Source organism: Oncorhynchus mykiss, chromosome 3, assembly GCF_013265735.2.
Source record: "Oncorhynchus mykiss isolate Arlee chromosome 3, USDA_OmykA_1.1, whole genome shotgun sequence".
Lineage (NCBI taxonomy): Eukaryota > Metazoa > Chordata > Actinopteri > Salmoniformes > Salmonidae > Oncorhynchus > Oncorhynchus mykiss.
Window position 1 is genome coordinate 67,729,857 of NC_048567.1, and position 64,967 is coordinate 67,794,823.

At 40.6% G+C, this 64,967-nt stretch overlaps 2 protein-coding genes across 2 annotated transcripts in view; one reads left to right on the forward strand and one right to left on the reverse strand.

The window, feature by feature from the left end:
- LOC118936465 (nectin-3-like) overlaps nt 1–4,190 on the forward strand; it is a 7,154-nt gene extending 2,964 nt beyond the window's left edge. Inside the window, exon 3 of the mRNA XM_036965127.1 lies at nt 3,847–4,190. Coding sequence (XP_036821022.1) covers nt 3,847–4,190 — 344 coding nt within the window. The remainder of the gene's footprint in view (nt 1–3,846) is intronic.
- A 42,364-nt stretch (nt 4,191–46,554) lies between these two features.
- LOC118944713 (nectin-1-like) lies at nt 46,555–56,993 on the reverse strand. Its single transcript, XM_036965132.1, has 6 exons — nt 56,939–56,993; nt 55,999–56,340; nt 55,389–55,694; nt 48,023–48,122; nt 47,098–47,104; nt 46,555–47,012 (listed from the first exon to the last, which is right to left on the reverse strand). Exons 1-6 carry the CDS (start codon nt 56,991–56,993, stop codon nt 46,740–46,742), a joined length of 1,083 nt encoding a protein of 360 aa, XP_036821027.1. The 3' UTR covers nt 46,555–46,739.
- Between the last annotated feature and the right edge of the window lie 7,974 nt (nt 56,994–64,967).

The following is a 64,967-nucleotide window of genomic DNA, read 5'->3' on the forward strand; positions in this document are numbered from 1 at the left end:
CATATATACATACATACATACATACACACATAGATAAATACAGATCCCATTTTTTTAAATATATTTGACTTTATTACTTTCTAATCCTACCACCCGTCCCCTAATTGGAGTAAACTAGTGAATACTATATACATTTTATGTACGCAGTCAATTTTACAATAGTTCTATTTTGTTTGTTTTTACTCCTGTCTTTCTCTACCCTCAACCTCTCACTGTTCCGTGACAGGTGCACGATAATGATCCATTCTAAATAAAAACTCATTTCTCACATATATTATTTTGTATATGAAAAGACAACACTAAATTAAGAATAGTCTGATGGGTGACAATATTAGCCTATCACTTGTGAATGATGTATTATCACTTAGGAATGAAGCCCAGGTTGTGCAGTAAGGCAAGACACAGCTTGCCTTTGTTTTGCAACTTTTTGAAATCATCAGTGATGGGAAAAGTACCAAATGGTCAGACTTGAATAAAAGTATAAATACCTTAATAGAAAGTTACTCAAGTAAAAGTGTAAGTTACCAAGTAAAATTCTACTTGAGTAAAAGTCTAAAAGTATTTGATTTTAAAAATACTTAATTATCAAAAGAAAATGTAATTGCTAAAATATACTTAAGTATGAAAAGTAAAAGTTAAAATAGAAATAATTTCTAATTTCTTATATTAAGCTAATCAGACTGCACCATATTATTGCTTTAAAAATGTACGGATAGCCACGGGCACACTCCAACAGTCAGACATGATTTACAAAAGATGCATTTGTGTTTAGTGAGTCCGCCAGAACATAGGCAGTAGGGATGATCACGTGTTATCTTGATAGTGAGTGAATTTCACAATTTTCCTGTTCTGCTGAACATTCACATGTATTGAATTGAATTGAATTTATTTTGGGTAACAGAATATAGTATTAATTAAAACGCTTGTTTCCAAAGTGGTCCTCAAAGGTAAAAACAATAACACACATAATATTAAATGTTAAGACAAACAAGCATGAATACATTCATTTATATTGACATCCTAAAAAGTGGCACTATTCCCTAACCTTAAAATTAACTCTACAAATTTCACATGAAAACAATCTATGTAAAGGGTACAAGAACAACAGAACAAATAATGCAACAAATATTGTGTTTAAACTCAAATACACTAATTGATAAAAAACATTTTTTTTTATAAATAAAAAAGGTCATCTTTGCAAAGGATATCATAGGTCACATGCATCACATGCAGCTATCAAAAACATGTGGAAATGTCCACTCTAACCAAAATTACAACCAAATAATTTCAGAAATAGCGCAGAAATTTAAGAGTAAAGTGGAAGGGGGAAAAAGTAAGGAACTTGTCTGTCTGCCCTGCATTAAAGACGAAAAATTTTGAATTGTTAAATTTAAATTATTATACAAAATTCTTGCAACCAAAAGAATGCTATTTATATGGGGGATGCAACCTTCCCAGCTCTGCAGATTTTGCTGCGAAGAGACAGAATCATTAGATATTTTGTTTTGATACTGTCCATACGTAGCTTGTTTTTGGTCACAGGTCCAGGAATGGCTGAAGAATTGCAATATTTACCTGTAGCTAACTCTGCAGATAGCACTACTGGATGATCTGAAAAGTCATAGTCAATCGATCAATAATATAATAATACTGTCAGCAAACATTGTATTTTCAATGTATAATCTGTAGAAACAATGAGAATTGAAAGGTTCAGAACTGAAACATCACAGAACAGTTGAAAAATATATGGCAAATAGAAATCCAATATGGATGGTGTTAAGAGATTGATGGGAGGGGTTGAACACAAAATAACTAATGTAAAACATACTGTGTCCGTAATACGTATATAATAAGCACACATCATTTTGGGCTCCCGAGTGGCGCAGTGATCTAAGACACTGCATCTCAGTGCAAGAGGCGTCACTGCAGTACCTGATTCGAATCCAGGCTGCATCACATCCGGCCGTGATTGGGAGTCCCATAGGGAGGTGCACTCTGGGTTTGGCTGGGGTAGGCCATCATTGTAAATAATAATTTGTTCTTAACTGACTTGCCTAGTTCAATAAAGGTTAAACTAAATATAGGTTATAAGTTAAATATACTTAAGTACAGTGGTATAAAAAGTACTCAATTGTCAAAGTAAATGCTATACATCATATTCCTTACTTTTAGCAAACCAGAGGGCACAGTCTTCTTCTTATTTTTAATTAGGGACAGACAGGTGCACACTCAGACGTAATTTACAAACACGTTAGTTGTGTTTCGTGAGTCTGCCAGATCAGAGGCAGTAGGGATGACAAAGCGTTATATTGATAGGTGCCATAATTCTGTCCTGTGTGAGCATTTTAAATGTAAGGAGTACCTTTAGCTGCCAGGAAAAATGTTTTTTATGGAGTAAAATGTACATTATTTTCTTTAGGAAGGTAGTGGAGTAAAGGTAATACTTGTATTATTAAGTACTTTACACCATTGGTCTAGCCTATAGAAAGCTGATGGGATACCTCCTCCCATTTTTAATAGAAGCCATCAAAACTATTTTCTCATGCAATTGCATAGCCTATAGAAATGTGTTTGAATAGATTTTCAATTACCTTTGCAATGATGTCAGAGTGATTAGATGGACAATAGTGTGCAGAGTACCAAGCAGTAAGCACGTTTGGTAGGCTACTAATGACCATCAGCAGCATCAGAGCTTGGAGAAGACTAAACACCCAAAAACCATGCCCATCATTATCATATTTCCCAGCATGCTCTATTGCAGATAGATTTGTTTGTTTCAATATCTGTGTTTTTGTATCTGAATTGATTAGTTGATTAACCTTATGCTACACGGAAAAAAAATGACAATATTTGTCTCAATTTTTCAGATCTTTTAATAGTTGGACTTATAGTGCCCGTTACTGAGACAGTAGTTCCAGTTTAGATTATTTAGGTAGATATTTTATCAAATTTGCCTGACCTGGCAGTCTTTCTAAAATGCATGTTGTAGGTGATTAAAAGTTCCAATTGTTGGATATCTTCATTCTGGTTGAGGAAGACACTTAACCCTAATTTGCTCCAGCTGTGCTGTACTACTATGGCTGACCCTGAAAAACAACAAATCTCACTGCAATTATCCGGTGTATGTGACAATAAAACATTTTAAAATAGATTGTATTATTTATAGAGGGTTCTTGGCAGAACCATTTAAAGGGGGATCTAAAGAAGAACCCATAGATATCCAATTCTAATTCGTAATTCTATGGAAGAACCCTACGTAGAGGGTTCTAGGTAGACCAAAAAAGGGATCCCATATGGGGACAACTAAACAACTCTATGTGGTTGTACGTAGCACATTGCTTTCTGAGAGTGTATCCTCTTACTCAAGCTGTAAACCAGGAGAGTACAGGCATTAATAGTTTCCCTAATGGTGGAACAGATGTTGGAATATAGAGAATACACCATTATATCCTGCATTCCTTAACAGTATAATCACTGGGCTGTGAATGCTTTTCAGTGGAACTGCTGAAGCTGAAAAACAGATTTTGGGATGTGTGTGAAACTTAATCCCTCAGGTGCAGGTAACTCTCATCAAGGTGAGCTGAAACCTGTTAAAACTGTATTTGCCTAAACCTACAATACAGTAAATGTGTAGCTATTAATGATGTATATTGCAATTGACCAGATAGAGAACATGAAATGGTTTATTTAAAGTTTGTTGGACATATAACATGAGCATTTCATGTGATGTGAGGTCTGTTTTGGTAGTTTTTCCATGTATAGTTCAACATTTACAATGAGTTACTTGTTCATGTTTTCTGTTCTCTGTTCTTTTCTGTTCTCTGTTGGTTTGTGTTCTGGTCATAGTTCCTCCAGTAGTGAGTGTGACAGTTGATGTTCCTCCTGTCACTGGGGAAAATGAGGTTGTCTTGGCAACCTGTGTGGCTGCTGGTGCCAAGCCACAGGCAGAAGTGACATGGAAGACGGGTGCATTTGGCAGTTTGTTGAGGACAGTGACTAACTTCACACAGCACACCAATGGAACCACCACAGTACTCAGCCACCTGCTAGGGTTGCCAACCAGAGCAGCCAATCAGCAGCAGGTCCAGTGTGTGGTCAACCAGTCTGCCCTGGCAACAGAAAGGAGCTACAACTACACCATAGATATCCACTGTAAGTATATACTCCACTACTACTGCCCTACCCTATAGACAGTATATTCTACTACCACTGTCCTACACCATATACATCTAACGTAAGTATATATTATACTAGCACTCTCCTTCACTATAGACATCCACTGTAAATATATATTTGACTATCACTGTCATAGACCATAGACATCCACTGTATGTATAGAGTGTCACTGTCTTCACTGGCTGTAGCCTAGTAGCCCCTCTAACCAGTCCCTGTCTGTCTATACATTCTTAGAAAATAAGGTGCTATCCTAGAACCAAAAATGTTTTTTTTTGTCTGTCAAAATAGGAGAACCCTTTGAATAACCCCCTATTAGTTCCAGGTAGAACCCTTTTTGGTTCCAGGTCGAAACCTTTTGGGTTCCATGTAAAACCCTTTCAACCGAGGAAAGCCTTTGATCTAGCCCCGTAACAACTGTTATTTTCTTTAGCTTAAACATAGTTCTGAGGCACAGAGTGGTATGGACCTTTACAAGGCTTTCATTGTACCGTACTGAAAGATAATGGTGGCAGATGACCTGAGGGAAGTAACATCATAAACATGTGGAATGGACTCATATGCTGTGAGTCCATTCCACAGTGCTCTCTCTCTCTCTCTCTCTCTCTCTCTCTCTCTCTCTCTCTCTCTCTCTCTCTCATATATAGATCCACCTCAGACTGTGAACATCACACTTAGTGAGGCCTCTAAAACCACAGTCTTCCTATGTGTAGCAGATGGCAACCCACAACCCAGCTACACCTGGAGCAGGTACTCACTGCTAAACTAGTTCAAACCAGTTTAAATGTAATTGTTATCTGCACTTGTTAAGACATGATATCTAAATTAGCTAAAGGACAGTTGTTGAATTATGCTGGCAGTCAAATCATGCCTTTGTCTTTAACACACACACGCACGCACACATGCACACACACAGTCACACACATATACTCAGCCCCTCTCCTCCTCTCTCTCTCCTCCTCAGAGTGGTCCAGCCATGGCCTGAGTCTTCAGTGAAAGCTGAGGGAGACTTACTGCAATTCCTCAGTCTCAGCTCTGAGCTGAATGGTCTTTATGTCTGTGAGACCTCCAACCCCTACGGACGGGCAACTGGCTCCCTCTATGTACACACATCCTCTGGTGAGATGCACCTGAGACACACACACACACACACACACACACACACACACACACACACACACACACACACACACACACACACACAAACACACTATTCATACTAGTTGCTTATAATTGATTGATTGCCTGATTTATTGAATACTTTATTGTCCCATAGGGAAATGTGTCTGATAAATATACAGGCTTTCCTGGTATACACATAAAACACATACATGAGGTTGAGAAATATGTAGCATGGATAACAAAGTTGAGCAAGATGCTCACTTATCTTTCACTGCATGTGTTAGTATTAGACTTATGGCCTCATTATCCTTTCTATTGGAAGTTACTGTATAACCACTAACTAAGATGGTCATGATACACTTATCTCTTACTGCATGTGTACATGTCTTATAACCTGGTATTATCTCGTTGCTTTCTGCAGGAAGCGTTTGCATCAGAGCCATTGTGGTTGCTAGGGAAACAAGATTACATGTCATTGTAAATGAAGACTGTTTGTTATATTAATTGTATCCCCTCTCTCCTCACAGAGACCTCTGCTGCCTGTTGGGTTCTACTTGTTGTCAGTCTGATTGTTGCTGCGGCTGCACTCATATGGTACCGGTGCAAATACGAACAGTTTCCTTGGTAATATCAACTACTGTAATATCATGAACAGAATTTTCCATTATGAATTTGTTATTTTTTTTAAATTTGATGATCATATATTTTTTTGGATCAAATTCAGATTATATTTTTTTCTTGACGATATTCCAGGAGTCCAATCATTGCCAATCAACAGTTCCAGGCACCACCACAGGTATGTGACTATGTTAAAGTCCACCATTGTTGCGTGATTAATCTCATCTCATCAGCCACTTTTTGCTATGCAATAATAATGTTATAATGTCTGATGACAAGGTTGAGGAAGATGAACCTGGGACGTCTGGGTTCTAACACTCCAAACCAGGAAGGTGGATAAGGGAGAAGTAACGTGATGTAAGGAACACACATTATTTGTATTATTATTTTGTATTTTTAACATGATTTATATCTTGTTTGAGGTATTGTCATTTCATGAGGTATGATTATTGTGCTTTTTTAAAGAAATCACCGGACAGGCTGAGGACAGATGCCAGAAGAATCGCAGACATGCACTATGTGGGGGAAGTTCCAGTCTGCACATTCTCCAACGCTACAGCCATTTGCAAAGAACAGGCACGTTCTCCAACTTTAAAATATATATTCAACCTTTATTTAACTAGGCAAGTCACTTAAGGACAAATTCTTATTTACAATGACGGCCTACACCGGACAAACTCGGACAACGCTGGGCCAATTGTGCAACGCACTATGGGACTCCCAATCACAGCCAGTTGTGATACAGTCTGGATTTAAAACAGGTTATCTGTAGTGACCTCTCTAGCACTGAGATGCAGTGTCTTAGACCACTGCGCCACTTGAGAGCCTAATGAACAGGGACCCTATGCAGTATTCTCTGTGACATTAGAAACCTCAGCTAGGCCCCTCCACCACAGCTTTAAATAGTGCTGGTCCTCTTTTCCGTTTTTTGTTCCCCTCTCATGAACTCTGACTTGCCGTGGTGGAGGGGCATTGTTGCTTCAGCGGCAACAATAACTCGCCTGTATGTATTTATATATGAATGGTGCATGTTGAAGCAAACTATTGGGAGGCCAGGGACAGTGGGGCAAAAAAGTATTTAGTCAGCCACCAATTATGCAAGTTCTCCCACTTAAAAAGATGAGAGACCCCTGTAATTTTCATCATAGCTACATTTCAACTATGACAGACAAAATGAGAAAAAAAATCCAGAAAATCACATTGTAGGATTTTTTATGAATTTATTTGCAAATTATGGTGGAAAATAAGTATTTGGTCAATAACAAAAGTTTTTCTCAATACTTTTCTATATATCCTTTGTTGGCAATGACAGAGGTCAAACATTTTCTGTAAGTCTTCACAAGGTTTTCACACACTGTTGCTGGTATTTTGGCCCATTCCTCCATGCAGATCTCCTCTAGAGCAGTGATGTTTTGGGGCTGTTGCTGGGCAACACGGACTTTCAACTCCCTCCAAAGATTTTCTATGGGGTTGAGAGCTGGAGAATGGCTAGGCCACTCCAGGACCTTGAAATGCTTCTTACGAAGCCACTCCTTCGTTGCCCGGGCGGTGTGTTTGGGATCATTGTCATGCTGAAAGACCCAGCCACATTTCATCTTCAATGCCCTTGCTGATAGAAGGAGGTTTTCACTCAAAATCTCACGATACATGGCCCCATTCATCTTTCCTTTACACGGATCAGTCGTCCTGGTCCCTTTGCAGAAAAACAGCCCCAAAGCATGATGTTTCCACCCCCATGCTTCACAGTAGGTATGGTGTTCTTTGGATGCAACTCAGCATTCTTTGTCCTCCAAACACGACGATTTGAGTTTTTACCGAAAAGTTCTATTTTGGTTTCATCTGACCATATGACATTCTCCCAATCTTCTTCTGGATCATCCAAATGCTCTCTAGCAAACTTCAGACGGGCCTGGACATGTTCTGGCTTAAGCAGGGGGACACGTCTGGCACTGCAGGATTTGAGTCCCTGGCGGCATAGTGTGTTACTGATGGTAGGCTTTGTTACTTTGGTCCCAGCTCTCTGCAGGTCATTCACTAGGTCCCCCTGTGTGGTTCTGGGATTTTTGCTCACCGTTCTTGTGATAATTTTGACCCCACTGGGTGAGATCTTGCGTGGAGCCCCAGATCGAGGGAGATCATCAGTGGTCTTGTATGTCCTCCATTTCCTAATAATTGCTCCCCCAGTTGATTTCTTCAAACCAAGCTGCTTACCTATTGCAGATTCAGTCTTCCCAGCCTGGTGCAGGTCTACAATTTTGTTTCTGGTGTCCTTTGACAGCTCTTTGGTCTTGGCCATAGTGGAGTTTGGAGTGTGACTGTTTGAGGTTGTGGACAGGTGTCTTTTATACTGATAACAAGTTCAAACAGGTGCCATTAATACAGGTAACGAGTGGAGTACAGAGGAGCCTCTTAAAGAAGAAGTTACAGGTCTGTGAGAGCCAGAAATCTTGCTTGTTTGTAGGTGACCAAATACTTATTTCCCACCATAATTTGCAAATAAATTCATAAAAAATCCAACAATGTGATTTTCTGGATTTGTTTTTTCTCATTTTGTCTGTCATAGTTGAAGTGATGAATGAAAATGATGAGAATTACAGGCCTCTCTCATCTTTTTAAGTGGGAGAACTTGCACAATTGGTGGCTGACTAAATACTTTTTTGCCCCATGGTATGTATGGTGAAGCCAACTTACGGGAGGTCAAGTATAATCTAAATAACATGTACAAATATAAAATCTTGTCAGTAATGACCATCAAAACTCTGGCTGGTGGTGGTACTCTTTAGAACAGGAGTACAGCCTACCTGGTTGGCATGAAAATGAACCACAGAAAAAGCGTCCCCCATTCGCTATTTAAGCGCATAGATGACATGTTATTTTATTCCCCTGCCCCTGTTTCAAGACAGGTGCATGATAATGGTCCATTCCAAATCAAAACAAGTTTCATGTTTGGGAAAGATCATTTTCATCCTAAAAATGCAACTTTATAATAAAAGCAATACATGCATAATCACATTTGCTGTTGATAATGGTGTTTCCCGCTAACTGAACATCTGCGCTTGTAGCCTAATACCGTGTACAGATTGCGTTGCTTATAATGTAAAGAAATAGCCTAATAGTTTATCAACATTTTAAGTTAAACGTTCTGACCTGTTGCGTCAACCTCATTGCGTGTGGTTAGTGGTTCTATTATCGCATCCCACAACTGTCCCAGACTAAGTTTGGAATATTTAAGTCTCACACAGACAAAATAGGTCAACTGTTGTACTATGGGGGGTAGTAGATTGACAAGGGCTAGTGCTTCTGCTGTTCGTTTGGCCTACTCATCTTGTTGGCTGCCATAAAGTACATATGGACCGTTCTTCCAATATCTTCAATATGCACCTCGGAATTGGATAAGGACTCGCGCAGATGTGTCCCCAATGTCTTCATTTACAGCCTGTGAGAAAGACCCGATCACGTGACGGGCATTGACTAATAAGAATTGAGCTATTTGAGAGATCTACTTGAGTGAGAGGTGCTTTGGAGCATGCAGCATGCAGGGAGAATTTAATTACAATTATTATATTTAGCCTAAGGGCACAATGGCCAATGGCCGCAAAAGGCCTAGATTTTTTTCGAGGGCATTACGGCCACACAAAGGGGATGCGATCGGGACATTTTTGGCATTATCAAGTGCTTGACAAATTGTGAATGAGTGACTGAGGAAGTGTGTACAGCCTGCACAGTAAAACAAAGCAGAGCTCGTGCCTTTCATGCGACTTAAAAAAATTATAATAATTGGAGTCGCATCATGCCGTCTTGGAATGTATTAAAAATGATAACATATATCCAAACGCTTCAATCATAACTACAGTGACATAAATAACTCTAAATTAAGCGTTTAGGAGTACCTGTTTCATTGTGAACCGCTCAACATAGAATAGTCGCATGTGCGCACTCTCAAATCGTTTCCATTTTATTCAGGTTTGTTCGATTCTATTCTTCATACTATAAAATACTATAAAATAATGCCAAGAAATTCTACGCAAATCTTGTCTGCTAAATGAACTATATTAGCCCACAGCTTTATGGCCAGATCAGGACCTAACATCTGATAAACTGTTAAACCCTATGCTATTTGTTGTTTTAGCCTAGCGTTAGTGTAACATGGCATTTTGTCCACCAGTAGTTAGTTACTGTAGGTAGTTAGAATGCAGGTATTTTCACTACATTAGTAGTTAGAATGCAGGTCTTTTCACTACATTACTAGTTACAATGCAGATATTTTCACTAACTTAATAGTTAGAATGCAGGTTAGAAAGAGACTGTTAAGTCATGCCTTGATCAATGTTTACTCAAGGCCTTGCAAGGTATGTTAGTGCGCTGTAAAGTCCTTGTATTGACTAATTGTTGCCCACACACATTGACTCTGCACCGGTACTCCCTATATATAGTCTCGCTACTGTTATTTTACTGCTGCTCTTTAATTATTTGTTATTCAAATTTTTTACTTATCTATTTTTTTACTTTACTTTTAACTTATTTTTTAAACTGCATTGTTGGTTAAGGGATTGCACATTCGGCCCATGTGACAAATAACATTTGATTTCAGCCTTCAGAACTTGGAACACACAGGAACAAGCTGTTGCTTGTGGGTTCTTTGTGGCTGTCTGCTTGATTGATGGAGCAACTATGCTCTTACAGACCAACTTTTTTTTTTTACCTTTATTTAACTAGGCAAGTCAGTTAAGAACAAATTCTAATTTTCAATGACGGCCTAGAAACAGTGGGTTAACTGCCTGTTCAGGGGCAGAACAACAGATTTGTACCTTGTCAGGTTGCAACACAGCTGGTTACTAGTCCAACGCTCTAACCACTAGGCTACCCTGCCACCCCAACATAGACCACCATCAACTGTCTTAGCCTCAACTTCCTCCCAACCCCATCTTCAAAAAAAACGTTAATTCTTATCAAGTTAAAGCATTCCTAAAGGTTAACCTAGTGTGCACTTCTGCCTTTTAATCAACAAGAAGAGACTTGTCTGTTGGTTTATGGGTGGTAGTGGCAGTGGTTGGTGTGTGTGTACATTACTAGTGTACATTTCTTTGTGTTGGTTTTATTCAAACATATTGATTGTTTGGATGCTTATTAAACCTACGCTATACTGAGTGGGACGCGCATTTCGTTCTTCAGTGAAATAAAAAATTATTCAATATCTGTAGTAACCAGGCACTGTAGCAAACAGTAGCTGTTAGACCACTCTAGGGGAAGGAAGTCAGTGAAAACCACAGTTTGGAGACAAATAATGACAGTTAGAATGGCTGTTAGATGGTCAGCAGTTGTTTCCATCCTGAGAATATATTTTTTACTACACTTTAGTTTCAGTGCTTTTGATCACTATTCATAATCATGCAAAAGTTTGATTCTGTTATGGTGACCTAGTATTATTTATTATTATCATTATTATAGTTTTTTAAATTATATATTATTATCATTATTATGATTATTAATATATATTTTTTAGTATTGTATTATTATCATTATTATTATTAGTAGTATTAATATGAATATTGTATTATTATTATTATATGTTTACGTTTTGTGTGCAGTAATACTATTTTTATTTAACCTTTATTTAACCAGGATGTCTCATTGAGGCCAGAAAAGGGAGACCTGGCCAGAACGTCAGCAGTAAATATAAAAACCCCACATAGAATTCAACAATTTCAGTGCAAACACAGCAAAAACATGACATCCTCACATGACTCCCCGAAGATGGGGAATTTCCCTTAGGGATGAGTAACCGGTTACAGAGTGGTAATACAGAGAGAGTGATGATAAGCAAAACAGAAAACAGTAAAAAGAACTATCAAGACAAAGAGATATCAGATATCGGATATTGAAGCTGTCCTCTTTCTCTCAAAGATGTCACTGTGTACAAGCCTCTGCCCTCTACACCAGATTCAGAACTGAATGATAGTAGCTAAGCCTCCAGCCAGGTTCCTAACTTGATTATTATGCTGTTACTCTGAGAACTGGACCCATGTAGTCTAATATGGACTAGTGACTGTGATGGAAAGTCCCGTGATGTAATCACTATGGTAAAGGCAGAGATCAGTAGATCATGGGAGTGCCTCAACCTCACTCACATGGTTTTATTTCTGTGAAGAATTCAGCTGTGTCTCTCTGCTCACTACTTTCTTTGTAAACAAATGAGAGAGAAGGCAAGAGCAGTTGTACTGCTGTAAATACTGTAAATAATAATAACAATTTATGTTTTTATGAACTGGTGATCTATTTATCAAGTGCAGGAAATTATAAAATTTTGTATTCGGACGTGTATTCAAAAACAGAGTTTATTTAACAGTTTGACACATGCACAAACTCTTTCCCAGGCCTCTCTACCACTTCGTATTTCTCCCATCATTATGCAATGTGCATGTTTCTCTATATGTGTACACATTACTATAGTTGTCCTTCACTCATGTTGTTATTCATAATAGACATGATTTTTAAGAGGACATTTTATTGTTGCTGTTATTATATAGATCTAGTTCCTACCAGAACTTCTTGTTGCTTTATGTCTATTTCAGGGCCTGGACACATATTAACTGGGTGGATACATTATTTCAATGTTGTTCTGAATGGAAAAATAAAGCAGGGAGGCCACTGCTATCTAGAAACAACGTGTGGCTTTCTGAGATATATTGCATTTGACCCATAGATAAAATCCCATTGGCTTGTTGTTTTTCTGTAAACAAGCCTTAGATTTCCATCTTCCATGCAAATCCTAGCCCACAACAGGCTCGCCAGCACTTAACCCTAAGCACCACCTTCTGGCTATAGAGTGCAGAGGTGTATCTGTCTCTCATGCTCTGGTACAAATTACGTCCATATATTTCCATCACAGCACTGTTGTTATCAGGTGGTCAATGCCTGAAATAGAAATGCTGTACATTCTCTTGTCCAAACCTCAACCCCCCTATGTTCTCCTCCTGTTTTCTCTGCCTCCTTTTCTCTGTGTTGTGGGTCCATATTAACAGTGTTGTGCAGCATCCGTTGCTAGACAGTTTTCATAAACCATTGCTTTCCTGCTGTACCTAAGAAAACAACCAAAGTAAATTACATTATGGAGAGATGGAAAACAAAGAGCAGACTGGGAGAAGACTGGGGAATTAATTTGGTTCAACATTGGTGTCGGTTTGCCGCAGGCTGATTTTTTAAATATTTGTTTATTTATTTAACCTTTATTTAACCAGGTAGGCCAGCTGAGAACAAGTTCTCATTTACAACTGCGACCTGGCCGAGTTAAAGCAAAGCAGTGCGACACAAACAACAACACAGAGTTACACATGGAATAAACAAACATGCAGTCAATAATACAAAATAAAAAGTCTATATACAGTGTGTAGTGCGAAAAATTACAATATAGCAATAAAACACTGGAGGGATAGATGTGCAGAAGATGAGCATGCAAGTAGAGATACTGGGGTGCAAAGGAGCAAAATAAATACAAAAATAAATAACAGTATGGGGATGAGGTACTTGGTGGACTATTTACAGATGGGCTATGTACAGGTGCAATAGTCTATGAGCTGCTATTACAGCAGGTGCTTAAAACTAGTGAGGGAGATATGAGTCTCCAGCTTCAGTGATTTTTGCAGTTCGTTCCAGTCGTTGGCAACAGAGAACTGGAAGGAAAGGCAGCCGAAGGAAGAATTTGCTTTGGGGGTGACCAGTGAAATATACCTGCTGAAGCGCGTGCTATGGTGACCAGTGAGCTGAGATAAGGCGGGGCTTTACCTAGAAAAGACTTATAGATGACCTGGAGCCAGTGGGTTTGACGACAAATATGAAGCGTGCGCCAGCCAACGAGAGCATACAGGTCGCAGTGGTGGGTAGTATATGGTACTTTGGTGACAAAACGGATGGCACTGTGATAGACTGGATCCAATTTGCTGAGTAGAGTGTTGGAGGCTATTTGTAAATGACATTGTCGAAGTCAAGGATCGGTAGAATAGTCAGTTTTACGAGGGTATGTTGGCAGCATGAGTGAAGGAGGCTTTGTTGCAAAATAGGAAGCCAATTCTAGATTTGATTTTGGATTGGAGATGCTTAATGTGAGTCTGGAAGGAGAGTTTACAGTCTAACCAGACACCTAGGTATTTGTAGTTGTCCACATATTCTGAGTCAGAACCGTCCAGAGTAGTGATGCTGGACGGGCAGGCAGATGTGGGTAGCGATCGGTTGAAGAGCATGCATTTAGTTTTACTTGCATTTAAGAGCAGTTGAAGGCCACGGAAGAAGAGTTGTATGGCATTGAAGCTCGTCTGGAGGTTTGTTAACACAGTGTCCAAAGAAAGGACAGAAGTATACATAATGGTGTGGTCTGCGTAGAGATGGATCAGAGACTCACCAGCAGCGAGAGCGGCATCATTGATGTATATAGAGAAGAGAGTCGGCCCGAGAATTGAACCCTGTGGCACCCCCATAGAGAGTGCAAGGGGTCCGAACAAAAGGCCCTCCGATTTGACACACTGAACTCTATCAGAGTAGTATTTGGTGAACCAGGCACTGCAATCATTTGAGAAACCAAGGCTGTTGAGTCTGCCAATAAGAAGGTGGTTGGCCAGGTCGATGAATACGGCTGCACAGTAATGTCTCTTATCGATGGCGGTTATGATATCATTTAGGACCTTGAGCGTGGCCAGCTCCGAAACCAGATTGCATAGCGGCGAAGGTATGGTGGGATTCGAAATGGTCGGTGATCTGTTTGTTAACTTGGCCTTCGAAGACCGTAGACAGGCACTGTAGGATAGACATCATATATATTGAAATGCCACACCTGACAAACGAAGACCTACAGATGCCTGTGCCAACCATTACACAGTAAAAGGTAATGACATGTAAAATATTTTCCCTGTGTGCTGTTTCCTTGGCGTTTGTGGGGAATCTTGCTTGTTTCAGTGATCCTGAAAGCTATACAGGCTGGGTTTTGGCCCGAGGCAGGTTCAACCATGCCAGGTTCCAGGTGAGAGGCTAGACTAAACACAACACCTGGTCATCCAGGTTGGGGGTTGGGTGTGCGGCTAACAACCCCACCCTGTAAAAACACACATTGCTACAGAAACTAAAACAACTTTGAAAACGAAAGCAACAAGGGACCCAACAGGAAACTCCAGTCAATCCATCGGCACTATGACGTCTTCAGATGAAATCCCTACCCGGGAAATCAGGAGCTCGATGAGGAGTTTTCTACGGATCATAACGACAGTCCATCTTGGAGCATGGAACCTCCGCACCATGTTTGAAACTTCAAACTCAGCTCAATATATATCAGAGAGATGGACAGGTACAATGTGGACATCCTGTATTAAAGCGAAAGCAAGTGGACTGGTTCTGGACACAAGGTGACAAGTGATGGCTCAACAAATACTATTTTCAGGAAAGGATGATTCCCACTCTAGTGGTGTATCCCTCATTATCAGTAGAACAACTGCCAAATCACTCTTGGAATGGGAACCCATCATTGAGCAGAATTTCACTCCATGTACTGCAAGTTCACCATCCTGCAATGCTATGCTCCCACCAACGAGGCAGTGGAGGTGGACAAGCATGACTGGTGTGAGCAGCTACAAAAAGCAGTATCCAAGGTCCCACAACGTGACGTGATCATGATAACGGGAGGTTTGAATGCAAAGGTTGGAGCCGATAACACAGACTGTGAACAGACTATGTGGCAACATGGCTGTGGTACCATCAATAACAACGGTGAAATGCTTGTGGACTTCTGCCTCAATAACAGCTGTGTGATTGGTGGAACACTCTTCCCTCACAAACACATCCGTAAGATAACATGGAGATCCCCAGATGGTCACACCATCAACCAAATCAACCACATCATTATCAACAAGAAATGGCAAAGGTCTCTGCAGTGTGTCAAGGTCCACCGTGGAGCAACAGCGACCACAACCTGCAAACAGCCCAGGTTAGGCTGAAGCTGTGAGCCACACACACACCATACAATAAGGGCAGAAAGTCTTTGACATCAACACGCTCACATCTCCTGAAATAAAAAAAAGATTTTAGCATCGAGCTAGGAAATCGCTTCAGTCCATTAGCCAATGCAGAGGAAGAAGACCAGGGCACAGCTGAAACTACGTGGAATAACATCAAGAATAATACACAGAAACACAAATGAAAGTTATAGGCTTTGGAAAGAAGAAGGGTAAGAAGTGGTTTTAACACATGATACACGGAAGAACATAGATGAGAGAAGGTTGGCCATAGATAAGCTGCTGAGTGCAAAATCACCCTGGCAAAATCACCCCTGATAGCACAGGAACAATATAAGACCAAGGACAAAGAGGTAAAAAACAACGCTCAAAGGGATAAGACCCACCATCCTCGGATATGACAGATGGCATTGACACCGGCCCACCAGTTGAAGCAGAGGTCCAAGCAGCATTCAAGGCTATGGAGAGTGGCAAAACACCAGGGATTGACTCTCTGCAGACTGAGCTACTTAAAACTGATATCGACACAGCTACCAAGGTGCTGACTGATCTCTTTCGCAAGATCTGGGAGCAAGATGTCATACCACAAAACTAGAGTAAAAGCCTTATCGTCAAACTGCCAAAGAAAGAAAACCTCAGCGAATGTGACAACTGGTGAGGGGTAACACTCCTCTCCATCCCTAGAAAAATCTTCTTCAGGATACTCCTCAAAAAGACTGACACTGCTGTCGATTACAAACTAATACAAGAATAAGCAGGTTTATGCAAAGGAAGAGGATGCATCGACCAGATCGTTGCCCTGTGCAACTTCGTCGAGATTTGCCTAGAGTGACATGCACCCCTCTACATCAACTTTATTGATTTCAAGTAGGCATTCAATCGTGTTCACCATGAGAGCTTATGGAGGATTCTTGGAGCCTACAGAATGCCAACCAAGATTGTCAACCTCATTGGGAAGTTCTATGAAGACTTTGAATGTAGCATTATCCTTGATAGTCCTCTTAGAGTCAGTTAATAAGTCTGGTGTCAGACAAGGCTGCATTGTCTCTCCAATCCTTTTTCTTGTTACAATCGACTTGGTAATGCGTCGAACATATGACCATGTCCGGTGGAGATTTTTATGAATTGTTCAGCAGTGGGGGTGGAAACTTATGGCTTGGGGGTGGAAACTGTTGAGGAGCCTTTTGGTCCTAGACTTGGCACTCCGGTACAGCTTGCCGTGCGGTAGCAGAGAAAACAGTCTATAACTTGGGTGACTGGTGTCTCTGACAATTTTGTGGGCTTTCCTCTCATCTCTTATTATATTGGTCATGGATTGCAGGAAGCTTGGCCCCAGTTTTGTACTGGGCTATTTGCACTTCCCTCTGTAGCCCCTTACGATCAGATGCCGAGCAGTTGCCATACCAGGGGAGATGCCACCGGTCAGGATGCTCTCGATGGTGCAGCTGTAGAACCTTTTGAGGATCTGGGGGCCTTGCCAAATTTTTTCAGTCTCCTGAGGGGGAAAAGTTTTTGTCGTGCCCTCTTCACGACTGTCTTGGTATGTTTGGACCATGATAGTTCGTTGGTGATGTGGACACCAAGGAACTTGAAACTCCATGTGCTGAGGAGGCTTCCAGAAAGGATCCCCAAAGTTGCCCTCAGATAGACACCAACTGGAAGCTCAAACAAGGCAGGCTCATTGGTTAGTATAAACAATACAAAATATATATATAATATCTATTGTATATATGTTCTGTTGGGTCATCCATGACCTGGGCCCAGGGACTTCAGCCATAATCCGCCCCTGCACACACTGTTATCCACCTCAATGGACTCACCTTAATAACCATTGCAACTGCATCCCCAAAAGGAGGTAGGAAATAAGGATGTGTATTCAGCAGTACTTATGAGCATTTATCTGCACTTCTTTCCATTCATCTACACTGATATGAGACAATACCGTAGGACAGGGGTAAGAACACTCCCATTTGGCATATTGCATTTATCTGTCATGTGTTCTTAGACCAAAGCAGAAGAATGTGAGAGGAAGCTACATAAAACCACTGAAATGGACCCCAGATCCTAGAATATTTGATCATCCCACATATGCTCTCTCTAATTCTCTCTTTCTTTCTCTCTCTCGGAGGACCTGAGCCCTAGGACCATGCCCCAGGAATACCTGACATGATGACTCCTTGCTGTCCCCAGTCCACCTGACTGTGCTGCTGCTCCAGTTTCAACTATTCTGCCTTATTATTATTCGACCATGCTGGTCATTTATGAACATTTGAACATCTTGACCATGTTTTGTTATAATCTCCACCCGGCACAGCCAGAAGAGGACTGGCCACCCCACATAGCCTGGTTCCTCTCTAGGTTTCTTCCTAGGTTTTGGCCTTTCTAGGGAGTTTTTCCTAGCCACCGTGCTTCTTCACCTGCATTGCTTGCTGTTTGGGGTTTTAGGCTGGGTTTCTGTACAGCACTTTGAGATATCAGCTGATGTACGAAGGGCTATATAAAATAAATTTGATTGATTGATTTGATTGATCCTAACCTGTGAGATAAGGACCTCTAGTGGACTCAATGTGAACTACATGGTGGTGTCGCACAGCAGTGGGACCCGTAGGTACGCAGGGGGTCCTGTAAATATTTTTGTTCAATGTTTTTATGAATATTGCTACATATAGACATACCTACAGTAGAAAGAGGAGAAAACATGTATTCTAATGATGTGAATATCTGGCATTACATTGCCTTACATTGCCTTCATAAAGTATTTATACCCCTTGACTTATTCAACATTTTGTTGTGTCACAGCCTGAATTCAAAATGGATTAAATCAAAAGAAATTCTCAACCATCTACATACAATACCCATAATTACAAAGGAAAACATCTGAAAAATGTTTAGAAAATGAAATAAATGTCTAAGGTACATAGGTATTCACACCCCTCAGTCAATCAGTGGTGGTCGGTGGCGTTTAAGATGAGGGAGGATGATTATTTTGTTTCTGAGCCTGGACTTATTTCTATTACAGCATATTGGATGACTGCCATTCATATTCCATTCACCCAGTTAAATGTAACATTGATTGGTTTAGGCTACTACATGATACTCATATTTTCCCTATACCCATCATGAGGTTGGTACAACCTAGCCTATGAATTAAAGCTTACTATATGATACTCACATTTTCCCTATACCCATCATGAGTTTGGTACAACCTAGCCTATGAATTAAAGCTTACTATATGATACTCACATTTTCCCTATACCCATCATGAGTTTGGTACAACCTAGCCTATGAATTAAAGCTTACAATGTAGATGCACACATGCTGAGAGAAATATTTGAGGTGACACATAGTGACACATGGACAGACAGGGATACATTCAATACCTCCTTGAACACTCTTGCCTGCATCTAGCTGATCTAGGGTGTAATCCTTAGTCCAACAATTGCAAACAAGAGTTTCTGTTGGAGAAATTCAGGTATGCTTATTACCGTCTTTTTCCCGTTTTGCAAAAGGATTTACGGAATGAATACATTCATCCCTGAGAACACGCAAACAATTTCATAGCCACATACAAACAGCTTGTTGTATTCCTTCTCACATCTACTCACACTCCTCCTCTCACATTTTCCCTTCTCTTGTGGACTTGCACAACACATCAGCTGTCTGTGACCAGACAAACATATTTTTCAAAGCAAAACCATCATATCATAACCGCTACACACAGCCTACATCGTTGTCACCATATCAGCTAAAATAACGTCATAGTCAACATAGCTAATAGAACTATCGTGTTAGTAAACCCGCTACAATCATGCAAACCGGTATACAGTCAACAAGCAGTTTAGCAGTTACACCGGCAGGACCCAGTGGCAAAATAAAATGTAAAACCAAAAGCTTCCTTGAGTTGGAAGAGTTCCAGTGTTGGATAGTCATAGCCAGCTAGCTAACATAGCATCCTCTGTTTGAGCCGGGTGTTTGAGTAGGCTAAACTAGCTAGCTGCATTACATAGCTAAGTAAGCAAAAGTGAAAGTTTACCTTTTAAAATATATATATATATAGTTAACGCTCTCCGCTCTCTCTCTCTCTCTCTCTCTCTCTCTCTCTCTCTCTCTCTCTCTCTCTCTCTCTCTCTCACTCTCTTGCTCCTCCTTATTTTTGAAAACTGTTAATCTATTGTCTTTTTCTCTCTTTGAGTCAACTACTCACCACATTTTATGCACTGCTGTACTAGCTAGGCATAGTTTATGTTTTCAGTACTAGGTTGATTATCTGATCCTTTGATTGGGTGGACAACATGTCAGTTCATGCTGCAAGATCTCTGATAGCTTGGAGGCTGTCATAATGGCTGCTTGTCTATGGAAGGGGGTGAGAATCATGAGCCTCCTAGGTTTTCTAATGAAGTCAAGGATGGAAGCTCGCTGTCCTCCGGCTTCACCATGGTGTTATTTCTTACATTAGTACCCCAGCTCATCTTAGGTTTCATTACATACAGTCGAGAAGAACTACTGAATATAAGATCAGCATCAACTCACCATCAGTACTACCAAGAATATGTTTTTCGCGACGCGGATCCTGTGTTCTGCCTTACAAACAGGACAACTGAGTGGATTCCATGCAGCGACCCAAAAAAAAAACAACTCCGAAAAAGAGGGAAACGAGGCGGTCTTCTGGTCAGACTCCGGAGACGGGCACATCGTGCACCACTCCCTAGCATTCTTCTTGCCAATGTCCAGTCTCTTGACAACAAGGTTGATGAAATCTGAGCAAGGGTAGCATTCCAGAGGGACATCAGAGACTGTAACGTTCTTTGCTTCACGGAAACGTGGCTCACTGGAGAGACTCTATCCGAAGCGGTGCAGCCAACGGGTTTCTCCACACATGCGCAGACAGAAACAAACAACTTTCTGGTAAGAAGAGGGGCGGCGGCGTATGCCTTATGACTAACGTGACATGGTGTGATGAAAGAAACATACAGGAACTCAAATCCTTCTGTTCACCTGATTTAGAATTCCTCACAATCAAATGTAGACCGCATTATCTACCAAGAGAATTCTCTTCGATTATAATCACAGCCGTATACATCCCCCCCCAAACAGACACATCGATGGCTCTGAACGAACTTTATTTAACTCTTTGCAAACTGGAAAACATTCATCCGGAGGCTGCATTCATTGTAGCTGGGGATTTTAACAAGGCTAATCTGAAAACAAGACTCCCTAAATTTTATCAGCATATCGATTGCGCAACCAGGGGTGGAAAGACCTTGGATCATTGTTACTCTAACTTCCGCGACGCATATAAGGCCCTGCCACGCCCCCCTTTCGGAAAAGCTGACCACGACTCCATTTTGTTGATCCCTGCCTACAGACAGAAACTAAAACAAGAGGCTCCCACGCTGAGGTCTGTCCAACGCTGGTCCGACCAAGCTGACTCCACACTCCAAGACTGCTTCCACCACGTGGACTGGGACATGTTTCGTATTGCGCTGATTCGGTGTGTGAGTTCATTAGAACGTGCGTTGAAGATGTCGTTCCCATAGCAACGATTAAAACATTCCCTAACCAGAAACCGTGGATTGATGGCAGCATTCGCGTGAAACTGAAAGCGCGAACCACTGCTTTTAATCAGGGGAAGGCGTCTGGTAACATGACCGAATACAAACAGTGCAGCTATTCCCTCCGCAAGGCTATCAAACAAGCTAAGCGTCAGTACAGAGACAAAGTAGAATCTCAATTCAACGGCTCAGACACAAGAGGCATGTGGCAGGGTCTACAGTCAATCACGGACTACAGGAAGAAATCCAGCCCAGTCACGGACCAGGATGTCCTGCTCCCAGGCAGACTAAACAACTTTTTTGCCCGCTTTGAGGACAATACAGTGCCACTGACACGGCCGGCAACGAAAACATGCGGTCTCTCCTTCACTGCAGCCGAGGTGAGTAAGACATTTAAACGTGTTAACCCTCGCAAGGCTGCAGGCCCAGACGGCATCCCCAGCCGCGCCCTCAGAGCATGCGCAGACCAGCTGGCCGGTGTGTTTACGGACATATTCAATCAATCCCTATACCAGTCTGCTGTTCCCACATGCTTCAAGAGGGCCACCATTGTTCCTGTTCCCAAGAAAGCTAAGGTAACTGAGCTAAACGACTACCGCCCCGTAGCACTCACTTCCGTCATCATGAAGTGCTTTGAGAGACTAGTCAAGGACCATATCACCTCCACCCTACCTGACACCCTAGACCCACTCCAATTTGCTTACCGCCCAAATAGGTCCACAGACGATGCAATCTCAACCACACTGCACACTGCCCTAACCCATCTGGACAAGAGGAATACCTATGTGAGAATGCTGTTCATTGACTACAGCTCGGCATTCAACACCATAGTACCCTCCAAGCTCGTCATCAAGCTCGAGACCCTGGGTCTCGACCCCGCCCCGCCCTGCCGCCCCCAGGTGGTGAGGGTAGGCAACAACATCTCCTCCCCGCTGATCCTCAACACTGGGGCCCCACAAGGGTGCGTTCTGAGCCCTCTCCTGTACTCCCTGTTCACCCACGACTGCGTGGCCACGCACGCCTCCAACTCAATCATCAAGTTTGCGGACGACACAACAGTGGTAGGCTTGATTACCAACAACGACGAGACGGCCTACAGGGAGGAGGTGAGGGCCCTCGGAGTGTGGTGTCAGGAAAATAACCTCACACTCAACGTCAACAAAACTAAGGAGATGATTGTGGACTTCAGGAAACAGCAGAGGGAACACCCCCCTATCCACATCGATGGAACAGTAGTGGAGAGGGTAGCAAGTTTTAAGTTCCTCGGCATACACATCACAGACAAACTGAATTGGTCCACTCACACAGACAGCATTGTGAAGAAGGCGCAGCAGCGCCTCTTCAACCTCAGGAGGCTGAAGAAATTTGGCTTGTCACCAAAAGCACTCACAAACTTCTACAGATGCACAATCGAGAGCATCCTGGCGGGCTGTATCACCGCCTGGTACGGCAACTGCTCCGCCCTCAACCGTAAGGCTCTCCAGAGGGTGGTGAGGTCTGCACAACGCATCACCGGGGTCAAACTACCTGCCCTCCAGGACACCTACACCACCCGATGTCACAGGAAGGCCATAAAGATCATCAAGGACATCAACCACCCGAGCCACTGCCTGTTCACCCCGCTATCATCCAGAAGGCGAGGTCAGTACAGGTGCATCAAAGCTGGGACCGAGAGACTGAAAAACAGCTTCTATCTCAAGGCCATCAGACTGTTAAACAGCCACCACTAACATTGAGTGGCTGCTGCCAACACACTGACACTGACTCAACTCCAGCCACTTTAATAATGGGAATTGATGGGAAATGATGGAAATATATCACTAGCCACTTTAAACAATGCTACCTTATATAATGTTACTTACCCTACATTATTCATCTCATATGCATACGTATATACTGTACTCTATATCATCGACTGTATCCTTATGTAATACATGTATCACTAGCCACTTTAAACTATGCCACTTTGTTTACATACTCATCTCATTTGTACATACTGTACTCGATACCATCTACTGTATCTTGCCTATGCTGCTCTGTACCATCACTCATCATATATCCTTATGTACATATTCTTTATCCCCTTACACTGTGTACAAGACAGTAGTTTTGGAATTGTTAGTTAGATTACTTGTTGGTTATTACTGCATTGTCGGAATTAGAAGCACAAGCATTTCGCTACACTCGCATTAACATCTGCTAACCATGTGTATGTGACAAATAAAATTTGATTTGATTTGATTTGATTTGATTTGGTGCTACCCTACAGAGTGTTGTTGAGGCTACTGTAGATCTTCATTGCAAAACAATGTTTTCTCATCAAGTATTTGGTGACTTGAATATATTTTGTGTAGTTTTATCTAAAAAATATATATTTAACATTTTATCACTATTTTTATGAAATTCACTGAGGAGGATGATCCTCTGCATTCTTCTCTGAGGATTCTCCACTTGAGTCAAAACATGTTAGAATCACCCTTGGATTCGAATACAGCTTCTAAATATTTCTGGGTAAGTCTCAAAGACCTTTGTACACCTGGATTGTACAATATTCTTCTTTTAAAAATTCATCAAGCTCCGTGAAGGCCACTCCAGCTCTATATGTTTCCCTATTCTAGCATTGACCACTGTTATTTTCATATTATTTAAATGTCCTTAATGCATAAAACTTTTCAGTATTCCTCTCCATCCCCACCACTCACACAACCACAGAAACACACACACACACACACACAGTCTTGTATTTGTAACCAAGTTAGGACCCAGTGCAGTAATATCTAAGAAGTAATCTAGAAATTCAACAACAACCATTCCACGACAACTACCTAATACACACAAATCAAGTAAAGGGATGGAATAGAATATATACATATAGAATATAACATACCGTATATAAAGACACATGGTTAGCAGATGTTATTGCGATTGTGGCAAATTCTTATTTTCCACCATAATTTGCAAATAAATTCATTAAAAATCCTACAATGTGATTTTCTGGATTTTTCTTTCTCATTTTGTCTTTCATAGTTGAAATGTACCTATGATGAAAATTACAGGCCTCTCTCATCTTTTTAAGTGGGAGAACTTGCACAATTAGTGGCTGACTAAATACTTTTTTTGCCCCACTGTATCAAGAATTTAAACTTGTTAATTATTTTACGCTTCCATTAGGTACAACGTAGGCAGTTGGATAGCTTTTATAGAATTTATAGGAGGCATTCTCTCGATGGCTGAGTGACTGCTGCCAACATACAGACTCAATCTCTAGCCACTTTAATAATTAATAATTCAATCTAATAAATGTATCACTAGTCACTTAAATAATGCCACCTTATATAATGTTTACATACCCTACATTACTCATCTCATATGTATATACTTTACTCTATACCATCTACTGAATCTTGCCTATGCCGTTCGGTCATCGCTCATCCATATATTTATATGTATATATTCGTATTCATTCCTTTACACTTATGTGTATAAGGTAGTTGTTGTGAAATTGTTACATTACTCGTTAGGTATTACTGCATGGTCGGAACTAGAAGCACAAGCAATTCGCTACCCTCGCATTAACGTCTGCTAACCATGTGTATTTGACCGATTTGATTTGCAATGTGCGGTCTCAAGTAGTTGGTAAAAATCCAAGTGAACTTTTTACAAGAAGTCAGCAACTTTAGGTGACTTCCTCATAATATATATTTTTCTCATGAGTGTAATTTCTGTGCTTCTATGATGTCTAGAAAGCATGGTCCTAAAAAGGTATGTAAATGCGAGGAGTCCTAAATTGGTTAGAAATACAAGTCTGTGTGTGTCTGTCTGTGTGTGTGTGTGTGTGTGTGTGTGTGTGTGTGTGTGTGTGTGTGTGTGTGTGTGTGTGTGTGACAATAACATTTGATTTGATTTGATACGCTGCAGTATGGTATGTTACCACCAGGTGGCTTACAAAAACACCTTCTTAGGACCATGACAGTTTTATGTGATTTTCAAACCAGGCATTTTAGCATGCTATTTGCAGGCTATTCCAATGGTTTTCCTAGTGAGGACCATGCTTTTGGACCTAACTTGTCCAAAGGTCCTAATATGGAAGGTGTTTTTATAAGTTGAGGTCCTAATACTCTGAAAAACGAGAACACACACACACACACACACACACACACACTTACATAGAGTTCAAATATACTATATAAGTTGAGCTATGTCAACTTTCTGTGATTCAAATAAAATTCTCCATCAATGCATCATAGTTCTATCATCACATACAGATATTGGTTTTGACTCTTGCATCAAACATGTTCATCTGCTTTAATGTTGGCTGACCACTAATACACAGATCTCTATTACAGGAGAAAGAGTGGGAGAAAGAAAGGAGATTGAAAGGATGGAGAGAGAGAAAGTGGGGAGGGGGAGAGAAGGAGATGGAAAGGACAGAGAGAGAGAGAAATACACATTCGACTCGTTTAAAGTTATAAAACCCTTGCAAGGTGAATTCTTTCTATGTGTCTTTCAATATATAGTCAGTACCTGTGGCTAAGGTTTGAATGTGTTGCTTAAGGAGTCCTTTAGCGGCCTAGAAATAGCCATTAAGTTAATATACATACAATTGAGGTTGGAAGTTTACATACCTTAGCCAAATATATTTAAACTCAGTTTTTCACAATTCCTGACATTTTATCCTAGTAAAAAATCAGTGTTTTAGGTCAGTTAGGATCACAGCTTTATTTTAAGAATGTGAAATGTCAGAATAATTGTAGAGAGAATTATTTATTTCAGCTTTTATTTCTTTCATCACATTCCCAATGGGTCAGAAGTTTAAATAGGTTAACTTGGATCAAACGTTTTGTGTAGCCTTCCACAAGCTTCCCACAATAAGTTGGGTGACATTTCTCCAAAAAGTATGATCTTTGTCCCCATGTGCAGTGGTAAACCATAGTCTGGCTTTTTTATGGCGGGTTTTGGACGCTTCTTCCTTGCTGAGCGGCCTTTCAGGTTATGTCGATATACGTAGGACTCGTTTTACTGTGGAAATAGATACTTTTGTACCTGTTTCCTCCAGCATCTACACAAGGTCCTTTGCTGTTGTTCTGGGATTGATTCGCACTTTACGCACCAAAGTACGTTCATCTCTAGGTGACAGAACGTGTCTCCTTCCTGAGCGGTGTGACGGCTGCATGGTCCCATGGTGTTTATACTTGCGTACTATTGTTTGTACAGATGAACGTGGTACCTTCAGGCGTTTGGAAATTGCTCCCAAGGATGAACCAGACTTGTGGAGGTCTACACTTTTTTTCTGAGGTCTTGGCTGATTTCTTTTGATTTTCCCATGATGTCAGCAAAGAGGCAATAGTTTGAAGGTAGGCCTTGAAATACATCCACAGGTACACATCCAATTGACTCAAATTATGTCAATTAGCCTATCAGAAGCTTCTAAATAAAATCAAATGTATTTATATAGCCCTTCTTACATCAGCTGATATATCAAAGTGCTGTACAGAAACCCAGCCTAAAACCCCAAACAGCAAGCAATGCAGGTGTAAAAGCATGGTGGCTAGGAAAAACTCCCTAGAAAGGCCAAAACCTAGGAAGAAACCTAGAGAGGAATCAGGCTATGAGGGGTGGCCAGTCCTCTTCTGGCTATGCTGGGTGGAGATTATAACAGAACATGGCCAAGATGTTCAACTGTTCATAAATGACCAGCATGGTCAAATAAAAGTAGGTCAGGGTTCCATAGCCGCAGGCAGCACAATTGTCACTGGAGCAGCAGCACGGCAAGGTGGACTGGGGACAACAAGGAGTCATGCCAGGTAGTCCTGAGGCATGGTCCTAGGGCTCAGGTCCTCCGAGAAAGCAAGAAAGAGAGAAAGAGAGAATTAGAGAGTGCACACTTAAATTCACACAGCACACCGGATAAGACAGGAGAAATACTCCAGATATAACAGACTCGGTTAGACTATATAACAGACTAGGCCCCTACAAATAAACTACTAAAGCATAAATACTGGAGGCTGAGACAGGAGGGGTCAGGAGACCGTGTGGACCCATCCGATGATACCCCCGGACAGGGCCAAACAGGAAGGATATAACCCCACCCACTTTGCCAAAGCACAGCCCCTAGAGGGATATCTTCAACCACCAACTTACCATCCTGAGACAAGGCCGAGTATAGCCCACAAAGATCTCCGCCACGGCACAACCCAAGGGGGGGCGCCAACCCAGACAGGAAGACACTGTCAGTGAATCAACCCCTGTTATAGGGTTAGAGGCAGAGAATCCCAGTGGAGAGAGGGGCAGAGGCAGACACAGCAAGGGCGGTTCGTTGCTCCAGTGACTTTCCGTTCACCTTCACACTCCTGGGACAGACTACACTCAATCATAGGACCTACTGAAGAGATGAGTCTTCAAAAAATACTTAAAGGTTGAGACCGAGTCTGCGTCTCTCACATTCCATAAAAATGGAGCTCTATAGGAGAAAGCCCTGCCTTAGCTGTTTGCTTAGAAATTCTAGGGACAATTAGGAGGCCTGCGTCTTGTGATCGTAGCGTACGTGTAGGTATGTATGGCAGGACCTAATCGGAAAGATCGGTAGGAGCAAACCCATGTAATGCTTTGTAGGTTAGCAGTAAAACCTTGAAATCAGCCCTTGCCTTAACAGGAAGCCAGTGTAGGGAGGCTAGCACTGGAGTAATATGATAAAAAAATGGTTCTAGTCATGATTCTAGCAGCCGTATTTAGCACTAACTGAAGTTTATTTAGTGCTTTATCCAGGTTGCCGTAAAGTAGAGTATTGCAGTAGTCTAACCTAGAAGTAACAAAAGCATGGATGAATTTTTCTGCATCATTTTTAGACAGAACATTTCTGATCTTTGCAATGTCACGTAAATGGAAAAAAGCTGTCCTTGAAACAGTCTTGATATGTTAGTCAAAAGACAGATCAGGGTCCAGAGTAACGTCGAGGTCCTTCACAGTTTTATTTGAGACGACTGTGCAACCATCAGTTACTTCCGGCGCCGACAGAGATGGCCGTCTCGCTTCGTGTTCCTAAGAAACTATGCAGTATTTTGTTTTTTTACTTACATTGGTACCCCAGGTAATCTTAGGTTTCATTACATACAGTCGAGAAGAACTACTGAATATAAGAGCAGCGTCAACTCACCATCAGTACGACCAGGAATATGACTTTCATGAAGCGGATCTTGTTCTGCCTTCCACACAGGACAACGGAATGGATCCCAGCCTGTCCTAACTCTCCCTGATCCTGTGGCTCTGCGATGAAGTTGACAGTGTGATGGGGAGTATACCAATTTGAAATAATAGTTTCAATAGAATGTGTTGTTATTCTCTTTGAAATATGTTTAGGCATTTGCATTAAGAATCATTGGTAAAAGTAATCATTTATCATATAGATAATGAACTGAGCTAAACTGTTGTTCTTATCTGTCCTCTCGAGGTTATCATGAAAAGTGACATCAGACAGTATCTTAATGCATGGAAGAGATAATTGGACCAAACAGTGTGTGTACCTCAAACCCCCCCTAACTGGCGGAAGAAGAGTGACAAACGCGTTCAATAAGGCCCTGTCTGCACCACTTCTACCGAGAAAAATGAGTCTGAGCCAGCAACCGGTGTACAGCATCCAATCTAAGCTATAAACTGCTTTTCTATTATGTTTTTCTCAGGAGTGTGTGAGGAGTCAACGTGGAGTGAGCATGAGGAGAAATCTGTTCTAAACTTCTCTTATATCGCTGGTATACTGATTGACGAATGGACAAGACATAATGGGTGGTAAAGGTGATGGCGGCTCAGGTAAGACATTGAAATTGGGACATTATCATGGCCATCCACTTTGAACTGAAAAGCTATCTGAAGAAAACGAAAATTACTTTTGGGGTATCAGGTTGATTGTAGAGATCTACACTACATAAAATTATAGTAATTTAGATTAAGAATTCATTGAGATACTGATCTGTATTATAATCATGATAAAAAATGTTGATGTGTGTTAAAAAAAAATACTTTGAGTGATAGGACCAATTTGAATCACTGAGCAATGTCATTCTAAATTTTGGTTGGATAATTGGGTTTTTAATTATGATTTGGAATATGAATCATTTCCCTGACCTTAGTACGGTACCATGTTATTGTTCTGATTCTCCAGAAGGGGTCCCTTGAGAGGGGAATGTGGCGGAACAATCAGAATTAGTTGTGAAACATAGATAATTAAGATGTCTTATCTGCATGATATGCTTATGTGATATACTTGTTATTAGAATGTATCCCTTTGGACTCTGGTGTTGGCAGTTGCACTTCTTCCCTCAGCTGGGGTTCAGTCACCTGAGGCCCAGAGAGGGGAGAGGTCAGGCTTGTCTTTCACATGTCCCTGGTGCTATGCAGAATATCAGAAAGGGAAGAGGACAGGAGGAAACATTGTCTTCATATGTGAATGTGTCTTTACCTATTCTTAAACCATGTGAAGGGATGGCGTGATTAATGGGGAACCAATTACTTGTCTCCACAATGTCTGTGCACCAGTCACTCCCTCCTTTGGCATTGGGTATAATTGTGGTAGTGTCTGGAATCATTGTATGTCATCGCTGATGTTGCACTTATCCTGGGATAGTGTATGACCTGGAGGCTCACTCCCATCAGGGAGCTTGTCCAGGAGTGTGGTCAAGAAGGGGTTTTACTTGAGATGGAGTATCTGAAGTTGACAATTGATGTATGCAATTGGTCGAGTTAATGTTTCTGTTCTGTACCGTACCAGGGAGAGATGGTTCCAGTTTGGAGTCGGAGGACCAGACACTGGTCCAGACACTGGTCCTACTTCCGGCGCCGACAGAGATGGCCGCCTCGCTTCGCGTTCCTAGGAAACTATGCAGTTTTTTGTTTTTTTACGTGTTATTTCTTACATTAGTACCCCAGGTCATCTTAGGTTTCATTACATACAGTCGAGAAGAACTACTGAATATAAGATCAGCATCAACTCACCATCAGTACGACCAAGAATATGTTTTTCGCGACGCGGATCCTGTGTTCTGCCTTACAAACAGGACAACGGAGTGGATCCTATGCAGCGACCCAAAAAAACGACTCCGAAAGAGAGGGAAACGAGGCGGTCTTCTGGTCAGACTCCGGAGACGGGCACAGCGCGCACCACTCCCTAGCATTCTTCTTGCCAATGTCCAGTCTCTTGACAACAAGGTTGATGAAATCCGAGCAAGGGTAGCATTCCAGAGGGACATCAGAGACTGTAACGTTCTTTGCTTCACGGAAACGTGGCTTACTGGAGAGACGCTATCCGAAGCGGTGCAGCCAACAGGTTTCTCCACGCATCGCGCAGAAAGGAAAAAACATCTTTCTGGTAAAAAGAGGGGCGGGGGCGTATGCCTTATGACTAACGTGACATGGTGCGATGAAAGAAACATACAGAAACTCAAATCCTTCTGTTCACCTGATTTAGAATTCCTCACAATCAAATGTAGACCGCATTATCTACCAAGAGAATTCTCTTCGATTATAATCTCAGCCGTATATATCCCCCCCCAAGCAGACACATCGATGGCTCTGAACGAACTTTATTTAACTCTCTGCAAACTGGAAACAATTTATCCGGAGGCTGCATTCATTGTAGCTGGGGATTTTAACAAGGCTAATCTGAAAACAAGACTCCCCAAATTTTATCAGCATATCGATTGCGCAACCAGGGGAGGAAAGACCTTGGACCATTGTTACTCTAACTTCCGCGACGCATATAAGGCCCTGCCCCGCCCCCCTTTCGGAAAAGCTGACCACGACTCCATTTTGTTGATCCCTGCCTACAGACAGAAACTAAAACAAGAGGCTCCCACGCTGAGGTCTGTCCAACGCTGGTCCGACCAAGCTGACTCCACACTCCAAGACTGCTTCCATCACGTGGACTGGGAGATGTTTCGTATTGCGTCAGATAACAACATTGACGAATACGCTGATTCGGTGTGCGAGTTCATTAGAACGTGCGTTGAAGATGTCGTTCCCATAGCAACGATTAAAACATTCCCTAACCAGAAACCGTGGATTGATGGCAGCATTCGTGTGAAACTGAAAGCGCGAACCACTGCTTTTAATCAGGGCAAGGTGTCTGGTAACATGACCGAATACAAACAGTGCAGCTATTCCCTCCGCAAGGCTATCAAACAAGCTAAGCGCCAGTACAGAGACAAAGTAGAATCTCAATTCAACGGCTCAGACACAAGAGGCATGTGGCAGGGTCTACAGTCAATCACGGACTACAGGAAGAAACCCAGCCCAGTCACGGACCAGGATGTCTTGCTCCCAGGCAGACTAAATAACTTTTTTGCCCGCTTTGAGGACAATACAGTGCCACTGACACGGCCTGCAACGAAAACATGCGGTCTCTCCTTCACTGCAGCCGAGGTGAGTAAGACATTTAAACGTGTTAACCCTCGCAAGGCTGCAGGCCCAGATGGCATCCCCAGCCGCGCCCTTCAAGGTTCTAGATACACAAAAAAAAGTGCATCTTTATTTTTACTCAAGTATGACATGACAAAGAAACCATCCCCGTCACAGACCAGGGTGTCTTGCTCCCAGACAGACTAAATAACTTTTTGTGTGTCCTCAGAGCATGCGCAGACCAGCTGGCCGGTGTGTTTACGGACATATTCAATCAATCCCTATACCAGTCTGCTGTTCCCACATGCTTCAAGAGGGCCACCATTGTTCCTGTTCCCAAGAAAGCTAAGGTAACTGAGCTAAATGACTACCGCCCCGTAGCACTCACATCCGTCATCATGAAGTGCTTTGAGAGACTAGTCAAGGACCATATCACCTCCACCCTACCTGACACCCTAGACCCACTCCAATTTGCTTACCGCCCAAATAGGTCCACAGACGATGCAATCTCAACCACACTGCACACTGCCCTAACCCATCTGAACAAGAGGAATACCTATGTGAGAATGCTGTTCATCGACTACAGCTCGGCATTCAACACCATAGTACCCTCCAAGCTCGTCATCAAGCTCGAGACCCTGGGTCTCGACCCCGCCCTGTGCAACTGGGTACTGGACTTCCTGACGGGCCGCCCCCAGGTGGTGAGGGTAGGCAACAACATCTCCTCCCCGCTGATCCTCAACACTGGGGCCCCACAAGGTTGCGTTCTGAGCCCTCTCCTGTACTCCCTGTTCACCCACGACTGCGTGGCCACGCACGCCTCCAACTCAATCATCAAGTTTGCGGACGACACAACAGTGGTAGGCTTGATTACCAACAACGATGAGACGGCCTACAGGGAGGAGGTGAGGGCCCTCGGAGTGTGGTGTCAGGAAAACAACCTCACACTCAACGTCAACAAAACTAAGGAGATGATTGTGGACTTCAGGAAACAGCAGAGGGAACACCCCCCTATCCACATCGATGGAACAGTAGTGGAGAGGGTAGCAAGTTTTAAGTTCCTCGGCATACACATCACAGACAAACTGAATTGGTCCACTCACACAGACAGCATCGTGAAGAAGGCGCAGCAGCGCCTCTTCAACCTCAGGAGGCTGAAGAAATTCGGCTTGTCACCAAAAGCACTCACAAACTTCTACAGATGCACAATCGAGAGCATCCTGGCGGGCTGTATCACCGCCTGGTATGGCAACTGCACCGCCCTCAACCGTAAGGCTCTCCAGAGGGTAGTGAGGTCTGCACAACGCATCACCGGGGGCAAACTACCTGCCCTCCAGGACACCTACACCACCCGATGTCACAGGAAGGCCATAAAGATCATCAAGGACATCAACCACCCGAGCCACTGCCTGTTCACCCCGCTATCATCCAGAAGGCGAGGTCAGTACAGGTGCATCAAAGCTGGGACCGAGAGACTGAAAAACAGCTTCTATCTCAAGGCCATCAGACTGTTAAACAGCCACCACTAACACTGAGTGGCTGCTGCCAACACACTGACACTGACTCAACTCCAGCCACTTTAATAATGGGAATTGATGGGAAATGATGTAAATATATCACTAGCCACTTTAAACAATGCTACCTTATATAAATGTTACTTACCCTACATTATTCATCTCATATGCATACGTATATACTGTACTCTATATCATCGACGGTATCCTTATGTAATACATGTATCACTAGCCACTTTATACTATACTATGCCACTTTGTTTACATACTCATCTCATTTGTACATACTGTACCCGATACCATCTACTGTATCTTGCCTATGCTGCTCTGTACCATCACTCATTCATATATCCTTATGTACATATTCTTTATCCCCTTACACTGTGTACAAGACAGTAGTTTTGGAATTGTTAGTTAGATTACTTGTTATTACTGCATTGTCGGAACTAGAAGCACAAGCATTTCGCTACACTCACATTAACATCTGCTAACCATGTGTATGTGACAAATAAAATTTGATTTGATTTGATTTGATTTGGTCTCCATACAATGAAATCTGTTGACACAGCAGATACTGGCTGCTATGTATTATAGGTATCTTTCATACAGATCTTAACCTTGTGAACCATTCTATATATCTGTTGTTCGTCATGTAGGTTGAAGGGGGTATATCTTGGATATAAAAGACCTTTGCACTTTTGATTCGCCGCTCTCAACGGATCATCAGAGATGGTGATTTGTCGACCAGCCATCGCTATTGCAAAGCTCTCACTATTAAAGATTTAGTTTACCTTGTTATGGCTGCAATCCCACTGACGGGATAAGTGTCATCAACAACAGCTGAATAGCATAGAATAAATATTACTATAAATATTTATATTCATGAAATCACAAGTGCAATATAGGAAAACACAATTTAGCCTTTTGTTAATCCACCTGTCGTCTCAGATTTTGAAATTATGCTTTACAGCGAAAGCAATCCAAGCGTTTGTGTAAGTTTATTGATCGCACGATAAAACATTAAGTACACTTAGCATCAGGTAGCTTGGTCACGAAAATCAGAAAAGCAATCAAATTAATAGTTTACCTTTGATGATCTTCGGATGTTTTCACTCACGAGACTCCCAGTTACACAACAAATGTTCCTTTTGATCCATAAAGATTATTTTTATATGCAAAATACCTCCGTTTGTTTGGCGCGTTATGTTGAGACATTCACAGGAAAGAGAGGTCACGACAACGCAGACGAAAATTCCAAATAGTTTCCATAATGTCCACAGAAACATGTCAAACGTTTTTTATAATCAATCCTCAGGTTGTTTTTAAAATATTTAATCGATAATATATCAACCGCTAATGTCTTTCACAGTAGGAGAGGGAAAAGCAATACCTATCCAACCTCTGTTGCGCGAGCAAAACTCATGTGACCACTTGACGCGATTTTATCGTTCTGGCTCATTTTTCAAAATAAAAGCCTGAAACTATGTCTGAAGACTGTTGACACCTTGAGGAAGCGATAGGAAAAGTAATCTGGTTCATATCCCTTTAAATGGAGCAAAGGGAGGCTATGGAACATTGAGTTTTCAAAATAGAAGCCACTTCCTGTTTTGATTTTCCTCAGGGTTTCGCCTGCAATATCAGTTCTGTGATACTGACAGACAATATTTTGACAGTTTTGGAAACTTTAGAGTGTTTTCTATCCAATACTAATAATAATATGCATATATTAGCAACTGAGACTGAGGAGCTGGCCGTTTACAATGGGCACATTTTCATCCAAGCTAATCAATACTGCCGCTGCCGCCATAAAAAGTTAATGTGAGTCTGGAAGGAGAGTTTACAGTCTAACCATACACCTAGGTATTTGTAGTTGTCCACATATTCTAAGTCAGAACCGGGCAGGTGCACGCAGCAATCGGTTGAAAGGCATGCATTTAGTTTTACTTGTATTTAAGAGCAGTTTGGAGGCCACGGAAGGAGAGTTGTATGGCATTAAGCTCATCTGGAGGGTTGTTAACACAGTGTCCAAAGAAGGGCCAGAAGTATACAGAATGGTGTCGTCTGCGTAGAGGTGGATCAGAGACTCACCAGCAGCAAGAGCGACATCATTGATGTATACAGAGAAGAGAGTCGGTCCAATAATTGAACCTTGTGGCACCCCCATAGAGACTGCCAGAGGCCCGGACAACAAGCCCTCAGATTTGACACACTGAACTCTATCAGAGAAGTAGTTGGTGAACCAGGCAAGGCAATCATTTGAAAAACCAAGGCTATCGAGTCTGCCGATGAGGATGTGGTGATTGACAGATTCGAAAGCCTTGGCCAGGTCAATTTATTTAAACCTTTATTTAACCAGGAAGGGCTCATTGAGATGTAAAATCTATTTTTCAAGAGTGTCATGGCCAAGATAGGTAGCACCAAGTCATTACAAAAATGACAGACAAACAACATGAAAAACTACAAGTAATCTAGTAAAAACCATAGAATTAACAAAATCAAAAACAGCAAATTAAAAACATTGACAGGTTAGGGAATCAGTCTCAAGATCATTCATCAGTGATTTAAAAATACCAATCGGGACAAGTTCTTCCAGTTTAAAAGTATTTTGTAAGGTTTTCCAAGACGATGGCGCAGAGTACATAAAAGCCCTTTTACCAAATTCAGTTCGGACATTTGGAACAGTTAGCAGGATAAAGTCCAGCGAACGAAGAGAGTACCCACCACATTTCTGAACAATAAAAATGCACAAATAAAAAGGTAGTGAACCCAAAATGGCTTTGTAAATAAAAGTATACCAGTGCCTGTGCCTACGAGTGACTAGGGAAGGCCAGCCAACCCTGGTATAGAAAGTGCAGTGGTGTGTAAGGGTTTTGCAGTTTAAAAAAAATCTCAATGTGCCATGGCAAAGGGTGTCAATTGATCTCAAACACTGAGCGGAAGCATTCATATATAAAATATCCCCATAGTGTCACGTTCTGACCTTAATTATTTTGTTATGTCTTTGTTTTAGTATTGTCAGGGTGTGAGTTGGGAGGGTTGTCTATGTTCGTTTTTCTATGATTTGCTATTTCTGTGTTTGGCCTGGTATGGTTCTCAATCAGAGGCAGCTGTCAATCGTTGTCCCTGATTGAGAACCATATTTAGGGAGCCTGTTTTCTATTGTGTTTCGTGGGTGATTGTTTTCTGTTGTGTGTCTGCACCAGCCAGAACTGTTTTCGGTCGATTCTCTTTGTTTTTTTGTTGTTATTTCCGTGTTCATTTGAATAAATATGGACTCATACCATGCTGCACCTTGGTCCTCACCTTCTCCTTCATACGACGACCGTTACACATAGTCTAGTAAAGGCATAAATGTAGCTGATACTAGCCTCCTTCTGGCTTCAAAATAAAAACAGGCCTTATTCCTAAAATAAAATCCCAATTTCAGCTTCAATTTTTTTGTAAGTAGTTGAATTTGCAATTTAAAAGAGAGGCCGTCATCAATTAAAATTCCAAGATATTTATATGACGTTACAACCTCAATCTCCTTGCCCTGACAGGTAGTAAGTGAAAGGTTCAGAGGTCTATTTCTTGCTTAAGAAAACACCATTAGTTTAGTTTTGTCAGTATTGAGGATAGGCTTCAATTGACACAAGGTATGTTGAACAGTATAAAAGCAGTTTGCAAGTTCTGGAAAGCTTTTGTAAGAGACAAGGCAAAACAGTAAATAACAGTATCATCAGCATAAAAATTGACATTTTGGACATTTTTGTCTAAATCATTTATATAAATAGTGAATAAGAGACGACCAAGTACAGAGCCTTGGGGCACACCATTAAAGACAGACAATTTAACAGACCCATCAATAAGCCCATCAAATTGAGTGGACTGACATCTATCAGACAGATAGTTAGCAAACCATGCAACTGCATGCTCTGAAAGACCTACATTCGACAATCTCTGCCTTAGTATAGCATGATCAACTGTATCAAAAGCCCTAGAAAGATCAATAAAAAGTGAGACACAGTGCTGTTTTTTGTCAAGGGCTTCAGTGATATAATTTAAAACCTTCATGGCTGCTGTAATTGTGCTATGATTCTTGCTGAAGCCCGATCTGTTCATTGATAAAATAGAGTTAGTAAATAAAAACTCATTTAACTGTTCCCTCACAAGGGTTTCAAGTATTTTCACCAGGGGTGACAGCTTTGAGATTGGCCTATAATTATTTAAAAGAGTTGGCTCTCCCCCTTTTAAAAGTGGTAGGACAAATGCTGATTTCCAGATTTTCGGAATTTCATTACATTCCAGGGTTAAATTGAACAGATATGTAAGTGGTTCAGCTATGAAATTAGCTGCCAGATTTAAAAAGCAGGGATCCAAAAGATCAGGACCTGCAGGAATTCTCTGATCTAAGGATTTCAGGGCTTTATGTACCACCTGCACTCAGAACAACCTGCACTCAGAATCTCTCACTGGTTCATCCACACAGGGTTGTACAGAGACAGAGGACACTGAATCAAACAGCCTACCAGATGATACAAACTGCTCATTGAAACAAATCAGGATTTCAGTTTTGTCATATACAGCAACAGAGTCCTTCAAAACACATGACGGTAATTCATTAACATTACTGTTACCAGACATAGACTTAATAGCCTTCCGAAACTTTCTAGGGTCATTCAGGTTATCAGTGGTAACAGACATAAAATGTTCAGACTTGGCCTTCCTGAGAAGAAAAGGACACTTGTTTCGTAACTGCCTAAAAATAAGCCAATCAGCATCAGAACATGATTTCCTTGCTTTAGCCCAGGCTAGATTACGGTCGTGAATAATACAAGACAGCTCAGAAGAAAACCATGGATTATCCCACCCTTTATCCCTGAACCTGCGGAATGGGGCATGTTTGTTTACTATTTGGAAAAAAACATCATGGAAGAATTTCCAGGCAGTTTCCACATGGTTTCCACATGGTCAATGAATACGGCTGCACAGTATTGTTTCTTATCAATGCGGTGAAGATATCGTTTAGGACCTTGAGCGTGGCTGAGGTGCACCCATGACCAGCTCTGAAACCAGATTGCATAGCGGAGAAGGTACGGTGGGATTCGAAATGGTCGGTAATCTGTTTGTTGAATTGGCTTTCGAAGACCTTAGAAAGGCAGGGTAGGATAGATATAGGTCTGTAGCAGTTTGGGTCAAGAGTGTCCCCCCCTTTGAAGAGGGGGATGACCGCAGCTGCTTTCCAATCTTTGGGAATCTCAGATGACAGGAAAGAGAGGTTGAACAGGCTAGTAATAGGGGTTGCAACAATTTCGGCAGATAGTTTTAGAAAGAAAGGGTCCAGATTGTCTAGCCCGGCTGATTTGTAGGGGTCCAGATTTTGGAGCTCTTTCTGAACCTCAGCTGACTGGATTTGTGAGAAGGAGAAATGGGGAAGGCTTGGGCGAGTTGTTGTGGGCAGTGCTGTTGACCGGGGTAGGGGTAGCCAGGTGGAAAGCATGGCCAGCCGTAGAAAAATTATTATTGAAATTCTCAATTATGGTGGATTTATCAGTGATGACAGAGTTTACTATCCTCAGTGCAGTGGGCAGCTGGGAGGAAGTGTTCTTATTCTCCATGGACTTTACAGTGTCCCAGAACTTTTTTGAGTTTGTGTTGCAGGAAGCAAATTTCTGCTTGAAAAAGCTAGCCTTGGCTTTTCTAACTGCCTGTGTATATTGGTTTCTAACTTCCCTGAAAAGTTGCATATCATGGGGTTCGATGCTAATGCAGAACACCATAGGATGTTTTTGTGTTGGTTAAGGGCAGTCAGGTCTGGAGAGAACTAAGGGCTATATCTGTTCCTGGTTCTAAATTTCTTGAATGGGGCACGCTTATTTAAGATGGTGAGGAAGGCATTTAAAAAAAATAACCATGCATCCTCTACTGACGGGATGGGGTCAATATCCTTCCAGGATACCCGGGCCAGGTCGATTAGAAAGGCCTGTTCGCTGAAGTGTTTCTGGGAGCGTTTGATAGTGATGAGTGGAGGTTGTTTGACCGCTGAACCATTACAGATGCAGGCAATAAGGCAGTGATCGCTGAGATCTTGGTTGAAAACAGCAGAGGTGTATTTAGAGGGCAAGTTCGTTCGGATGATATATATGACGGTGCCCATGTTCACGGCTATGGTGTGGTACCTGGTAGGTTCATTGATCATTTGTGTGAGATTGAGGGCATAGATTGTAGGATGGCTGAGATGTTAAGCATGTCCCAGTTTAGGTCAGCTAGCAGCACAAGCTCTGAAGATAGATGGAGGGCAATCAGTTCACATATGGTGTCCAGAGCATAGCTGTGGGCAGAGGGTGGTCTATAGCAGGCGGCAATGGTGAGAGACTTGTTTTTAGAGATGTAGATTTTTAAAAGTAGAAGTTCAAATTGTTTGGGTACAGACCTGGATAGTAGGACAGAACTCTGCAAGCTATCTTTGCAGTAGATTGCAACACCGCCCCCTTTGGGAGTTCTATCTTGTCTGAAAATGTTGTAGTTTGGGATTAAAATTTCAGAATTTTTGGTGGTCTTCCTAAGCCAGGATTCAGACACAGCTAGAACATCCGGGTTGGCAGAGTGTGCTAAAGCAGTGAATAGAACAAACTTAGGGAGGAGGCCTCTAATGTTAACATGCATGAAACCAAGTCATGAGTAGCAAGTAAGTAAAAGAGGGTGGTCTGATTTTCGCTACCCCGTGCGTTTCCGTCGGTAGATTAGTGGGTTCCGTGTTGTAGTTCTAGTTATAGTGGCCCAAGAAGATTGTTTGATAGACCTGTTCAGATAGCAGCCGATATGCTTAAAACAGCTAACGATTAGCGGGCAGCAGTCAGCAGATGGGCGTTCAGGTTACCTCGCGATGGAGGGGCCAGGAGTGGCTGATGGAATTTTTCAGCTGACTAGCTCCGGGATAATTGGTGTTTGCTCCGGAATCAACATTAGCCAATAGTCACTCGGATAGCAGCTAGTTAGCTGCAAGATCCAGGTGTAAATGTCCAGAGCTTGCGCTAGAAATCCAGGGATATGGAGAGAAAATTGGTCCGGTATGCTCTGGTCTGAGTCGCTTTGAACAAAACTGGCGATAGCTTTCCGAGCTAAAGGATAGCAGATGACCGCTATCCGTGGTTAACTGAATACTAACGTAAGCTAGTGAGCTGGCTAACTTCTGGCTAGCTTCTGTTGTGGATTTCAGATACGAGGTGATTAATACTTTTGAGAAAAAAAACAGATACTTATTTTCCACCATAATTTGCAAATAAATTCATTAAAAATCCTATAATGTGATTTTCTGGTTTTTATTTTCTCATTTTGTCTGTCATAGTTGAAGTGTACCTATGATGAAAATTACAGGCCTCTCTCATCTTTTTAAGTGGGAGAACTTGCACAATTGGTGGCTGACTAAATATTTTTTTGCCCCACTGTATATACACGGGACAAGACGAGGACAAAGGACGTCTGACTGCTTCGCAATCTTGGAATCCTTGAAGAAGCTATAGAAATAGAATATAAACGCAATAGAAGCATTGTTTCTTGTACTATTGTCTCTTGTGTCTTTAGAGGACTGTTTCACTTTGATGTTCTTTTTCTGTTTCACTTTGATGTCCTTTTTCTGTTAACTAGATATTCTATGTTATTCTTTGTTAGCTAGCTAGCTTCTCCCAGGAGAGTCCCTAGCTACTGCTTAGCAATTGCTAAACAATTCATCTAGCTAGGATAACTGTACAATTTTATGTAAAATAGATACTTTTTCCAAAGCCTATCTTCTTTGTTTGTTGTTTGTTTTGTCTCCAATTCAGTCTTGGAGTTTTCTTTTGCTTCTTTCCAATGTACTTCACTCTAAAAACCATGTCAATTTCAATATTCGTAGGAGCTCATTTTTCAGCAGCTGCTGCTCAATTTGGAGTCCGGAATAATAAAATATAATATCATGTGAGATGAAAAGGGACGAACTAAAGGGTGTGCAATGTGTAAGCCCACTCAGTGGACATTCTGAACCTTGTTTGAAGTCACTAGGTCACATGACCAAGGAGCTATGGAAATTTGAACGTTGAAAAAGGTTGTACTTTGTTTACGCTTCCTAACTAATTCAAATAGGAATACACAATGATGCTCACATTTCCACACAAAACAAAGTGAAAGACAACAGGCCAGAATATGTATGACTTGTGGACCCCTCTTGCTGATGATATCAATCCAATGCATTAAATAAACTCCACTGTTGACAAGGGCAGAACATATGAAACTATTGCTTATATATTCAACAAGTTGTGTTGAGAGATGACTGACCGCTTCCTTTTAATCATTAATCCTTAATACAAAACAATGTAACACGGTGGGCACTGTCTGCAACACTGTTTCTACACTCTCTTGACATGCACAGCCACCAATGGGTGTAACAGTGTTGAAATGCGTGAAAGTATATTACATCATTAGAACGACAATAACCAGGTTTCCACCCAACCTCTTTATTAGAGTAGAGTAAATATCGGATAACATTTTTTTGTGACAGGCCTGATTTCAACAGGATATTTATTCAAATATTGACAAAACAAAGTATATGTGTGTGTCGGTCAAATTAATTATGAAAGAAATGTCGGTGGAAACACCTTTAATAGCAAATATTGATATAATAACTATCATATTGAAGTAAACTTGAAGTCACGTGATGATTCCTTGTGTGGTCCTCCCACTGCGACTCAGGAAAGCATGTAGTTTATTAGGCTACAGATTAAATAAGTTATGTTAACTTGAAAGTGCACGGTGATGAGCTTGATGCTAATTCTGGTGCTTGGCTACTACTTGACACAACATTTGTTGTGACAAAACCATCAATAGAGTTGAAACCCCTTTACATTAAAAAACATTTTTGTAATTTAACCGCAGAAATAATTTTTATGTCTAGTACATCATCACAGCCTTTTATCTGCAACAAGTCAATTTGAGGGAAACAGATCCCTGTTGGGAAAATGCACATATTGTTTTTATGCAAATTTTTATATATTCACATGAAAATCTGTCACCAATTGGATGGAAATCCAGCTGGTTTTATTGTAGTCATTAAAAATGGTCCAAAAGCAATCAAAAGCAGAATTTTTTTTATTTTACTAGGCAAGTCAGTTAAAAACAAATTCTTATTTACATTGACAGTCTACACTGGCCAAACTCGGACGACACTGGGCCAATGGTGTGCTGCCGGATTCAGTCTGGATTCGAACCAAGTTGTCTGTAGTGACACCTCTAGCACTAAAATGCAGTATCTTAGACCACTGTGCCAATTGGGAGCCCCAAGTGTGTGATCTGTTGTATTTTGAGTTTTGATATTTCGCAGGTATGTTAAGTAGTACAGATATAGCTCATCCAAGGGCAATGAGTAAATGTTGTCCTAATGGTGGTGCTGTGCGGCCATAGGGCTTCAACCCCACCATGGCTGCATGCAACTATGTTTTTGTTTTATTGTTTTATTCTTGTCAGTTTGAGTCTGATTCCATGGCCAGAGGAGGGAGTAGTTTTACACCCATACTCATCATTTATATCCATAAATTAAGGTCTATGTGAGGTAAGTGAATTCACATGAAGGTTAGTCATTGCCAGGTAACATCATTATTATAATACTGGTAATCCCACAGAGTAACTCGTTCAGTTCTAATAACAAACCTGGCTGGGAAGTCATCCAATGAACACAACCACAGACATATTTCTAAATCAAGGACATATCATTTCTCTCTATCCACGACATTCTGTGCAAATCAAACTCACATCTTTAAGCGCTTTCCCAAAACACACTATACAATTGAACACTGGTCTATGTTATTAACCACAGATGTACTGTGAAGGTAAATACAATGAACCGTAAATGTTGTGGTTCTGTTGTAACACGTTTAATTAGAAAATATAACGTTTAATCTTGTGAAGGATCAAATGTGGTATTTTCTTTCTTTCACAATACTTGGCTCTTGTAACTGCTTTGGATTACGTTGTGTGATTAGTACTGTCAAGAGCCTGAGTTTAGTCTTTCTAAGTACTGACTCCACTGGTGTTGTTCTCTTCTGGCAGTGTGACCATCAGACCATCCTGTAGGGGAGAGAAGAGGAGTGGAGAAGAATGGAGAGAACAGAGAGAACAGTGATAATAGAGAGGAGGTAAAGAATAAGATAAGGTCAGCAAAAAGATGTGAGGCAAAAGAATAGTCGAAGAGAGTAGTGGTGAAAAGAATAGAGGTGAAGAGAGTAGAGGTACGTGAAGAGAGGAGAGGTGAAGAGAGTAGAGGTACGTGAAGAGAGGAGAGGTACGTGAAGAGAGGAGAGGTGAAGAGAGTAGAGGTACGTGAAGAGAGGAGAGGTACGTGAAGAGAGGAGATGAAGAGAGTAGAGGTAAAGAGAGTAGAGGTACGTGAAGAGAGGAGAGGTGAAGAGAGTAGAGGTACGTGAAGAGAGTAGAGGTACGTGAAGAGAGTAGAGGTACGTGAAGAGAGGAGAGGTACGTGAAGAGAGGAGAGGTACGTGAAGAGAGTAGAGGTACGTGAAGAGAGGAGAGGTACGTGAAGAGAGGAGAGGTACGTGAAGAGAGTAGAGGTAAAGAGAGGAGAGGTACGTGAAGAGAGGAGAGGTGAAGAGAGTAGAGGTACGTGAAGAGGAGAGGTGAAGAGAGTAGAGGTACGTGAAGAGAGTAGAGGTACGTGAAGAGAGTAGAGGTACGTGAAGAGAGGAGAGGTGAAGAGAGTAGAGGTACGTGAAGAGAGTAGAGGTATGTGAAGAGAGTAGAGGTACGTGAAGAGAGGAGAGGTACGTGAAGAGAGGAGAGGTGAAGAGAGTAGAGGTATGTGAAGAGAGGAGAGGTGAAGAGAGTAGAGGTATGTGAAGAGAGTAGAGGTACGTGAAGAGAGGAGAGGTACGTGAAGAGAGGAGAGGTGAAGAGAGTAGAGGTACGTGAAGAGAGGAGAAGTGAAGAGAGTAGAGGTACGTGAAGAGAGAATCATAAAACACGGGACGAGATGTTAACTGTCCATTGTGCCAATAGATGGAATGCACTCGCATGAGATTTGCCGTGATGTTGACAAAGTGGCATGGGAGGTTTATTTCTTAGACTGGGTTAAGATGTCAATTTTGGGACACATCCTCAGTAGTGTGCCTTCGAATCAGTGGGTGTTTCGGCCTTTAATCACTAAACACTCTCATCAAAGGTGACCAGCTAAAGGGTGATCAAGCCTTAGCTTGTGTCCCATGCCCAATTAAGATGTCCCACGGGACTATGCAAGGCAGGGGCGTCCTCTTCCCTGAGCCAGTCCGACAGCTGACCGCATGACCTCATATGCCCTCCTCAAGTTGGAGGGATCTGAATTGGGTTCTCAGGTGGGGGTGGGGGGGTCATGAAGTTATAGCCCAGCAAGGGTCCTTCCGTTTAATCCAGATCCACTGGCTGCCTCTTTCAGCTGCTTGAGAAACTGCTCTGACGGTCTGCCGCAGAGCCTGTCCATGGATTCCAAGTTCTTTCAGCAACCTGATGGTGGAAGAAGCCACGAATCCTCTGCATCCCACTTCAACTGGCCAGACTTTTGCATTCCAGCCACGCTGTGTTGCGTCTGCTGCCAACTCTGTGTAACACAGTTTCTTACGCTCGTAGGCCTCTTCAACAGAGTTTTCCCACGGGACTGTGAGCTCTATGATGTACACAGCCTTTCGTGAAGGGGACCAGAGTACCATGTCTGGCCTAAGGTTGGTAGAAGCAATCTCAGGTGGAAAAAAAAGGTACATGAAGAGAGTAGAGGTACGTGAAGAGAGGAGAGGTACGTGAAGAGAGTAGAGGTACGTGAAGAGAGTAGAGGTACGTGAAGAGAGGTACGTGAAGAGAGTAGAGGTACATGAAGAGAGGAGAGGTACGTGAAGAGAGGAGAGGTACATGAAGAGAGGAGAGGTGAAGAGAGTAGAGGTACGTGAAGAGAGGAGAGGTGAAGAGAGTAGAGGTACGTGAAGAGAGTAGAGGTACGTGAAGAGAGTAGAGGTACGTGAAGAGAGGAGAGGTGAAGAGAGTAGAGGTACGTGAAGAGAGTAGAGGTACGTGAAGAGAGTAGAGGTATGTGAAGAGAGTAGAGGTACGTGAAGAGAGGAGAGGTACGTGAAGAGAGGAGAGGTGAAGAGAGTAGAGGTACGTGAAGAGAGGAGAGGTACGTGAAGAGAGTAGAGGTACGTGAAGAGAGGAGAGGTGAAGAGAGTAGAGGTACGTGAAGAGAGTAGAGGTATGTGAAGAGAGTAGAGGTACGTGAAGAGAGGAGAGGTACGTGAAGAGAGGAGAGGTGAAGAGAGTAGAGGTACGTGAAGAGAGGAGAGGTGAAGAGAGTAGAGGTACGTGAAGAGAGTAGAGGTACGTGAAGAGAGTAGAGGTACGTGAAGAGAGTAGAGGTACGTGAAGAGAGGAGAGGTGAAGAGAGTAGAGGTACGTGAAGAGAGGAGAGGTGAAGAGAGTAGAGGTACGTGAAGAGAGTAGAGGTACGTGAAGAGAGTAGAGGTACGTGAAGAGAGTAGAGGTACGTGAAGAGAGGAGAGGTACGTGAAGAGAGGAGAGGTACGTGAAGAGAGGAGAGGTACGTGAAGAGAGTAGAGGTACGTGAAGAGAGGAGAGGTACGTGAAGAGAGGAGAGGTGAAGAGAGGAGACAATGGTGACTTGTTTAAGAAAAGGTAGAGGCTGCGCGACCTGTGTTCGACCTGCTTTTATTGCGTAAATTAACACATGCACAGAATGTCAGGACTTTTTAGAAAATGGAAAAGGTGTCCTGGGGAGAGACAAACACAGTTCGGGCAGCCACTCCATTTAGAAAAATGATCAGGTGCTTTAAGCTGCTGACCTCTCCTAGCCTTTCACAATGACTTCTGTCACCTCAGCCCGTCCGGCGGTTTCTTCGAGCTAACACAATAAATATACCTTATTATTAGATAATAGCTCCAACATACCAAAATGTAATATGATGATTTGGTTTGGAGTGTTAAATAGCTGATACATCCCCTTCATCTTCCTCAACCTTGTCATTAGACATTATAAACATATTATTACATAGCAAAAAGTATCTGAGATGGGTTAGTCACAGAATAATGGTGGACAATGAAGTAGTCACATACCCCTGATGATGCCTGCAAGTGGTGAACTCTTTGGATATAGTCCAGAAAAAGAAAACATAGATTTGAACGCAAAATCAATGTCTTCAATACAAATATTTATTTTTTCAGTGCTTGATTTTTAGAAACTGAAGTTAGAGGAAATATTCTGTATTTGCACCAGTACCATAAAAGTGCAGGAGCAGCAGCAACACATAGACACAAGACATAGAATAACAACGAGCAGAACGTGGCAGGTCTCTGTGAGGAGAGAGGGAATACAGTTATTATAAGCAATCAGTTAAGCAACAACGTGTGTGTGTCAGTGAATATGTTTGTGTAAGGTGCTTCTCACCAGAGGAAGTGTTTACATAGATGGAGCCAGTTGCTCGTCCATAGGGGTTGGAGGCCTCACAGACATAGAGACCATTCAGCTCAGAGCTGAGACTGAGGAGAATTAGTGTGTCTCTCTCTGCTCTCACTGAAGAGCCAGGCCATGGCTGGCCCTCTCTGGGGAGGGAGTCGAGGACAATGTATGAGAGTGTGTGTGTGTGTTTCTGCATGAGTTCAGTATGTTTTTTTTTAACCTTTATTTAACTTAGCAAGTCAGATAAGAACAAATTCTTATTTACAATGACACCACACCAGCCAGCTGACACCACACCAGCCAAACAACTCTGGGCCAATTGTGCATCGCAATATGGGACTCCCAATCAGAGCCGGTTGTGATACAGTCTGGATTTGAACCAGGTTGTCTGTAGTGACACCCCTAGCACTGAGATGCAGTGTCTTAGACCACTGCACCACTTGTGAGCGCATGAATGATCATGTGTATGGATGTGTTCATTCTACTACCTCTAACTTCAACACCTACAAGGCCTGTGAAACCAGTTAAGTAGACAGGCAAAGGCATGATAGGCCAGCATATTTAAACAACTGTTCTTCAGATATGAACATACTGAAGCTTCAAGCTCATTTTTATTGTATGTCTTAACAAGTACAGCTAACATTTGCGTTTAAACTGGCTTGAGGGGAAATCCGTTTGAATTAATCACTTTTTGACAGCATCCCTTTGATTCAAACAAAACTTATCATACATGTTTGTCCATGGTAGAAGTGGTCAGACAATGACTTTTTGGACCTGAATGTATCCAAGAGCGTGTTGTCTCAACCGATGGCAGGCACAACACAAAAATCTCACATCATGTAAAATAGGGTCTAAGCTACAACATATTTTTTTAGATAATTGACGTTTAAGGTTTTTGTGAATTTCTAAAATAGTTTGACAACCCTGTTTGTAGGCTTTTAAATTATATCAATATCAACTATTATATTTTCCAGTGACATGAACATGCATGTCTCATGGTATGGTGGGGTGAAAAAAAAATAGGTCAACTTTGAGCACCTTCTGAATGTTTTGGCATTCAGATCCAAAAAGTAACTTTCTGAGCATTTCTACAACGGGCAAATGCTGTAAGTATGGAAGGTTTTGATCAAACCAGGTGGTACTGTCAAAGTGATTGAATTCAAATGGTTTTACCCTTGAACTAGTTTACATAGGAGTGAGTACCTGCTCCAGGTGTAGTTGGGTTGTGGGTTACCATCTGCTACACATAGGACTAAGGTTTGAGAGGTCTCACTAAGAGTAATGTTCACTGTCTGAGGTGGATCTATGAGAGACAGACAGACAGAGAGAGAGAGTCCGCAAGCTGGTTACAGTTAATGCAGCTATAGAATGTAAATAGACCTACACATCCATACCAAGACAGATACTGTATATGACACCCATAACAGTGACACTACAGTCTCTAAGCAGTGGACAGGGATGGAACCTTCATCCACAGATGAGGCAACAATAAGAATTCAGTCGCTTGTGAATCTGGTCTTCCTTCTTTTCAGTTTGATATATTACTTTCAGTCTATAGTGTAGAACAGTGGTAGTAGAATATACTTACAGTGGATGTCTATGGTGTAGTACAGTTCTAGTAGAATATACTTACAGTGGATGTCTATAGTGTAGTACAGTTCTAGTAGAATATACTTACAGTGGATGTCTATGGTGTAGTACAGTTCTAGTAGAATATACTTACAGTGGATGTCTATAGTGTAGTACAGTTCTAGTAGAATATACTTACAGTGGATGTTTATAGTGTAGTACAGTTCTAGTAGAATATACTTACAGTGGATGTCTATGGTGTAGTACAGTTCTAGTAGAATATACTTACAGTGGATGTCTATGGTGTAGTACAGTTCTAGTAGAATATATTAACAGTGGATGTCTATAGTGTAGGACAGTGGTAGTATAATATATTTACAGTGGATGTCTATGGTGTAGTACAGTTCTAGTAGAATATATTTACAGTGGATGTCTATAGTGTAGGACAGTGGTAGTAGAATATATTTACAGTGGATGTCTATAGTGTAGGACAGTGGTAGTAGAATATACTCACAGTGGATGTCTATAGTGTAGTACAGTTCTAGTAGAATATATTTACAGTGGATGTTTATAGTGTAGGATAGTGGTAGTAGAATATATTTACAGTGGATGTCTATAGTGTAGGACAGTGGTAGTAGAATATACTCACAGTGGATGTCTATAGTGTAGTACAGTTCTTGTAGAATATATTTACAGTGGATGTCTATAGTCTAGGACAGTGGTAGTAGAATATATTTACAGTGGATGTTTATAGTGTAGTACAGTTCTAGTAGAATATATTTACAGTGGATGTCTATAGTCTAGGACAGTGGTAGTAGAATATATTTACAGTGGATGTTTATAGTCTAGGACAGTGGTAGTAGAATATATTTACAGTGGATGTTTATAGTGTAGTACAGTTCTAGTAGAATATACTTACAGTGGATGTCTATAGTGTAGGACAGTGGTAGTAGAATATACTTACAGTGGATGTCTATAGAGTAGTACAGTTCTAGTAGAATATATTTACAGTGGATGTCTATGGTGTAGTACAGTTCTAGTAGAATATATTTACAGTGGATGTTTATAGTGTAGGACAGTGGTAGTAGAATATATTTACAGTGGATGTCTATAGTCTAGGCCAGTGGTAGTAGAATATATTTACAGTGAATGTTTATAGTGTAGGACAGTGGTAGTAGAATATATTTACAGTGGATGTCTATAGTGTAGGACAGTGGTAGTAGAATATATTTACAGTGGATGTCTATAGTGTAGGACAGTGGTAGTAGAATATATTTACAGTGGATGTCTATAGTGTAGGACAGTGGTAGTAGAATATATTTACAGTGGATGTCTATAGAGTAGTACAGTTCTAGTAGAATATATTTACAGTGGATGTTTATAGTCTAGGACAGTGGTAGTAGAATATATTTACAGTGGATGTCTATAGTCTAGGCCAGTGGTAGTAGAATATATTTACAGTGAATGTTTATAGTGTAGGACAGTGGTAGTAGAATATATTTACAGTGGATGTCTATAGTCTAGGACAGTGGTAGTAGAATATACTTACAGTGGATGTCTATAGTGTAGGACAGTGGTAGTAGAATATATTTACAGTGGATGTCTATAGTCTAGGCCAGTGATAGTAGAATATACTTACAGTGGATGTCTATGGTGTAGTACAGTTCTAGTAGAATATACTTACAGTGGATGTCTATAGTGTAGGACAGTGGTAGTAGAATATATTTACAGTGGATGTTTATAGTGTAGTACAGTTCTAGTAGAATATACTTACAGTGGATGTCTATGGTGTAGTACAGTTCTAGTAGAATATATTTACAGTGGATGTTTATAGTGTAGTACAGTTCTAGTAGAATATACTTACAGTGGATGTCTATAGTGTAGGACAGTGGTAGTAGAATATACTTACAGTGGATGTCTATGGTGTAGTACAGTTCTAGTAGAATATATTTACAGTGGATGTCTATGGAGTAGTACAGTTCTAGTAGAATATACTTACAGTGGATGTCTATAGTGTAGTACAGTGGTAGTAGAATATACTTACAGTGAATGTCTATAGTGTAGTACAGTTCTAGTAGAATATACTTACAGTGGATGTCTATAGTGTAGGACAGTGGTAGTAGAATATATTTACAGTGAATGTCTATAGTGTAGTACAGTTCTAGTAGAATATACTTACAGTGGATGTCTATAGTGTAGGACAGTGGTAGTAGAATATATTTACAGTGAATGTTTATAGTGTAGGATAGTGGTAGTAGAATATATTTACAGTGGATGTCTATAGTGTAGGACAGTGGTAGTAGAATATATTTACAGTGGATGTCTATAGTGTAGGACAGTGGTAGTAGAATATATTTACAGTGAATGTCTATAGTGTAGTACAGTTCTAGTAGAATATACTTACAGTGGATGTCTATAGTGTAGGACAGTGGTAGTAGAATATATTTACAGTGAATGTTTATAGTGTAGGATAGTGGTAGTAGAATATATTTACAGTGGATGTCTATAGTGTAGGACAGTGGTAGTAGAATATATTTACAGTGGATGTCTATAGTGTAGGACAGTGGTAGTAGAATATATTTACAGTGAATGTTTATAGTGTAGGATAGTGGTAGTAGAATATATTTACAGTGGATGTCTATAGTCTAGGCCAGTGGTAGTAGAATATATTTACAGTGGATGTCTATAGTCTAGGCCAGTGGTAGTAGAATATATTTACAGTGGATGTCTATAGTGTAGTACAGTTCTAGTAGAATATATTTACAGTGGATGTTTATAGTGTAGGACAGTGGTAGTAGAATATATTTACAGTGGATGTCTATAGTCTAGGCCAGTGGTAGTAGAATATATTTACAGTGGATGTCTATAGTCTAGGCCAGTGGTAGTAGAATATATTTACAGTGGATGTCTATAGTGTAGTACAGTTCTAGTAGAATATATTTACAGTGGATGTTTATAGTGTAGGACAGTGGTAGTAGAATATACTTACAGTGGATGTCTATAGTGTAGTACAGTTCTAGTAGAATATACTAAGAGTGGATGTCTATAGTGTAGTGCAGTTCTAGTAGAATATACTTACAGTGGATGTCTATAGTGTAGTACAGTTCTAGTAGAATATACTTACAGTGGATGTCTATAGTGTAGTACAGTTCTAGTAGAATATACTTACAGTGGATGTCTATAGTGTAGTACAGTTCTAGTAGAATATACTTACAGTGGATGTCTATAGTGTAGTACAGTTCTAGTAGAATATACTTACAGTGGATGTCTATAGTGTAGTACAGTTCTAGTAGAATATACTTACAGTGGATGTCTATAGTGTAGTACAGTTCTAGTAGAATATACTTACAGTGGATGTCTATAGTGTAGTACAGTTCTAGTAGAATATACTTACAGTGGATGTCTATGGTGTAGTACAGTTCTAGTAGAATATACTTACAGTGGATGTCTATAGTGTAGGACAGTGGTAGTAGATTATATTTACAGTGGATGTCTATAGTGTAGGACAGTGGTAGTAGATTATATTTACAGTGGATGTCTATAGTGTAGGACAGTGGTAGTATAATATATTTACAGTGGATGTCTATAGTGTAGGACAGTAGTAGTAGAATATATTTACAGTGGATGTCTATAGTGTAGTACAGTTCTAGTAGAATATATTTACAGTGGATGTCTATGGTGTAGGACAGTGGTAGTATAATATATTTACAGTGGATGTCTATAGTGTAGGACAGTAGTAGTAGAATATATTTACAGTGGATGTCTATAGTGTAGTACAGTTCTAGTAGAATATATTTACAGTGGATGTCTATGGTGTAGTACAGTTCTAGTAGAATATACTTACAGTGGATGTCTATAGTGTAGTACAGTTCTAGTAGAATATATTTACAGTGGATGTCTATAGTGTAGTACAGTTCTAGTAGAATATACTTACAGTGGATGTCTATGGTGTAGTACAGTTCTAGTAGAATATACTTACAGTGGATGTCTATAGTGTAGTACAGTTCTAGTAGAATATACTTACAGTGGATGTCTATGGTGTAGTACAGTTCTAGTAGAATATACTTACAGTGGATGTCTATGGTGTAGTACAGTTCTAGTAGAATATATTAACAGTGGATGTCTATAGTGTAGTACAGTTCTAGTACAATATACTTACAGTGGATGTCTATGGTGTAGTACAGTTCTAGTAGAATATACTTACAGTGGATGTCTATGGTGTAGTACAGTTCTAGTAGAATATACTTACAGTGGATGTCTATGGTGTAGTACAGTTCTAGTAGAATATATTTACAGTGGATGTCTATAGTGTAGTACAGTTCTAGTAGAATATACTTACAGTGGATGTCTATAGTGTAGTACAGTTCTTGTAGAATACACTTACAGTGTATGACAGTGCTAGTAGAATACAGTGCTAGTAGAATACACTTACAGTGGATGTCTATGGTGTATGACAGTGCTAGTAGAATACACTTACAGTGGATGTCTATGGTCTAGGACAGTGGTAGAAGAATATACTTACAGTGGATGTCTATAGTCTAGGACAGTGGTAGTAGAATATATTTACAGTGGATGTCTATAGTCTAGGCCAGTGGTAGAAGAATATACTTACAGTGGATGTCTATAGTCTAGGACAGTGGTAGTAGAATATATTTACAGTGGATGTCTATAGTGTAGGACAGTGGTAGTAGAATATATTTACAGTGGATGTCTATAGTGTAGGACAGTGGTAGTAGAATATATTTACAGTGGATGTCTATAGTGTAGGACAGTGGTAGTAGAATATATTTACAGTGGATGTCTATAGTGTAGGATAGTGGTAGTAGAATATATTTACAGTGGATGTCTATAGTGTAGGACAGTGGTAGAAGAATATACTTACAGTGGATGTCTATAGTCTAGGACAGTGGTAGTAGAATATATTTACAGTGGATGTCTATAGTGTAGGATAGTGGTAGTAGAATATATTTACAGTGGATGTCTATAGTCTAGGACAGTGGTAGTAGAATATATTTACAGTGGATGTCTATAGTGTAGGATAGTGGTAGTAGAATATATTTACAGTGGATGTCTATAGTCTAGGACAGTGGTAGTAGAATATATTTACAGTGGATGTCTATAGTGTAGGACAGTGGTAGTAGAATATATTTACAGTGGATGTCTATAGTGTAGGATAGTGGTAGTAGAATATATTTACAGTGGATGTCTATAGTGTAGGACAGTGGTAGAAGAATATACTTACAGTGGATGTCTATAGTCTAGGACAGTGGTAGTAGAATATATTTACAGTGGATGTCTATAGTGTAGGACAGTGGTAGTAGAATACACTTACAGTGGATGTCTATAGTGTATCACAGTGGTAGTAGAATATACAGTGCCTTGCGAAAGTATTCGGCCCCCTTGAACTTTGCGACCTTTTGCCACATTTCAGGCTTCAAACATAAAGATATAAAACTGTATTTTTTTGTGAAGAATCAACAACAAGTGGGACACAATCATGAAGTGGAACGACATTTATTGGATATTTCAAACTTTTTTAACAAATCAAAAACTAAAAAATTGGGCGTGCAAAATTATTCAGCCCCTTTACTTTCAGTGCAGCAAACTCTCTCCAGAAGTTCAGTGAGGATCTCTGAATGATCCAATGTTGACCTAAATGACTAATGATGATAAATACAATCCACCTGTGTGTAATCAAGTCTCCGTATCAATGCACCTGCACTGTGATAGTCTCAGAGGTCCGTTAAAAGCGCAGAGAGCATCATGAAGAACAAGGGACACACCAGGCAGGTCCGAGATACTGTTGTGAAGAAGTTTAAAGCCGGATTTGGATACAAAAAGATTTCCCAAGCTTTAAACATCCCAAGGAGCACTGTGCAAGCGATAATATTGAAATGGAAGGAGTATCAGACCACTGCAAATCTACCAAGACCTGGCCGTCCCTCTAAACTTTCAGCTCATACAAGGAGAAGACTGATCAGAGATGCAGCCAAGAGGCCCATGATCACTCTGGATGAACTGCAGAGATCTACAGCTGAGGTGGGAGACTCTGTCCATAGGACAACAATCAGTCGTATATTGCACAAATCTGCCCTTTATGGAAGAGTGTCAAGAAGAAAGCCATTTCTTAAAGATATCCATAAAAAGTGTCGTTTAAAGTTTGCCACAAGCCACCTGGGAGACACACCAAACATGTGGAAGAAGGTGCTCTGGTCAGATGAAACCAAAATTGAACTTTTTGGCAACAATGCAAAACGTTATGTTTGGCGTAAAAGCAACACAGCTGAACACACCATCCCCACTGTCAAACATGGTGGTGGCAGCATCATGGTTTGGGCCTGCTTTTCTTCAGCAGGGACAGGGAATATGGTTAAAATTGATGGGAAGATGGATGGAGCCAAATACAGGACCATTCTGGAAGAAAACCTGATGGAGTCTGCAAAAGACCTGAGACTGGGACGGAGATTTGTCTTTCAACAAGACAATGATCCAAAACATAAAGCAAAATCTACAATGGAATGGTTCAAAAATAAACATATCCAGGTGTTAGAATGGCCAAGTCAAAGTCCAGACCTGAATCCAATCGAGAATCTGTGGAAAGAACTGAAAACTGCTGTTCACAAATGCTCTCCATCCAACCTCACTGAGCTCGAGCTGTTTTGCAAGGAGGAATGGGAAAAAATGTCAGTCTCTCGATGTGCAAAACTGATAGAGACATACCCCAAGCGACTTACAGCTGAAATCGCAGCAAAAGGTGGCGCTACAAAGTATTAACTTAAGGGGGCTGAATAATTTTGCACGCCCAATTTTTCAGTTTTTGATTTGTTAAAAAAGTTTGAAATATCCAATAAATGTCATTCCACTTCATGATTGTGTCCCACTTGTTGTTGATTCTTCACAAAAAAATAAAGTTTTATATCTTTATGTTTGAAGCCTGAAATGTGGCAAAAGGTCGCAAAGTTCAAGGGGGCCGAATACTTTCGCAAGGCACTGTACTTACAGTGGATGTCTATGGTGTAGTTGAAGCTATTTTCTGTTGCCAGGGCAGACTGGTTGACCACACACTGGACCTGCTGCTGATTGGCTGCTCTGGTTGGCACCCCGAGCAGTTGGCTGAGTACTGTGGTGGTTCCGTTGGCGTGCTGGGTGGAGTTAGTCACTGTCTTCAACAAACTGCCCAATGTCCCTGTCTTCCACTTCACATCTGCCTGTGGCTTGGCACCAGCAGCCACACAGGTTGCCAGGATAACCTCTTTCTCCCCAACAACAGGAGGGACATCGACTGTCACACTCACTACTGGAGGAACTATGACAAGAAAACAAACCAAAACATTTAAAACAGAAAACATGCCACTAGTTATAAATGTGGAACTATACATGAAAAAGCATTCACAGCCCAGTGATTATGGGAGAGGGATGTTTCTGGAAAAGTGGTGTATATATTCCCAAGTTATTTAACACTCGACCATTAGGGGAAATATATATTGAGACGTGTGTGCTCTCCTTGTTACAACCTCGGCGTTAAGAGGATAGAGGTACATTCTTTGCCAGGCCAAATGTGTAGATGAGATTGACAATACACAGTATTTCTACACAATCATAGTTCTTACCAAGCACAGTCAGAGATATCTCTGTAGTGTATGCTCCACTGTGGAAAACATTGAAGATACATGTGAAGGTGCCTTCATCCAACAGTCTGACAGCTGTTATTCGAATTGATCCAAGTTTTTCTGATAAGTTCCCAATTAACTGAACTCTGCCTTTTAATCCATTTGATACAACAAAGTCAGTAACCCCATTTGGATAAATATGAATCAAATTATGTTTTTCATGCTGAGTACTTTTCTGCCATGTTATGTGTTTAAGCTCCTGTGTTCTCTCTATCAGTCTGCAGGATAAGTCCACATCCTCCCCCTGTACCACAGTCCTGCATTCACCAATGACCTGTGTACCTGTAGAGAAAACACAAGCCTAAAAAACATTCCAGAAGATACCTGTAGAATAGATGTTTATGAACTCTAATAAACAGAGATGTTACCTAAACACACAGACAATACCATTATTAGTATTTAGCTGTGCTTATGAACTATGAAATCCTATTGATGCTGAAATGTGGCTATTGCAACAACAAATGTGCCAATTACTCAATCTTTGACCCTAACCCCATTTGGACAGCCATAGTCAGATGAGATGGCTAAAGCACGCACTGATCTGGGTCCAGTCTAGGCTGAAATTAGTTAGTGAATATGTTATTAGAATAATAAGCCAAAAGCCCTGACTCTATTCTTACACTTAATCAAGAGTAAGATATTCAAGACATTCCTAGATACTTGTGCATGCTCAGCATGTCTCAAAACTACTGAGCTAAAAACATTGTCAACTTACTGAGCTGATGTGTGTGCCTTATGTACCCTAAAAGGACAAGGACTACAGTTGAATGGTGGGATTGTGTGTTTGGTGGGTGTTACTGTCTTGCCTTGTGTCAATAAGAAGAAAGAGACAAAAACATGATCTCAATAGTATGATATTTTATGACAATCGGAAACCTACTTTCTGTATCCCTCTGGATGATGAGTAGAATCACACAGCTCAGCTTCAGTAACATGCTTTGCTCTTCTAATTGCTAGGATCAGAGGGGAAATGTAATTATGTAATTATATTACATTTTAAAATTGGATCTATTCATTGTTTATGTAAGACAATTATGTAGGCTGAGCTGTATGTAAAATAATGTTCTATGCAATAAAATGTATTCAAACATTGGTCTGCAATCATCACTCTTTGATGGAGACTATGCACATCTTGCAATGTAGCCAAAACCTTTTCTCCAAAATAAACAACCAGTCCTACATTGGTCAGTAATAATGGATCTAAACATTTGTATCTGTAAATTTAAGAGACCACTAACCTTTTGATGAATAGAAGTTCCTCTGCTGAAATAGCAGACATTTGTTTTTGATGTTTGTGCTGACAGAAAAATGTCCTCCTACTGTTGGAAAACACTAATTCAGTAAGCCACAGCAGCTATAGCACAATGGGGTGGATCATGGATGAGACAGTCTAGGCTCCACCCCACTCGCAGACTCTTGGCTTTTCATAGGCTGTGTGCTTCCTCTTTGGAGTGAGCTGTATGACTCCCACCCCCCTCCTCATTCACTTGTACCCCTACCCGGCGACCACGCACCCCGCCTAAACAGCAGTGGATACAGCACTAGGCCTCCTACCCACCTGCCTTCCAGACCCAATCAGCTATACTGGTTATGAAACATGAAACATACACATAGTCCTCACTACAAATAAACAACAATGATGGGACAAAATGATGTATTTTCTTTAAGAAAAACATAGTTATAAACAACAACAGGCCAGAATCTGTATGACTTGGGACCCCCCTCTCTGGTGATACACTATATACACTACAGTTCAAAAGTTTGGGGTCACTTAGAAATGTCCTTGTTTTCCATGAAAACACACATGAAATGTGTTACAATATGAATAGGAAATATAGTCAAGACATTGACAAGGTTCTAAATAATTATTTATTTTTAATTGCAAATATAATTGTGCCCTTCAAACTTTTATTTTGTCAAAGAATCCTCCATTTGCAGCAATTACAGCCTTGCAGACCTTTGGCATTCTAGTTGACAATTTGTTGAGGTAATCTGAAGATATTTCACTCCATGCTTCCTGAAGCACCTCCCACAAATTCGATTGGCTTGATGGGCACTACTTACGTAGCATACGGTCAAGCTGCTCCCACAACAGCTCAATAGGGTTGAGATCCAGTGACTGTGCTGGCCACTCCTTTATAGACAAAATATCTGCTGACTGCTTCTTCCCTAAATAGTTATTGCATAGTTTGGAGCTGTGCTTTGGGTCATTGACCTGTTGTAGGAGGAAGTTTGCTCCAATTAAGCACCATCCACAAGTTATGGCATGGCATTACAAAATGGAGTGATAGCCTCCTTCAAGATCCCTTTTACCCTGTACAAATCTCCCACTTTACCACCACTAAAGCACCCCAGACCATCACATTGCCTCCATCAAGCTCTCCTCCAGCATATTTTCATTTGGTCTGCGTCATACGAATATTCTTCTTTGTGATCCGAACACCTCAAACTTAGTGTTCTGCCCTTGAGTTGCGTTCCCATGCAAAACTAGACAGATAGCTAACAACTAAGTCTTCAATAAAACTCCCAAGGCGTGACTTTTCTTGAATGAATATATTGAAAACGTTTATGTTGTGAAACTGCAAAATACAGAAAAGAATATACTTTAGTATTCAATTCACACCGACATACTGTAGCTGTACATTAAACATTTGAAGTTGCATAAATACAAAGCACGTGCCAAGGTACCATGCATCTGGCATGATGCCAAACCATATAGCTAATTGTTACTCATATGGTAATTGGCTCCTTTCATTACTCTAATAATGTACAACCATCTATGTAGAATAACAAAGCATATTACAATAGAAACAGTAACAAAACTACAGTATTGTATATTTTACAATTCTTTGCATGAAACGAGCTACAGTATTGTATATTTTACAATTCTTTGCATGAAACGAGCAAAGTAATACAGCTAACGACATACATGAAAGGCATTGCAATTTGTGAGTAAATGCAACCAACATTGATATGTAAACAACTCTATCAATAACAAGATTATCATCATTAGCTAAATGCTTGAATCGAACTTACAAACAAATATTTTCCAAGGCTGAAGCGTGACAAGAAATAACTACATTGAAAGATCTGCATCGTAGCCTTGTTTGTAGCTGCTTCTATGCGTGCAGAACAAATTCTCTACTTCCTGTTTGCGTAGTCTTTCTAAGTACCAGAAAGCTCCACTAGGGGGCAAATAACACCATTGAACACAATGAAAATCCAATTTAACCATTGTAATAAAATAATATGTTACCTTCTAACAGGATGGCAGCACACTTAGATTTGTCTGTCCATAACACTTCCTCTGTCCAGTGTCTGTGTTCTTTTGCCCATCGTAATCTTTTCTTTTTATTGGCCAGTCTGAGATATGGCTTTTTCTTTGCAATTCTGCCTAGAAGGCCAGCATCCTGAAGTCGCCTCTTCACTGTTGATGTTGAGACAAGTGTTTTGCAGGTACTATTTAAAAGGAAGCTGCCAGTTGAGGACTTGTGAGGCATCTGTTTCTCAAGCTAGATACTCTAATGTACTTGTACTCTTGCTCAGTTGTGCACCAGGGTCTCCCACTCCTCTTTCTTTTCTGGTTAGAGACAGTTTGGGCTGTTCTGTGAAAGGAGTAGCACACCGTGTTGTACGAGATCTCCAGTTTCTTGGACAATTTCTGGCATGGAATAGCCTTCATTTCTCAGAACAAGAATAGACTGTCGAGTTTCAGAAGAAAGTTATTTGTTTCTGTCCATTTTGAGCCTGTAATCGAACACACAAATACTGATGCTCCAGATACTCAACTAGTCTAAAGAAGGCCAAATGTATTGCTTCTTTAATCAGCACAACAGTTTCCAGCTGTGCTAACATAATTTCAAAATTGTTTTCTAATGATCAATTAGCCTTTTAAAATGATAAACTTGGATAAGCTAACACAACGTGCCATTGGAACACAGGAGTGATGGTTGCTGACAATGGGTCTCTGTACACCTACAGATATTCCATAAAAAAATCAGCTGTTTCCAGCTACAATAGTCATTTTCATTAACAATATCTTCACTGTCTTTCTGATCAATTTTATGTTATTGTAATGGACAAAAAACTGCTGTTCTTTCAAAAACAAGGACATTTCTAAGTGACCCCAAACTTTTGAACGGTAGTGTACATATTACCTCAATTACGTTGACTAACCTGTGCCCCCGCACATTGACTCTGTACCCGTACCCCCTGTATATAGCCTCTCTGCTGTTATTTTACTGCTGCTCTTTAATTATTTGTTATTTAAATTTTTTACTTATCTATTTTTTACTCAACACTTATTTTTTTATTAATCTGCTTTGTTGGTAAAGGGCTTGTAAGTAAGCATTTCACTATAATTTCACTGTTGTATTCGGCGCATGTTTGACAATACACACAGTATTTCTACACACTCATAGTTCTTACCAAGCACAGTCAGAGGTATCTCTGTAGTGTATGCTCCACTGGGGAAAACATTGAAGATACATGTGAAGGTGCCTTCATCCATTAGTCTGACAGCTGTGTTTCGAATTGATCCAAGTTTTTCTGATGAGTTCCCAATAAACTGGACTCTTCCTTTTAATCCATTTGGTGCAACAAATTCAGTAACCCCATTTGGATAAATATGAATCAAATTACGTTTTTCATGCTGAGTACTTTTCTGCCATGTTATCTGTTCAAGCTCCTATAATATCCTATTGATGCTGAAATGTGGTTGGGCAGCCACAATCAGAGGAGATGGCTAAAGCACATACTGATCTGGATCCAGTCTAGGCTGAAACTAAGTAGTGAATATGGGGCGGCAGGGTAGCCTAGTGGTTAGAGCGTTGGACTCGTAACCGGAAGGTTGCAAGTTCAAATCTGAGCTGACAATGTACAAATCTGTCGTTCTGCCCTTGAACAGGCAGTTAGTTAACCCACAGTTCCTAGGTTGTCATTGAAAATAAGAATTTGTTCTTAACTGACTTGCCTAGTTAAAAAAAATAAAACATTTGAATAATAAGCCAAAAGCACATACTGAGTTAAGAACATAGTAAACATGCTGAGTTAAAAACATAGTAAACACACTGAGCTGATGTGTGTGCCTTATGTACCCTAAAAGTACCAGGACTACAGTTGAATGGTGGGATTATGTGTTTGGTGGGTGTTATTGTCTTGCCTTGTGTCAAATAAGAAAAAAGAGACATGATCTCAATAGTATGATATTTTATGACAATCGGAAACCTACTTTCTGTATCCCTCTGGATGATGAGTAGAATCACACAGCTCAGCTTCATTAACATGCTTTGCTCTTCTCATTGCTAGGATCAGAGGGGAAATGTAATTATGCAATTATATTACATTTTAAAATTGGTGATTTGTAAAAATTAGGATCTATTCATTGTTTATGTAAGACAGTTATGTAGGCTGAGCTGTATGTAAAATAATGTTGAATGCAATGCTATCTTTGATGTAGACTATGCACATCTTGCAATGTAGCCCTAACCTTTTCACAACAGGCCAGATTCTGTATGACTTGGTACCCCTCTCTCTAATAATACACTATATATACAAAAGTATGTGGACACCACTTCAAATTAGTGGGTTCGGCTATTTCAGCAATGTAGCTTTTCACAAAAATAAACAACCAGACTTATATTGGTCAGTAATAATGGAACAAAACAGATGCATCTTTCAATTTAATAGACCACTAACCTTTGATGAATGTAAGTTTCTCTGCAGAAATAGTCGAGACATTTGTTTTTTGACGTATTTGCTGACAGAAAAATGTCGTCCTACAATTAAACAGGACATAAAGCAAAATATCAACAGTTAGTAAATAATATTTAAATTAATAGTTCATTATATATATTTAAAAATATAGTCTGTATTATTAAATTCTCATTACCGAAACAGAAGTTCTCTCTACCGCAACTGGCCTTAAATTACAGCGATGATAGTGAGAATAGTGTTGTGGAGGATGAGAAACCTTAGCATGTTTTGCTAACAATAGAGAAGACATGATGACTAAGCACATTTTTTACTCAATGTACATAATTAGACATTAATGAAGTATATTTTCGTAGACATTTTTTTATCTAACGTTTTTCTATATGTGGAAACCTACCTGTATCGGTAATGATAATTAAAACTGTTGTGTACTCAGTCTGACAAGAGAATGTTTAACTTTTAACTGGATAAATATAAAGAGATCTGCTTACATGGTAGACATCTTGAAGGTAGTGACAGATGTGTTGCTTCATTCAAAATCAAACTTTGTTTAAACTTCTCTGTGTGTAAACAGTCCTCCAGAAATGTTGTGAAGGATGAGAACATCAGTCATGGACAATTCATTTTTCCACTATTTTTTCATTATTATTATACATGAATATTCAGTTAATATTTTTTCTGTCATTTGAAAACATCTTGTACAACATCCATTTTCAGAATATTTTAATTTTACTCTGTTTAAATCACAACATAACATACATTCCGAAAGATCCGGACGCGTTGCAGTGAGGAGAATTTCAGCAGAAAATGCAATGAAATACAAAAATAATTAATTCCTATTTTGAAATTACTATTTGAGCAAGGTAGGGAATACTATTATCTTTCTTATGATATTTTTTTATATTACTAAATTACATGTTTTCTATTTAAAATCATTACTGCCATGGTACCACATTGTTTACAATGTACCACATTTCTGGTGAGCACAAGGGAGAAATGTAACATTGTTTAGAACAGAGATACACAACCCTTCAAAAGTTAGGGGTCACTTAAAAATGTCCTTGTTTTTGAAAGAAAAGTATTAATATCCATGAATTTAGGAATGAGATGTTCTAGGAATCCAACTCAGAATTTCAGCTCGGGAACTGTGGCCTCATTCTAGCGCGCCGATTTTCCGACATGAAGATCACTGATGTTATGATTTGATCCCGTATTTTTCCAAGTTCCCAGTTGTTCTGAACACAGCATAAGACTCAAATAAACAAAGTCAAAGTCAAAGATGGCTGCGCCTATTTCCCTAAAAAGATAACTTAGTTTGACCACTTTTCAGCATATTCGAACGCTGCAATGTGCTTGTTAAAGTCTATACAAAAAACAGATCACATGTCAAATCAAATTGTGTTGGTCACCTACCCATGGTTAGCAGATATTAATGTGAGTGTAGCGAAGTGCTTGTGCTTCTAGTTCTGACAATGCAGTATTATCTAAAAAGTAATCTAACAAATTCACAACAACTACCTTACACACACAAATGAAAAGGGATGAGTAAGAATATGTACATATAAGTATATGGATGAGCGATGGCAGTGTGGCAAAGGCAAGATGCAGTAGATGGAATAGAATAGAAGTATATACAGTTGAAGTCGGAAGTTTACATACACTTAGGTTGGAGTCATTTAAACTTGTTTTTCAACCACTCCACAAATATCTATAGTTTTGGCAAGTCGGTTAAGGCATGACATGACACAAGTCATTTTTCAAACAATTATTTACAGACAGATTATTTCACTTATAATTCACTGTATCACAATTCCAGTGGGTCAGAGGTTTACGTAAACAAAGTTGACTGTGCCTTTAAACAGCTTGGAAAATTCCAGAAAATCATGTCATGGCTTCAGAAGCTTCTGATAGGCTAATTAACATATTTTGAGTCAATTGGAGGTGTACCTGTGGATGTATTTCAAGGCCTACCTTCAAACTCAGTGCCTCTTTGCTTGACATTGGGGGAAAATCTAAAGAAATCAGCCAATTGTAGACCTCCACAAGTCTGGTTCATCCTTGGGAGAAATTTCCATACGCCTGAAGGTACCACTTTCATCTGTACAAACAATAGTACGCAAGTATAAACACCATGGGACCACGCAGCCATCACACCGCTCAGGAAGGAGACGAGTTCTGTCTCCTAGAGATGAACATACTTTGGTGTGGAAAGTGCAAATCAATCCCAGAACAACAGCGAAAAACCTTGTAAAGATGCTGGAGGAAAACAGGTACAAAAATATATATATATATATATCCACAGTAAAACGAGTCCTATATCGACATAACCTGAAAAGCCGCTCAGCAACGAAGAAGCCACTGCTCCAAAACCACTATAAAAAAAGCCTGACTACGGTTTGCAACTGCACATGGGGATAAAGATCGTAATTTTTGGAGAAATGTCTTCTGGTCTGATGAAACAACCTGTTTGGCCATTATGACCATCGTTATGTTTGGAGGAAAAAGGGGGAGGCTTGCATGCCGAAGAACACCATCCCAACCGTGAAGCACGAGGGTGGCAGCATCATGTTGTGGGGGTGCTTTGCTGCAGGAGGGACTGGTGCACTTCACAAAATAGATGGCATCATGAGGTAGGAAAATTCTGTGGATATTTTGAAGCAACATCTCAAGACATCAGTCAGGAAGTTAAATCTTGGTCGCAAATGGGTCTTACAAATGGACAATGGACCCCAAGCATACTTCCAAAGTTGTGGCAAAATGGCTTAAGGACAACAAAGTCAAGGTATTGGAGTGGTCATCATAAAGCCCTGACCTCAATCCTGTAGAAAATTTGTAGGCAGAACTGAAATGCGTGTGATCAAGGAGGCCTACAAACCTGACTCAGTTACACCAGCTCTGTCAGGAGGAACGGGCCAAAAGCTTGTGGGAAGCTTGTGGAAGGCTACCAGAAAAGTTTGACCCAAGTTAAACAATGTAAAGGCAATGCTACCAAATACTAATTGGTGTATGAAAACTTCTGACCCACTGGGAATGTGATGAAAGACATAAAGCTGAATTAAATCATTCTCTCTACTATTATTCTGACATTTCACATTCTTAAAATGAAGTGGTGATCCTAACTGACCTTAAACAGGGAATTTTTACTATGATTAAATGCCAGTAATTGTGAAAAACTGAGTTTAAATGTATTTGGCTAA

Excerpts from the sequence above, each read along its gene's own strand:
- LOC118944713 (XM_036965132.1), bottom strand. The coding sequence starts at position 56,993 with ATGTTACTGAAGCTGAGCTGTGTGATTCTACTCATCATCCAGAGGGAT. Across the intron at positions 56,341-56,938 it reads CATCCAGAGGGATACAGAAA|GTACACAGGTCATTGGTGAA; the intron begins GTAGGTTTCCGA and ends TTTTCTCTACAG. Across the intron at positions 55,695-55,998 it reads GATATCTCTGACTGTGCTTG|TTCCTCCAGTAGTGAGTGTG; the intron begins GTAAGAACTATG and ends TTCTTGTCATAG.